Source organism: Xenopus laevis, chromosome 8L (genome assembly GCF_017654675.1).
Source record: "Xenopus laevis strain J_2021 chromosome 8L, Xenopus_laevis_v10.1, whole genome shotgun sequence".
Lineage (NCBI taxonomy): Eukaryota > Metazoa > Chordata > Amphibia > Anura > Pipidae > Xenopus > Xenopus laevis.
In genome coordinates this window covers 71,489,227-71,561,315 of record NC_054385.1, presented here as the reverse complement: position 1 = coordinate 71,561,315, position 72,089 = coordinate 71,489,227, and the positions used below count along the sequence as shown (strand labels likewise).

Genomic DNA, 72,089 nt, shown 5'->3' with positions numbered 1-72,089 from the left:
TTAAAGAGTGCACCTTCCATAAAACTTTTAATGACCTCAGTAAAATGGTTGCTATCTGCCCTGTATCAGCTTTGAAAATTTGAATTTTGAAAAATTTTAAAATTTGCTTTGAATGAGCCTACCTATAATATACTAAAAGTGAACACACAATGTATATATAATATTTATTACAAGCTGCATGTGGTTGCAATATTGTGTTGGATGTTTTATTTATAGTGTTGCTAATGATATAAAGAGGAAGCACTGGCTCAGAATACAGAGACAAGGCTATGGAATACACAGTAGCACCCCCCCAGTTCTTAATTAAAGACAGTATTAAAAAGTAGACCTCAAAAGTGGATCGAAGCGTTGGAAGCATGTTTTGGGCCAAGTGGGTGTGTAGCCGGGGCTAAAAATTAGAATTTACAAAGTGGGGAAACACAGTAGGTGATGAAATGTTCCAAGAGGCCTGAATTTAGGTAAGAGAAACATTTTTTGGAACAGCCATATACCATCTTGTAGCTATATATCCAGCTGAATGCACTTTATGGCAGGAGTTTTCCCCCACATTGCCTCCCCAAAAGATATTTTCCCATGGCTATAAGCATAAGCCACCTTAATGTACACAACAATTACACTCACTGCTAAAGGCATGGTGTGACTCTTACTTACTAAATCACTCTAATGTCTTTCTAGAGGCTGTTACCCTCCTGAAACAAATCCCATTTAACTTGCAACTCCTTTCTAGAGACTACTATACCTAAATAAAAGGTAGTTTCTCATGTTACGTGCCTGATTTTGACCCCGATCCTGAAGGCCATGGTATAGCTAAAAATGCCCCATTAAATAAATAAAGTCTTTTGTCGCATATTTTTCTCTGTCTTTTTCCATAATTAGTAGCCAGCTACTTGAGATTCTCCTTAACTGCAATATGTTCTGTTCATAATTATCTCTTTGGCCTATATTCTCTTCCTTTGGGGTTTTCTTCATATGTCAATATGGCTAAATACAAAGTATATGCATTTTTTTCTGAAGTGCTTGTCTCAGATTTCTGATGACATGCTTATGATATATGCAAAAAGAAAAACAAGGCTGTCCGTCCGTCAAGGAATCCACAGGGCCAAAAAAATAAAGTAAAAAACTACATTTATTAGTCAAAGTTAAAAATATTACATCTCCATATTGATGTTCTGGAGCACACTTGTTTCCTTTTACTGCAATGGATGATATACCCACTACTACTTTGTCTGACCCTTGGCAACTTTAAAATGGGTTCCCTGACCCTGGCATCCCATAAACGATTGCTCTGCTAAGCTACCATAGTGGTGTTGTTTTTTTTTCATGTATTTAACGTATTTTCCTAATCAGGCCTTCTACTATTCATAGTCCAGTCTTTCATTCATACTACTGCCGGATTGCCAGGAAGATTTGATCCCTAACAACAATCCCTAAAATTCCAAAACGGAGAGTTGCTGAACAAAAAGCTAACATTCAAAAACCTAAACTCACTCTCTACATTATACTAAAAGTTACTTTAAAGATAAACAACCCCTTTAAGGAAATAAAATCCATCTTTTGTTATAACACAGTATAATATAGGACGTACTTATTAATAGGGTAACTTGGTTCTTAAATGACATCCAAAAGTTTAGGGAACTAATTTCTTACTGAAACCCCTATACAGGCAAATTGAAATGGAAATGTTATATACAATGAGCAGTCACATGGAGAAACCATACACTAACTATCTAAGCAACTAGCATGAGTGCATGAGTCTATTATAAGACATGCATTCATTAGATATTCAGTCACATACAAACGTCCAATGGGGCATTCAGTTATACACAGGGCAAAGTTCAGTTAAGCAGTTTTAAATCCACGCCTAACATGTCAGTTGAATAACTAAATGTTCCCCATTTGCAGTGATTCAGAAAACTGCCATTATTAGCTGGGAAACACATCCTGAGGCCACTCACCATCAAATACATTTAAGAGCCACCGTTATCTGTAATGCATAGCATCACAAACTGCAGTTTTAACTACTGATATTTACAGTTCATAACATTATTGTTAAGGCGGTGTCATATGAAATAACCATACATGTTCTAAATATGATCTGCCATTAAATATTCAGTCAATAACAATATTACAGTCCCACTCATAATTAGAACTTAAGGGCAAAAGCAAACTGCAAAGTACACTTTGTGTTGCTTATTATCCATATACTTCTTTTCATACTTTGAGTATGGGGGCCGCTAATCTTGCTTGCATCAGCAGCTATTTATGATCATAAGGGTGGCAGTTCATTACAATCTCTGTGGTTCCAGCAAAGAAGGCAAAACAGTTGCCTACATATCATATGCACACTGCTTATAGATGTAGATTGTCTTTTAATTAGGTGACACTATATATAAATTTCATTTTGAAAAGTAACCTAAATATACAGCTCATTCTGCTTGAATTCTATCTTTGGGAACAGGATTGTGGTTAGCCAGACAGTCTCTGGAGTACCTAAGGCTGTTTCCCTGACATAAATTAATAGTAGCAAACTGTATCTCCCTTAATGATATTTCATACTGCTTTTAACCCATTCTTTGTTCATCTACTATAGTTTGGGTTAGAGTAAAGAGCAGAATGTTAATGTTATAGGCAGAATGAAAAAGCGAAAACCAGCAAAATGTCTTATGGGGGAGGCAGAGGGAGATACAACTGTGCAAAGTGAGAGCCGTGTATGTTATCTAGAGGAGGGCAGGGTGAGAGACAGCTGTTTATGCTATATAGAGGGTGCAGAGTGAGACATAGCTGTGTATCTTATAGAGAAAAGGAAGAGACATCTAGGTTATAGAAAGTGAGACACCGAGGTTATATTACAGCTGAGCAGGACAGAATAAGAAATGCAGCTTTGCATTTCATTCTGAGAATATGTTATAGATTATATATAGAAATACACATATACACACACAATATATCAAAGGTTGCAATGCTTGCAGTACAGATCCCACTGTGACTCAATGAAATACACAAGGTGACTTAAGAACAAATAACTGTGCTAAAATGACAGCTGCTATGTGCTTAATAGTCATTTTGTCTCTGTATGTCCCTTTTGATCCCTGTCATTCACACCCCCCCTTCCCGACACTTAAAACTTCTTCCTCCCCCCCCAGCTCAGGCTGACACTGTAGTTGACAAGAGTTCAACAGGTGTATAACTGGTGACACAGATCTCTCAGCCCTTACTTTTATGTAACATTCAGCACAAATACACATTCGATTTTAACCCTTGCAGTGACAATGTCTGGAAAATGCATGAAACATGTTAAACTGAGTGTGCACTCACCGTCCTGAGGAACTGGATCTCCTCCTCGCCCTCACCTCCTTCAGCCATGGTGCTCCCCCTACGGTCTACTGTTATCCCTGTTCCTGTGTGGAATCAGCCTGTGTGGAGATGGGGGAGAGAGACAAAGGTACACACAGACACATACAGAGTGCTCCTCTCCCCTCTGCCTGAACAGACCCACTCACAGAGATGCAGCCCGAGATATCCTCCTGCCCCCTCCTCTTCACAATGATTGGGGGGATCTGGGACAGGCTGCCAAATGGCAACACAGAGGAGGGCAAAGAGGGGAGGGAGAGTTAATTGTACAAGGAAAATAATCACAGAAAAGAAAACTACTTTCAGAAATATCAGAAGAACGAACAAGTTTGAAAATAATATTTTTTTTTCTGGTGTGGTTATTAAAAAGAAACACAAATGCTCACATTTGCCTGGCATTTCCTTTACGCAGCACCTTACTAATTAGTGCCGAAAGTGAAATCTTTCCATTCAGAAATCACAATCATTACACCCAGCACTTAAAACAAAATATGCAATTTTTTATTGATAAGGTACATTCATAGTTCTAAGAATCTGAAAATGTTTTTGTAAAAGAATAGTTTAAAAACACAAAAATGGGAAAACACAAAGACACAATAAGAAAAAGAGCATTGCGTGTGGACAAACAATTGTGCATTTCAGCTTAACTGCCAGTGAAATCAGCTTACACAAAATCAGATTACATACACAAAAGATCATTGGCTGCCACAAATCACAACCATACCAACTATTATGGAATAACTTCTATTGCCCCTAGAAATATTAAACCCCTGTATACTTACAAAATAGCTGTGGTTGGTGTTATACATTTATTATGTATTTAAATGAGGCCTACATTTACTAAGTAGTCAATATAAATGAGTTTTTTCGGCCAGGCTGTTACCTACAATTCATCTGGATAATTTTTGCGTAAATTGCCTATTTTGAAATGGCAACAAAAACTGGAAAACTTTTTTGCTGCCAATAAATAATGGCCAAGGTGCTTACCTCCAGGCTGTACAGCTTCTGGTGATAGGGGAGAACTTATGTTTGTACAGTGCAGTGTTTGTTTTGGCATCTACAATTTTTAGAAATCTATAAAGTCACTGATAGGTTCCATTCTAGTGGCAGATAGAGGGTATTTAGGTGAACTTCTGTAAGTTTGTTTTTATTCTTCCATCATTTGTTGTACAAGAGATAAATTCCAGTTATTAATGAAAGACTGACCTGCGGGATCTGCCACACTTGTATCTAAACAGAGTGGTTTTGTGGTTTCTAGACTTTTCTGGGCACAGAGGGTAATATTCTTGCGACTTACGAACAATCGCCGACTTCTTCCTCTCAGAGACTTTTTGGGGCTGTTGCTGGAGGGAGCTAGCACACTAATTTGTCCATTCTGTTCCTCTGTTGAGCCAAGCCCACTTTCATGGCTTATGGAGCGCCCAAAGCGTCTTGCCCCCTTTCGTTTAATAGGGTGGGTGGAAAGTGTTAATATGAGGGTCCCAAGGAAAACTCAGCACCAGCTTCCGAACACTTCGATACTGTGCCGTATGGCCTTCATTCCTCCTCAAAGACTGTGAGTTTTGATGCAACTCAGACACAGAGACTTGTCTATGGAATGAAAAGTCATCTTTTGAATGAATACTCTGATGACTACTCAGTTTGGAGGGTGATGATAAGGAATCTCTGTCACCACTCAATCGATCTACTTTTGTCTTTAATGCTGAGCTCTTCTCAATTCTTATTTCCGAGATACCATCTTGCTGCTGGATGAAAGAGAAAGCATCCTCATTGTGATTTGAGCTTTCTTGACCCTCTTCTGCAACTGTACCTTCTCCCAATTTTTCTGGCATACTGAGAGAGCGGCGAAGAGTTCTTTTCTGCTTTGCAGAATATGCTGTTTCTGACTTCTCCCTGCTTCTTCGTGTAGGCTTCCAGAATGGAGAGGAGCTTAAACACGGTGGGGATATAGGGTGTTTATGAGAAGCATCTTCAGAAATCAAAGGGTTCGCTAGAGAGAAAGACAAATGTATTATTTATCATAACAATAACTGTGGATGTATAGACAACAGGATGCCCTGCATTAAATATACATTGAACATACATACATACATTGAATGTATAGGTTGTCTATGTATAAAATACATAGTCACCAAACAGAATCCCTACAGTATCTGGAACTTTCATGATTTCATTGGATCATACAGAAGCCCAGACTGTTCACTGGGTATTCAACAGGGCTTCTTGGAATAGAAAGAAACTAGCAAGTAACTGACTGCTCATTCCTGAGATTTTGGTGTACACCACTGTAGAGAGGAATATAATGTATGTAACAAACCCATTGGGGATTGTGCAGTCCTGGTCTCTACACAATAGTGAATGACATGGACAGGACTCCGGTCACTTTGAAAGTGAGTTACTAATGGTATAAACCACTCAATTGAATGAATCTGTACCACCCCCTTTTTATTGACAGAATCACATACAGCTCAATCAAGCATTACAAAGGATATCCAAGCATGACATATGAAATATCATAAATACAACTAAACAATGAATTAACTCATTACAGTTTTCCTGGCTACCTGGGGGAAAGGAGGTGGTGGAGATTTATGGGAATTCTGTTCTGATATCCATGGTGATGATACTGTATCAACTTTCTTGGGGTATCCACTTTGTTGGCATGTTAATTGGTAAAAGGGGACAGTTCAGGTATTAACCATTTGAAAACATTTTAGGGTGGGTGAGGGGTGTTCTGCCTTCCACTTCATGGCAGTGAGCCCGTTAGCTCTTTCTGGAAGGAGCATAGGTGCCACCCATTTTTAAAGCAAAATGTGTAACAAATGTATGTGCTACATATAATGTGACCTATGATACTGGTAGTTATAACTTTACAAAGACTTTAATGGAGGACTAAAAGTTAAATAAGGCCGAAAGTACATGAAATTATATGGACCTACTTAAAAGAGTTGTTCACCTTCAAATTAAATTTTAGTATGATGTAGAGAGTGATATTCTTTGATAAACTACAATTGGATTTCATGTTTTATTATTTGTGGTTTTTACAGAGCATTTGATTTTTAGATGGTATCAGTGACCCCATTTGAAAGCAGAGAGTCCACTCTGCTTCTTTCAAAATAATAAAAGTAGGGCACAGAGAAGCAATGTTTTGTGCCTGTCAGGCTCATGATCAAGCTTAAATATTATGCATCCACAAACCACTTTACTAGAGCAAAAGTGCAATCTTCTAGTCTATTAAATGTACATAACCGTACTATTGCTAATATTCATTACACATATTATACATAAAGTGTTATAACTCATAATTGTAACAAACACTTGGCTTCGGACTACTGGTTTAAATGGATCTTTTTTTTCACTTAAAAAGATCTTAATACCTGTATTAGTAAATGTTTTCAAAAACAGTAAAACATTTTCAGGAGATAAAAATAGATTTTTGGAATGAAGCCAGGAAAAACGTAATGTTATGTAAAAACAAAAATGCATATAGAAATCAGACATCTGCAGAAGGCGTAAATCTTTCCCTGATAAAGAACAATGAAGGAGGTTACACTGGATTATATAAAAGTCACGTCCTTTGGTCTCTCTCTAGATCACTCTCACCCTAGAAAACAAATAAATGTTGAGCAAAAATAACTTACCTTGCCCAGAAACTTTTAAAGATAAAGGGGCAACACGGAAATCCTTTCCATTAAAGATTGGTCCTTCTAGAGCTTCTGCTACCATTCTTTTCATCATGTTCCAACCACTAGTCTCAAGGTTCTTTCCATCTAAAGTCTAGAAATGTAGAGAATTTTAGACATCTGAAGGAATTCAAGGGGAAGTGGCTGGATTGGGGAGCCTGTAGGTTAACTCTGGCAACAGAATACTCTTTTCCCCATGACATTGGCTGCTAGGTTCAATAAGACCCTTAGAATGCAAATATTCAGCCGGGACCATGGACTGTATAATACTCATGCCAAGGATGTTCTATTTGCTTCCACCAGCTGTTCAACTACAACAAGTACCACTATCAATGAAAGGATGATGAAGGATGGTGGGTGTAAAAATGTTAACCATCAATGGGTGCAAACTGAACACATTTTAGTCCATATATATTGCATACATAAAGGAAGAATTTGTTTGTGACCAGGATAATTTTCTAGACATGAGCTACAATATTGTAAATCTGACCCACACATATAAATACTGTGGGTATTCTGCTTCCAGAACCCACACAACAAACTTGCATGAAATGAGACAGCTGGCACCTATGCTATATGGTACGACAACTAGAAGTTGTGGCTAATGAATCGCATAATAATATACAACAGTTTTATTCGATTTCTAGTAAATAAACACCTTGGTATAGACCACCATTTGAAAGGTGGAAAGAGTCAGAAAAAAAGAGGGCAAGGAAAAAACTATTAAAAAAATATAAATACAAAGGGGAAGCAGCATGCTTTTATGACCCTGTGAGGTATAGGGCATGCAATATGCAGGAGATGCTAAACATCATAACTTCATTTAGAAAGCAAACGGATAGATGCTTTTGCCAGTGTACTGCTTTTGAAGTGAACTTCAGCAAACTAGTCTAAGATATGGCTGTAGCACCACCAGGCTCACCAATGTGAAAGGTGTTTGCAAAGGGTACAGACCAGCCAGTCTTTACCCTGAATTCAGATGGGAAGCATTTTCTAAAATCCTATATGAGGAACTAAACCAAGGATCTTTTATTGTGCTGGTTAGACTTCATTATTTAGATTAGGGCTTCTATTATCTATTTACCAGCATGTAATTATTGTCTTTTTTCCCCCATCAATGCCATTTTACCATATACATACATTTCTTCTGCATTCTTAGCAACACATTCTAACCAAATGTATAGGAATTTTACTCATCAGCATGTGTAACTTGATTGCACATCATCACACACCATCAGGTGCAGAAAATAATTCTTTTTAGAGTACACCAAATTTTACCGGTTGTTTGGGAACACGCATACGATGGAAGAGACGCATAGAGCTACGGACTTTCTCCTTTCTCTCCATCTGAGCAGGAGAAACACAGATGTGGCCAGAATGCATACTATAGGAAAAAAAAATGAGAGGGTAAAAAGCTTATAGGCTCTTGAACTATGACAGTACAGAGGGGCTAGACAGATATTACCTATTACAAAAAATCAGCCACTAGGTTTTACTAATCTCAAACAGTTAGAACACTGAACGATAACATCCGATTTGCCGATATGGGCAATTAGAATAGTACAATTTTTAGATGAAAAGGATTTTGAAAAATCTTGAAATTTATTTTTGAATAGATCAAAAAATACATCATACAGCTATGTTTTTGAAACTGATCTTTTTAGTGACTTCCTGCATGATGGTTGACTGTGGCACTGTTTTTAGTTTTTCAGTTTTCTAAATGATTTCAAACAACACAAGACTGTGCTTACAAAGCAAATTTGGTAACTGCTCCATCTGTGATTTTCTGCAGTGTTGGCAAATGTACAAATGCAGCCACAACTATGGGAAGCTAAAATGGACACAAAATATTGCGTCGGTTGGCACCATTCATAGATGCTCCTCACACATAAGAGAGTAGTTGCAGGGAGCACCAATACACCCACTCAGCCTGTTTTGATGAATTGTGCAAAAGGCAACCTTGTCAGAAATTCCAGTGTGTTGAATAGAACACTTAATATACAGCTTTAAAACATGGATATCCTAATGTAATAGCAACTGACTTGAACTGAGCAAATTGCTTACTACTGCTGTTATTACAGCACACACATTGCCACTTTAGACACTACTGCATTTCCACTCTGAAAATGTTAGCAGTGACTTGCAATGCTGGAATTCTAGGGAAATTGCTGCAGTATGGAGGTGCTGCATTTCATAATTGAGCCTTCAGCAACAGAAGTATTACACAGACTATATATCAAGATATGGTAGGGTTACAAGCAGGTTTTCAAAGTATATCTTCTCACGTGCCTTAGTAAGTTCATAATTCTGGGCAATTTCACATTGTACTTAATCAGACAGAAATTCTGTGAATTCCCAAGGTAAAACTAACATTGCACATAACATCTAACCAGAACTTCAAACAACTTTTATACAGAGCTTTCACACTCCAAAAGTTCCCAATAAACTCCTTGTGCATATGTAGAGCACAAATCCACTCTATTCAATCTAATATGCAGCAGTATATTAGATAAAAAAAAACAGCTCCCTCAAGGTCATAGTATTGCCTTTAGCTGGAAAATACTGAAGGTGCAGCACCCACCTTAACAAACAGAAGGAACTATTGCTCCTTTACTACTAAATACACATGTACGTACCCACAGGGTTCAAATTAAAGTACTTGTGGGCCACCGTTGAACTCCACACAACATTATGGTCTAATTATTACCCATGCCAGATAATTCCAAATCTAGAAAATGTATATATGTTTTACCAAACTGACTCATAAATTGTAAATGACATTCATTTGTGTTCAATTCAGTGATAAATAATGCAAATTCCTCACTAGTGCTGTCCCACATAAACAACAACTTGTCTACTTAAGACTTATAACTACTAAAGGGGTAGTTCACCTTTATGTTACTTTTAGTATGTTATAGAAGGCCCAGTTCTTAGCTTCAATTTTCAATTAATCTTCAAAAACTAAAAAATGTAAAACAAATTATTTATATCTTTTTCTGACCTTTCCAGCTTTTGCTTTGCCTGTTGCTATGGTTTTATTACTTATTTCTAAGCCTATCCTATTCATATTTTAGTCTCTCATTCAAAACCCTGCCTGGTTGCTAGGTTAATTTGGACCCTAGCAATCAGATAGCTGCTGAAATGCCAAACTGGAGAGCTGCTGAACAAAAAGCTAAATCATTTAAAAATAACAAATAAAAAAATGAAGACCAACATCCTCTACATCATACTAAAGGTCCATATTAAAGGTGAACAACCCCATTATTGGTCTCATATGCACATTTCCCTCCAAAGATGTGGTTTCCTCCCAACATTAAAGTAGGATGGCCCAGGTGGGCACAAACTTAACACCCATAGATGTCCTGCATCTCTGGATTTTAAAATATGGACACAAATTTAAAAAATAGTGGTTAGGGATGAATTGTGAGAGTTAGGGACACTGCTACATGTGTCACAGCTAGGTGTATACAGGACATGAAGTGTTTACTTTAGACACTTCTGCATAATGCTGTGTCTACATAACAAGGAACATTAACATATATGGAGAAACCTGGTAGTTTTGCAATTTGTTTACTAAATTAAACTTTAATCTTACCGCTTTGGTCGTTTGCTCTCCTTCCGCTTACTCCTTACCCTCTGTCCCCGGGAGGATGATTCAGGAGTTGCTGGTATGGCTGGTGACTCTGTGCTAATCACAAGAGGAGTGCTGGGACTTGACAGAAATTCTGGGGAAGCATCTATAAAAACTGTATAAATACAAACAAACAATGAACCAATAATTTAACTGAAAATGCACTGGCAGAAAATTCAATATACAACTTAAAAGAACAAGGAAGACATTAATCACTGAGGAGTACCAATTGATAAGATCATATTTGCTGGGAGGGTGCCTAAACTTTCTTTGTCCTTTTATGTGTAAAATATAGTCCCAATCACAGCAAAAATTGGGAAGTCTGAAGATGAAAAAAGGCAATTCCACCCACCTCTCTGGGGAGATTCAGAGCTCACTGGTTCACATAGGTCTTTGTTATATAGTTTTTCATCTGCAATATCTCGCAAAGACTTTCTAGGAAAGGTAAATCAGAAGGCTGTGGGTGGGTAATGTTGTGGATGCATATAAAAATCATACAAGCAGTTGGCTGGAAATGAAACTAAAGTTGAAGAAGACTGAGCACCTACTCTGTAATTTAAGAGAACAATCACCTTACAATTTACTTTAATATTATTAGAAAATGAAAAACATGGACTTTCAGTTTTTTTTTATGCCACTCCTAAAAGTCATTTGACATTTCAAATTCACTTTTAAGTGGAGTGAAATCACAGTAAACGGTTGGAGACAAAGTTCATATACAAATTCTAATATGCTAAAAGTCCTCTAAACCCTTTGATATCCAGTGACATACATGAGGTATTAAAAGATTACAGGGCCATCCCAGAATTCAGGGAAGTGGTGAGACTACTGTACTAATTGTTCAAAGCCAAAAATCGACTTTAGGTATTGTACCGTTTCTTGGCTGTGCAATGCTCTCCATTCCCAGAGTCCTCAGATGCTTTACGCTTGATTTTGTATCTTTCATGCTGGCCCTCTTCACCTATCAAAGGTCAAGCAGATCCAGTCAGAAACATTCCAGTGTCATAAAGTGTCATAACAGGATAAACAGGTGAATAACTGCTCTTTTCCAAAGGCTCACCTGTAGCATGGTCCAGGACATTGATAGATGCACCTCGTCCTGGCTTTAATTTACTGAGTGCTTCATTAACAATTCCTTGAAACAAGAAAACATGGAGGTGAAAATTGCCAGTCAGTCATTCTCATAGAATAAAGACACAACCTCATTTATGTTCTCCTGAAGAAGGAAGTACAGAACTTTTGGTTTCCTTTAACTGCCTCTTGTAGCACGCCGTTGTAATTGTTGTAATAAAGTCTCTACTCACAGCAATTATTGCTTATGTTCGTGACACAAGAGCCCTGTTTATTATTGACTTTCAGAACATTTGTGGCTATGGATACACTAATGGAAATATGAACTTCCTTTCATCTGTAATCTGCATTATTTGGCATAACTAGTCATTCCTATTTATATAATCCACAAAAGTCTCATTCCTAGCCAGCAGTAAACACAAGCACCATTAGGGGGCACAGAAAGCCTAAAAATCCCTAAGTGTTGTGATCACTTACCACTCATACTCCGCCTGCGCCTTCTCCTATTCACTCCTCCACTGGGGGTCATTGACTCTTCTTCAACAGTGTCATGTGCAAGAGGAATCTTGCCAAGAATAAATGAAGGCAGCTGTCCTAAAGACAAATTGAGTTGTGGTAAAAACAGAATGAGCAAAAAGAATATAATATTTGTTTCCTATGTAGAGCACTTACAAGTGAATGGGGCATTTGGATAAGAATGGCCCACCTACTGATGAAAGACATCATCAAAAGAAACAGATTTAAAGTTTTTATCTCTACTTAAATTGGCACAAAAAGCGTATGTGGTTAAGTATACCGAGTATGCTCAATGCCCTAGGAAGAACTATTACATGTCTGTCACCCTTCCGTGGGATGCTCTTTATATACAGCTGCTCCCATTTTTCTACACATGGGACATGGATACACAGACAAAAAGGAAATCATATTATAAAGTCTGTGCTAAAGTATGGCAAAAACATTCTTCTCTAGCAGAAAATAATATTTCTGTTCTTCCGGTAAAGTTAAACTTCTTGGTATGGTTTGTATTAATAATACCTATACTGCTGGCATTGTCAATCAGAGTTTGCATGACAGCTGTCTGGAGTTGGAGTTGCCGTTCAATACCATGTGTCAGCCTTTCACCCAGCCCTGTGCTTGCAAAAAGATTTGGAGCCAAAACTACAGCCAGATTAGATGAATTCATCCGGTTTTCATTGCACCTACAATATATTAAATACAAGTTTATTATAAAGCAGCCATTAAGTTATACATAGAGGAAAGCAAATGAACCTTGGAACTTTTAAGGTCAATTGCAGACGGGGAGATTTGCAGCGTTTTACTTCTGATATGATTTCCAACTCAGCAGGTGGTCAGCAAAATGCTGGGGATTGCATTGACTTCAATGGTAATCACAGCTCACTGGAGCCAATACCTATGCTAGCCATAAAACTAATGAATAATTACAGTTTAATACAAATGTTAACACTGAAAGGTTAATATTATGCCATAAAATTCCCTATACATGCCTAAAAACCATTCAGTGACAAAGAATTACATTGATATCCAATAACTCCCTAAAAGTCTGGAAGGTGTTTTGCATATAGGCAGCAGTCTATCTCATTGCCATTTGCATAGTTTTCAGGGGGGGGGGCAGTCCTTACCTGGATGCCACACTCTGAAGAAAGGTGCAGAAATATCTAAGGGTCCCTACATGTATGGCAGGGATAAGGCAAGTAACCAAGATTGTGGCTGATCCTCTACTCTCTTCATTCAGCATTTCATGAACCTGGCAGAGGGGCTCCTGCAACTCCAGAGGTATAAGAGGCTGTGGAAGTTCCCGGAAAAATTGTTTCAACAAAGCAGCAACATCACTTGGTTGCGCAGAATCCAAACTGCATTCCTTTGACTCCAGCTGAGCCTGTAGCACAAGACAGCAGGGTTAAAACCAGTTATCCAGAAAGCTCTGAATTACAGGAAGGCTATCTCACATAGACTCAATTTTATCCAAATAATCCAAGTTTTTAAAAATGGTTTGTTTAATGTTTAAATGATTTTCTAGTAGACATATGGTATGAAGATCCAGATTACAGAAAAATCCATTATCCAGAAAAGCACAGGTCCTGAGCATTCTGGATAACAGGTCCCATACCTGTATACACTATACTTTATAAGTAAAAGACTGCTCAACAAAAAGGACACTTGATAAATAGCAACATCTATACAAAAATAAAAACTCCTTTTTAGGCAAACCTCCCCTTTATTTGGATTTTTATTTTCAATTTTGCATTTATGACAAGGCAGATTCCAGCATTATTGACTGCAAAGATCTGCAGCCTCTTTTACCACGTCTGTGACTCTGAAGCAATCAATGTTACAAGGATGACTGAAAAGAAGAGTCTGTCATAATGACAAACACATAAATACAACAGCCAATTGGCATTCTTGTATTGAGCAAAAATTGGTTTGCTGGAACGGCATGGTTTGCTGGAACAGCATATGTTCTTTGAGCAACATTAATGCCCAACCACCCTCTTCTGTTGTCACCTCTTTGTGATGGAATCTCTTCCTTTCTAGTGGGGAAATCTTGCTAAACATGGCCAGAGAAATCTTGCACAAGCTTCTCATCAGTGACTCATCGATGTGGAAATAGCCTGCATATACTGTACTGTGCAATTCCTTTTTGTATGTACACGTCAAGTTTAAATTGAGATTTTATTCAAACTGTACTTAAAAAAGCTAAGTTCTGTATCTGAATAAAAAAAACACATTTGGAAAAAAAAAAAAAAAAGCTAAGTTATTAAAGTTAAGAACAAAGAATAAGGGCCAATTTGAAGTTGTCTTAGAATATCATTGTATCATACTAAAAGTTATTTTAAGCTTAAAGGTGTTCTTCCCCTACTTTCTGCCTATTATTTAAAGACAGATTATAGCAAAACTGTTTTAACCAGAAAATGCTCCTAGCACGTAATATGCTGCTTGCAACAGGAGGGAGCTCCCAGCGCAGACGGCCATGTTTGGTCACACACATTAACATAATGAGAATTGGGGGATTCCTCCTGTGATCTTGTGCCCAAAATGGATGCCCACGCCTCTGTTCAGGGAAACAATTTTACTTTGATTGTTTTAATGTTTTAAAAATGCATTTTTTATATAGTTTTTTATTTCTAAAAGTAGCAAAGGAGCAATATTTTGCTTCTCACACTTACTACCTTACCAATAATTAGTTGAGTTAGTTGAACTAGAGGTAGAGAGCTCTGTATATAAAAGCCCATCACTTTATTCTTTATTTTAAAGTATTGACTTACAGATAAGCAGCATTGGTCATTATGCAGGGGGTTATCACGGCACTGATTAATTAAATTATTAACTCACAAGAATCAAATTCAACATAAGCTCAATATCCCTGTTTAGCTTAAGAAATAAGAAAAATGATTATGTGATTAAAAGGGCTGTTCATCTTTAAATTAACTTTCAGTATGATGTAATAAGTGATATTTGTTTTTCATTTTTTCTTTTTTTTTTTTTTATTATTTGTGGCTTTTATTTAGCTTGTTTATTCAGCAGCTCTCCAGTTTGCAATTTAAGCAATCTGGTTGCTAGGGTCCAATCAATTGCACTGATTTGAATAAAAGACTAAAGTATGAATAGGAGAGGACCAGAATAGAAAGAAGAGTATTAAAAAAGTTGCAATAACAATATATATGTAGCCTTAAAAGAGAATTTGCTTTTCAGATGGGGTCAGTGACCCCTGTTTGAAAGTTGGAAGAGTAAAAAGAAGGCGGCAAATAATTCAAAAACTATAAAAAAAAAAGAAAGAAAAATGAAGGCCAATTGAAAGGTTGCTGAGGATAGCCATTCTATAACACGCTAAAAGTTAACTTAAAAGGTGAACCACCCCTTTAAGACCATAGGCAAATGGTATTTAATTATTGCATTCATATTGAACAAGGAGGTATACTACCATTTAAGACACAGATCACCAGGAACCTCAATAGTAAAAATGTTCAAAATGCTCTCCCATCAACAGTCACTTACTATTCCTGTGAATTGAAGATGCAATATTTATGACAGTTACTATGAGGATAAGCCGATTGGCTCGGATTGTGGGTTTAAGGATGTGCGAAAGAACAGAACGATATCACTTCCAAGCATTTATATTTTTAGTTCAGCATTATTTTCTTTTGCTCTTCAGTATTTTTAGAATTATGCCAATATGGTGGATTGCTATACTGCTAGATTTGGCATAACACTGACTTCATTACCTTAAATGTTTTGATACGAGTTACAGAGCCAGATTTACGAAAAAGTCCTTCTGTACCAAGATGAGAGCTGAGGAACTGGCAGGTATCAACCACAAACCTGAAAGAGGGATAAAAAAAAACACAAGAAGTTGTTAACGCCATCTCTCATGCAGAAGCCAACCATACAGACTTTTCACACTACACACAATCAGGGCCACTCCTGACATGAGGCAAGATGAGAACCTTTCCTCGGGCAGCATGGAGCGGTAATTTAAGCTGTGTGCCCACTTAAGAGTGGGGGCATCTAAAAAATGAAAAAAAGTTCTGGATACACACCTTGCAAACTTTGGAACCTTGGGGCATGAATCATGAATATGACTTTTCGTCATTCATATGAATTTTACCTAAAATATACTTACTACCTGAAATGTGATTTTAAGGCATAATATATCAATAAAACTGATGTAATTGTTTTAATGTAATTGGGGAAAAAGGAGATTTTCTAATGAATGGTTCTATTAAAACTTTTTTATGGTGTACAGCATATTTGTGTTTTTTTCTATAGCTGATTTTGAAGGATCAAATACTGGGGAACTGATTCAGGCTTTGCTCATTTTCCTTAATGTTTAAACTGGTAGAAAAAAAAGATCACCTGCTCACCTTAATAATTGTGTTATCACAATTTCAACCTAGCAGAAAGCAGGCAGCTGTAACTGTCTATTACATTCAAATCAATTGAGCACAATAAAATTAGTTTACAAAGCGTTATAATGGGTTGGAATGCCATTTTAAATAGCATTTAGCATTTACATAAAGTGAAAAAAACCACACACACAATTTCAGTTAAAAAAAGTTTCCAAGGGCACTTTTTCACTTGTAGTTTGGCTCATAGGGCTGTACATGACATGCTTAGTAATAATGTTAAAGTTATGAGCACACCTTTTTAATAACTATAGGTTACAGCAGTGATCCCCAACCAGTAGCTCGTGAGTAACATGTTGCTCTCCAACCCCTTGGATGTTGCTCTCAGTGTCCTCAAACCAGGTGCTTATTTTTGAATTCCAGGCTTGGAAGTTTTAATTGCATAAAAACTAAGTATAGTGCCAAGCAGAGCCTCCTGTAGGCTGCCAGTCTACATAGGGGCTACCAAATAGCCAATCGCAGCCCTTATTTGGCACCCCAAGGAACTTTTTAATGCTAGTGTTGCTCCCCAACTCTTTTTACATTTGAATGTGGCTCATGGGTAAAAAAGGTTGGGGACCCCTGGGTTACAGAATAAGAGCAGACACTGACTGGGGTCTTAAGAGTGTGTAGCTGCCCAGTTTTAAAAACTAGTAGAGAGAAATGTGGATTGCCCTTAGTACGAGAGTCAGGCCCAATTCTCAGCTTCAGACTACTATACCAAATTATAGGGTGCCGCAATACTCACTGTGGGATGTTTCCTTCTGTGATACAGGGTGGGAGGCAGTGCAGTGGTGTCCCGAACAGGCCATGACTGGAAGTCTTGGCCTGGAACAAAGCAAGGCCAGTGAGTACAGAGCCTGGGTCAGCTACATTACATGCACATTTGCCTGCAAATTACCTGCACATCCGGACTGGGGATTTTCTTTGGCAGGCGGATTTTGATGCCCAAGGCTTTCAGGTGCTGAATTATAGCAGAGGAGGGTCCAGTTGCCCTCATGGTCACCTCAGCTTAGTACAGAATAACTTGTGGGGCTACAGGCTGTTCTTTATGCCTAGAATCCAGACATAACTGGACTTTATTATGGCCATTATTATTACCATGCAGACACACAACTAAAATCTCTGCAGTCAACAACTTTTAGTTTGTAAAGACTCCACTTTCCCCACCAAACACACCACGTGCTCACTTACTGCAGAACATTTCCCACAAGTGGCCTAATTATCTCCCCAGCCCCATAAGCAGGCATATGCATATATAATTTGTCTCTTTGTCATCAGCTTCTCTAACTTGCTCATGTGTGTCCATTTCATATATATCTATATATATACATATACACACTCAAACAATTGCAGTGCACAAATCGCTTTTTGTTGGTTTCTGTATAACATTCAAACCACACACCAATTACCTGACCCACATTAGTCTCCCACATTGCATGCTGGGAAAGGAAACTTCTCTCACTAGATCCTGGGTCAGAAGCAAAAACTGGCCTGGATTCTATTGTGTTTTGATGAATGATGCACAAAGCTTGGGCTGGAGAAACATTACCTGGATTAAATGTTTAAATGTTTCATCATTTCTCTATCTCCGGAGCCTTGCATGATGATGCTTCTTTTCCTTTTTGTTTTTAGAAGTTTACAGATGGGAACTTGAAAAAGAAGGAGCAACAGGAGCTCCTTAGGATTCAGGAGTCTATTTACAGCAGCATTTCTGGTCTCCTCATTTCTTTATATTGTTCAAATCAGGGCAGGGTTAGTGATTTTTAGTGTAGCAAGTGCCAATGTACTTTCTATCCTAAAGGAGTTAAAATACTGTTTTAAAGATATGACAGAAACAACATTGTCCATCTATTTTTTAGTTTTTTGGCTCTAACTAAGTAAGACTGATTGACAAAAACATTGCAAAATGCAGAGTTTAGATGCAAAAACCCAATCTTTTTACCCTCCAAAAAACCCATATTTTTTCCATATTCTTTGCATAATTTCACAGCAACTTGTATAAGTTAACATGTGAATGCAAATAAGCATTATTGCCTATTAACGCTGCTGTTTTTTTTAAATTGCACCAAAATAAATGCAGCTCCCACCTCCCATGCAATGCATTATATTTGTCATGGGACAGCTGCCATTATTTATGCATACAAAACACATTTTTACTGGTTTATGTCTGGTGAGTTCAAGAGTGTTTTGGTGCCTATTTAGGTCAGCTATATATCTTGCTATAAACTGACACCATTGCAAAAGACAACACTAATGAATAGCTTATTGGACTATCAATAAATTGTAATAATAATAAGTAATACGTTAGCATTACCAATTTATCAATGTTTTGTCAGCCTTAATTATGAGCTGTCCAGGTATGGGATTCATTATCTGCAAACCAGTTATCCAGAAAGCTCTGAATTATGGCAAGGCCATCTCCTGTAGACTCCATTTTAATCAAATAATTCAAATATTTTTTTCTGTAAAAAATAAAATAGTACATTGTACTCGATCGTAACTAAGATATAATTAATCCTTATTCGAGACAAAACAATCCTACTGGGCTTAACCAACTAAATTATTTTTTAAGTTATGGAGATCCAAATTACAGAAAGACCCATTATCCAGAAAACTCCTGATCCTGAGCATTCTGGATAACAGGTCCCATATCTGTATTAATATAAATGTTTTTATACATTAATAATACATTCAAATGTGTATTTCCCTCTGTTCCTTATGTTTCCTGGTCATTTTAAAAACTGACATTACATTATATGATTATATACCCACTATATGATTTTTGGCTTTATTTCAAATACCATCACTCTCTGGGTAGCAATAGTAATTAGCATGAATTTTTTCATAATTCTGGATCTAGACCATTTATATATATATTAGCTTAGTTCTCTTCCCATCTTTCGGGTGGTGATTGCTGACCAGGAGTATGTGCAGTAGAAGCCAAGACAAAATAGGATTGAATTATGCTTGCCCCGGGCTGCCATAGAGTTTGTGCCAAATCCTGCCATACTCAGGGCCGGATTTACATAGAGGGTGTCCCTAGGCCCTCTGTCGTTCATCGCCACCATCCCCTCCATTTTATTCGCTCAAATTTTCATCATCTGGACCGGAGCAATGGGGATTGGTGGACAGTATTGTATCTCCTGCTCATCCCCAGTGTTTCTGAACCAATGTGGGTGTGGTTGGGCAGCATGCTGCCCCCTAAATTCCTGCCACCCTAGGCCTGGGCCTTAGTGGCCTCTCCACAAATCCAGGCCTGGCCATACTCCTCTTCATTTTATTGCCTGGTATAAGCAGTTTTGGTAAGTAAGTAAGCAGTAAGTAAGTTTTATTCTCCCATAAACCTTGACAGATTGCTTATATGGAGTGAATTTGATAACAAGCAAAATGGCTCTGGTGTATTTTTACCCTGGCTCTGGTGTATTTTCCAGCTTTAGTTATTAATGCCCTCTATCACACTTTAGTAAGCAGGCTTTTCAGACTGGCTTTTTGCTTTGTTCTATTGAATATGTTTGGACATTAGATTGTACACTGGGCAAAACATCTGACCATACAATTGTTCCATACACTGTAAGATCCACTTGTTTGGTGAGATCTAGCGATGGGCGAATTTATTTGGCAGGCATGGATTTGTGGTAAATTTCCATGTTTTGCATGTTTTTAACTTAATTTGGACAAAATAGTTGCACGTAAAAAAATTGTCACTCATGTAAAAATTGTCGCACCTCAAAATTATTTTGACGACCATTGACTTTAATGCAATTCACAAATTTTTTGTTGTTTCGGGAATTTTTCATGAAGCAAAACGGGACAGATTGGATTTAGTGTCGGACAGAGAGTTTTACCCTTTCTTGTGTCATTGTGGGGAATGTAGTTGAAGGCAATGTTGTTGGATACAGTTCAGATTACATACTGTATAACCTGGTACCCAGATACCCTGATATAATGAAGACTATAAAGGCACCCATACAGGCCCCCATAAAAGCTGCTAACAGACCGAGACCACAGTTTATTGGCCCGTGTGAGGGGCCATCCGACGGGCTTCCCCGATCGATATCTGGCCGAAATTCCCTAGGGTCCATTCCCTAGGGCCCACGATCGGATCAGCCCGATATCGCCCACTTCAATGTGGGCTCGCCAAACGAGCGGATCTCTACATCTATGGCCACTTTTAATTGTGATTGGTGCACTTTTACTTTGTAACAGGACAGTACTTTTCGCATGATATTTCTTGCAGTAGCATTCATTTATATTGATAGCAAATCAATTATATTGAATTTATTTGTTGTTTAAATATTTTTAGTAGCCCCATTGAGCAGGGGCCTGTTGGAGGCATGACTGGGTAGTAGTATGGGTTGGAGGCAGAGGAGGAGCAAAGGGATCCTGAGGCAGATTAATTGTGGCTTTCTTTAATTGGGCCAGGATCCCTTCGCATACATCTTTTACATTGTACAGTAAATCTTAAGCAGTGTTACTATTTATGGCTCAGCTGTCTTCCAACCTGCAGCCTTCAGGCAGTTATCCACCCTGGCAAAAAAAAATACAAAAGCTTTTTAGGGGGTTCTGGGAGTTGTAGTTCTACTACAGTTAGATTGTAGGAAGTTGGGTATCCTTTATTTATATTGTTTGCCATTTAATTCTAGTTTAGCTGCTTTCCTGAGATACTCAAATGCTCACCCTAGTGTGGGATGGGCACCTAAAAGAAATAAGAATCTTCCTTGATCCGCACAGTTTTTTTTAATATAAGAGAGACACTTTATCACAAATCTCTCAATATCATTTCAATTAGTAATCTAGCCCTGCCTCAGGCCCTCCCAAAACTTGCATGCTGGATAAGATAAAAAGGAGTTAAATATTTTGGTTTTACAGGGGCGTGACATGTATTTCGTAAGTTTTGGGTTAAGGTTAGCAATGAAAGCACAGGCAGCAGACTTGCATCCCTTCTGGTAAAGCGCGCACACTCACACACAGTTCCTCTTTATTACAATGCACTTTCCGACACACTCCCGCACAACCTTAACTTTTCTAACAATACAAGCAGTTTGAAGTTGTCAGGATCCTGAGGAGGGCAACAGACAGGACTGGTCCTCAAACACTGTCCCCCTGGAGACACAACAGGCTCCTTGGATAAGGGTTCAGTCCACCCTGACAGACCTCCCAACAACATGAATCGCAAAGACAGCAAAAGGTGAGAACATGGCACAGATCTCACATAAGAGTCATTTGGGTTTTAATATTTGCCTGTCAGGCAGTCCAACATTTACTGCTTGTTTTGGGGAATCCTAGACAGTACAGCATCACAACTTTATCACCTCCAATCATATGGGTTACACGTTTGGACTCAGGTCACTCTGTGGCTTCCTGCTTTTGGCAGCTTTCTGCTTTCTGATGTATACCAGAGACTTAATCACCCCAGCATCATATGTTAGACACAATGGAACTCATTTATTGACTATATGGCACAAGTGCCCATAGCAACCAACCAGATCTTTGGTTTCATGCTCTAAACTGGTAGCAGACTGATAGAAACAAATTGCTGATTGGCTATGGGCATCTGCACTTGTGATGTGTGTGAATATACTTATATCAGCCTGCCTAGAAAATATGACTAAGGGGTCATATTTTTAAATTATTAATTTAAAAGTTGTTCCATTTCACACATCAGGATTTATTATACAGTACAAATTGGGTCTAATTTATTTTGTCCGTCTATGGAAACACTAGACACTTCAGCTAGCCAGATGAGCAGTGATAAAAGTATGTTCCACTGCCTTGGACAAAACATCTCACAATATTATCAGACCTCTTATTGATCTGCTACATTTATTAAAGTGCAACCCCTCTGGAGCACTGCACTGGGAGGGAACTCATATGCATATACACATGTGTATACATAGCAAGTGCCCCAACTGGCTTATAATGCGCATGCGCCTTGCCATTCCATATTACATGCATACGCATGATGAGTGATCTGGGGCACTAGTTCATTATATGCATGCATGCGCCCCAACATGGCATCTGCACTGGCTGCCCTCTTGATCCCATTATCACCATTATTTAAAAAAGTAAACTGTTTCTATTCCCCTTATCTATTTTTTCTGCTGACCTATTTTTTTTGTAGGAAAGTTATTTTATGTTACATTAATTTGCCTTTTATATAGGTTCTTACATTTTCATATAGGTGTTTGGTATTTTTGCACTCACCTTATAATAACAAACAGAGTAGTAATAATGTGTGTGTTGTCTATTTATTAATGTGATGACAATCGATTTGGAGTGTGTATTGCTGTCTATTTAACAGAGCAGGAAGTAACAGAAAATACAAAGGGGCCATGTAGTGTTGCATAGAACAAATACAATAGATTGTGGAGAAACTCTAATGCAGAATCTGTGCCAATACATTAATTAATAACTGAACATCAAAATTGTGTTCTTTGTGGTTGTATAAAACTAGCAACTGGCAGTGTTTTATTTATTACTAACTGTAGGAGCTAAGGGGAGATCAGGCCAAATTTTTCAGAAAAAGGGCCCCTCTCACATGTGCCTGAGACACGACACAGTGACAGGACAGTGGGTTTTACCTTGACGTAGTATGGTGGCTTATCAATCTTATGATCATAATTTTGTAAATACATGCATCTGCATAGATTACTTATATGACAGGGGTCCAGGGAATGTGCATTGATCAATTTTCCTTCTTTTTCTCTATGTTTGTAGTTAATTTGGCCAGATCAGTAGCACTTCCATTGTATTTTAGTACATTAGCCATGGAGTGCTCCCACAACCTTTCCTTTTTGCACAGTGATAGGACAGCTTTACCCTGCCTGTGGTTCTGACACATTGAGCAAGACTTCTCTGCTTGACTCTCAGAGACTGAGGAAACTACTCTGCTCTGGAGATATGTATGTATTTGAGAAACTAGCTAGTTGAACTGTGCACAAATGGCAGATGCCATACATATTGTCACCACCACATCTAAAAAAGCTAAATTTGCACCTGCACTGATGAATGAGGCACAAATAGCAGTGTGCCATTTTTTGTTGAGAGTGCAAATACTCTGGGATTGAGGGTAAAAAGAAACATGGCAGACAGTTCTGTTATTTTTAACTAAGCACTTCACACTTGTTTTGTAAGAACCCTTGAGAGTTGCCAGGTGTAAGGCTATGGGCACACAGGCTGTTGGCAGTGGCAGATCAGCGACGGTTGTCAGCCTGAGTAATTTTACAGGCTGAGAGAAGCAGATCTGCTCAGTGCCCCTGCTCCATTGATTTGAATCTGATCAGCATGTGTGCGGTCACACACAGGCTGAGGTCAGCCCAATTACTCAGGCTGAAAACAGCCGCTGACAACAGTCTGTGTGCCCATAGCCTAAGACTATCTGTCTTTTGTCGGTATGACTAATGAATGCATTATTGATATAAACTTACAATATGTCTACAGAAAATCTCGTCTGGATATTCCATTCCAATCTGTGAGCAATAATGGAGTTAATACCCCTGCCAAGGGCCGTCACAGTCGGAGGAGAAGGATGACCTGCCCAAGCTCTGCTGATATTAACAAGGCCATGGCAACAGTAAGCCAGGCCCAGCTTGGAAAGGGCTGCAGCCTTGAAGAGCTTATTGAAATATGCATACAGTCATTTGGTAAAAAGAAAATAGAAGTCACTATATAATAATACAACAAATATGGCTTTTTATTTATCATTGGAAAGATTTAAACTGAAAAGGCATGTATGCACTTTTAGGAAAAATGGATTTCATCTATATTGATGCTGATCAAAAACAGTGGAAAAATGTAAAATAAAATGAATTGTCCTTAGCCTTCAATGGGATTCAACACCCAGCAAGGCCCATTTCAGAATGCAAGTGCAGAGCCAGCTACTAGTTTGAACACATTGGCACACAGGCAATATTCAGAAAGGTACTTTCTCCCATGGCATATTCATGCAGCAACTGGTGCGCAAAACGGAAATGCTGCGTGAGTTAACTAATATAATGCTTTGGGCGGAAAAAGCTTGGTATTTTCCATAATTTCCTTCAACGAGCTTTAATAACAAAGATAAACTTTGTCAACTTTTAGTTGTTTTCTTCATTCCAAAGGCTCTTTCGGGGCTTAGAATTCGTTTTGATTTTATTATGCAGATTATATTTTTCTTTGGTATGAGTTCTATTTTAACTGGCTTTAAGGCTTTGAGTCATAACTATATAGCACATTTTAGTTACATTGCCTTAATACACAGTAAGGAGAATCAAGACAAAGATTACTCTGACTATACTGCCTGAACATAAGAGCTTGTATGACACCCTTAGTATTAGTATCCCCATTTAACATGAAAATATAATTCCCTACTTTGATGGATGATTCAGTATGTTTTCCACAATACAGGTAGACTGAATTGTCATATTTAAAATTGCCTTAAATGTGCCCTTGTCTTGTCCATGACACAAAAGTGAAATTACTTGGAACATCTAGAACATCAGATTCTGATTGTTTGTTTGTATCATACCATGCAAGAGACTTCTACTCTGAGGTTTACTGGAATGTAATGAATGAAGCTTGACTAGTTATGTAGCTTTAATTCGCACAATACTACAATTAGAATTGGGCTATGTTTGGCAGCAGTTATCAGAAGTCAATTGTTTGGCCTAGCAAAGAATAAACACGTGCACACCACACATACGAAAATACACATGATGGTGTTATATGTTAGATACATTATATTTATGTAATGTATTTTTTAGAGACTTGATTAACCTGCAGAAGATCTAATGTACTTTTATTGACATTTTTTCTACCATTTGCACTGTCTAAAGCTTTTTGTTGTTTCTGAAAGAAGTGGATGGTAGACTGTGGAGGAACGAAGACACTGTTCACATGACCCTCATAATGCACAGCTGGGTGGTACCATCTGCTGAATTTGCACAGAAGCTTCTTCAACTATATCCTTAATGAAGCACTACAGGGGCAAGGAGGGGTTTAAAGTTCAGTTCATGATGAAGTGCTATAGATGAATGGCATTTTCTCGTACCTATTCTTGTGTATAATGCCTTAACTCTGAGCCACTTATAAAGATGCAGCTAATAGTGTCAGGAAGGCGCTGATCCGTCAGTTACTGTGGTAAGGTGTCCACTTGGTTATTGTTTTTGTTTCATAACTTTATATTTCAAATAGGTCTCCATTCAGTTAAATGGGTGACAGCAATGTCTAAACTGGTAGTGATCTCCAGGAATAGAGATTTATGTGCTTGTGAGGAAGAATTATGGAACCACTATTGTTCCATCCTACAGACCTCTCTCTCTCTCTCTCTCTCTCTCTCTCTCTCTCTGTCTATGTATCTCTCTCTCTCTCTGTCTATGTATCTATCTCTCTCTCTTTCTAAAGAGGTGCCATCTTTTCTCAGTAAATTCCTAGGCAGCACTGGTGAGAGAGGGTTAATGCACTCTTCTCTTTAAGAGACAGGAGGGGGTAAAAATAGCAGTAAAAATGGCTGTTCTCTGCTGCTCCCCTTCTGTATTAATAACTTCCCTGGATGTTTTTGCTATCCTGCTTCCTGAGGTAGGATGCTAGGAGGCTTAGCCCCCCTACATTTTATTATATTTATTATTATATGCATTTTGTTTTCAGTTTATTTTATTCCAGGTACAGAAATGGTTTCGGACATGTTTGTGTACTACCTCCATAAGACTACACAGTCACTGTTCTAAAAAGGCATGCTCTTGTGCCACCACTTCTGTTCACCCAGGGCTGATATATACAAATATAGGGGTGCAGGCAACAATATAAGAAAGAGAGTTAGAAGAGGTAAAATGTTTCAGATACTGAGGGACTGCATGTGGGTGTATGTGAGGTGCAGTGATAAGATTCTGGAACTTTGATGTTTGTGTTGAATAGTTGTATGTTTGCTTGGGATATAGTGTGTCCATAGCTAATGCTATATTCTGTGTACCATGCTTGATAGGTTTTGGAATAACAACTATCCAGAAATATTCAGGCTTGACAGTAAATTGGATGATATGATGACTAACTTTTGGGAGAAAGAAAAAGGAGGGCCGAGCCAGCATCAGCTAATTGACACATCCCAAGGGTAAGCAATCACAAAAATGTAATTGCCAGTTATTCTGCTGATCCTGGAAAGTTTTATAAATGTTTTGTTTCTTGCTTTTTGTATGCGTCTGCCACTCATGCCATGTTGCCTATAGTGAAGAAGCCAATTTGTTCATGCAATAGAACATATTACTGTAAACTGTATTGCAAATGCAAAATGTTGTCTCAATGGTGCAAGTTCAATGTTTGAATTACTTTCCTAATTGCTAATATTGTAATACTGTTTGTACTTCCAATATTCCAGATTTGAACAGGATATAATCAGAACCCTTCCAGGATCCCCTAGCTTCAATAAGAAACGGAAAGTCTCTCTTCTCTTTGATCACTTGGAGCCTTCAGAACTGGCTGATCATCTGAGTTACCTTGAGTTTAAATGTTTCTGCAGAATTTCGGTATAGCAAAGAATACTTTTAACAAATTTTTCCCTGGCAGGGTATTTTATGTAATGTAGGGGCAGAAATACAGTGGATGCAGCTAGTTTATATTATGGGAAAGCTATGTTTTACAATTGAAACAAACATAGGGATCCGGGTAATGATCCTGTGCTAGGTCCTTTCACTGTCCCATTGCTGAAATGTTTTTTATTCATCATTTAATGTTGATTGTCAGAAGTTCCTCCTTTAGTTTGATTTGACTTGGCTAAACAAATGGCAATGTTTTGACAGGGTGTTGGGTCATTAGAAACCATGTCCTTGATGTAAGCAAAATCTAATTTAGGAACTAGCTGAAAGCTGCAGCTAGTTCACTTTCTAGAGGAAGCACTTTGCTAGTCGATTTCTGCAGGAATACACCCTTGACCTACGCACGTAATCCCCTCGCCATTTGTTTTTTGTCTGTTTATTTTTCCTTATAGATTTTCCTCGGAACAGGGACCTCATCTTAATTGCATATTGAAACTCCTACCACTTGAGTGTTTATTTTCATTGTCTAGCACTAGAGTGGGTGACACACATATAGTTATGTAATGAAAGGTGCAAAGTTTGCTACTGGACTAACCATCTATGACAACCAAACAGGTAGCATTCAACGGTCACCTGTTTAAAAGCAAACATCATCCTGGTTGCTATGCACCTGGGCAGCCTTTTATTACATATGGAGAAAGAATGTAGTATGTGGTACTGGAGATCCTGCTTGATGCTTAACTTATACCTTGAATAACTGCCTGGGTAGCTATATAAAATATCTTTGCTCCAGAAAATATATCCCTGATACCCTTAATTTTCCACACTGTAAACATTAAAGACGCAAAAACGGCCTAATTGTGTCACTAGCATGACAATGTTTTTACCCCCATAATCTTGTACTTAAGTTAGCCTTTAGTACAACAGCGTAAATTTTGGCACCCTCCTCTGAAACGTGCATACCCACAATTACTCAACCCGAACATTCACATCAAGGAGCACAGGCACAGTCTAGAGGGAGGGAGTGCTTGTGTAGTTCTATAGGATTACTTACCTAGTTAAAAGCTATTTCATCTTGCACTGCAGTTTGCAATTGTGCTCCATTCTCTTCTATTGTAAGCTAAATTAAAACATATGCAAACCTTTTTTTTCCCTGACAGCACCTAGACTTTAGAAGTTACACTCTACAGAATTCTCTTCGGGAGATTCCTCGTCTGGAAAGATCAGTCACATTGTGCAACAGTATTTCCCAGTGGGTACAGCTCATGATACTAAATCGGCCGACCCCTCAGCAAAGGGCAGAGGTGTTTACTAAATTTATCCAGGTGACACAGGTAAGAGAGTGGTTGTATCTTTCTGTGAAACTGTAATCTTTCTTCATTGAAAAGGGGTCATCAGACATAACGACGATTACAAATGAACTAATCTTTAAATTATATTCATCATCAGTGTATAAGTGGGCTTTATTCAGTAATCAATCATTTAAACATTACTTAACCCTTGCCTGTTTTTATTCTTTTGAAGTTGCCACCTATCCTTGACCTTTAGACTGTGATACAGATGCTGAAGTTTTCAGCCTGGTCTAAAGTTTTACTAATTTGAAGCAAGTCCCCTGCCTTGACCTAAAGCCTGTTTCTAATCTCTGTGCTTTTCCCAAAATAGTTAGCATCCCCTTTGTACCTTTCAAAACTGGCCAACTGATGAATCACCTGATACTGAAAGGGAAACTGATGAATCACCTGATACTTAAAGGGATACCGTCATGGGAAAAAATTTTTTTTCAAAATGAACACGTTAATAGTGCTGCTCCAGCAGAATTCTGCACTGTAATCCATTTCTCAAAAGAGCAAACAGATTTTTTTATATTTAATTTTGAAATCTGACATGGGGCTAGACATTTTGTCAATTTCCCAGCTGCCCCTGGTCATGTGACTTGTGCCTGCACTTTAGGAGAGAAATGCTTTCTGGCAGGCTGCTGTTTTTCCTTCTCAATGTAACTGAATGTGTCTCAGTGGGACATGGGTTTTTACTATTGAGTGTTATTCTTAGATCTACCAGGCAGCTGTTATCTTGTGTTAGGGAGCTGCTATCTGGTTATCTTCCCATTGTTCTTTTGTTTGGCTGCTGGGTAGGGATGTAGCGAACCGCCGATAATGTGTTCGCGAACGCCGTTCGCGAACACCGGCAAAAAATGCGAACAGTTCGCGAACAGTTCGCGAACTTCGAACATCCGAAAATCGTTCGATTCGAACGATCGAAGGATTTTAATCGTTCGATCGAACGATTTTCGTTCGAATCGAACGAAAATCATTCGATTTTAGCGATCGAATGGTCGAACGATTTTGACGCGAACGCCTATTGGCGAACGTCGCGCGACGTTCGCGAACTTGCGGCGGACGCGAACAGCCGATGTTCGCGCGAACAAGTTCGCCGCCGAACAGTCCGCGACATCCCTACTGCTGGGGGGGGAAAGGGAGGGGGTGATATCACTCAGTCACATGACTTGGGGCAGCTGGGAAATTTACAATATGTCTAGCCCCATGTCAGATTTCAAAATTGAATATAAAAAAATCTGTTTGCTCTATTGAGAAATGGATTTCAGTACAGAATTCTGCTGGAGCAGCACTATTAACCGATTCATTTTGAGAAACATTTTTTTCCCATGACAGTATCCCTTTAATAGTTAATCATATGAAATAATCATATGAAATTATTTTTGCAATTATATCGGTACATGTGGCAGCCTCTTTACAATGCTCTGCATCCACACAAGTGGGGTCATTTGTAAACACAGGTTGAATTTGCTCCTGGGCAGCAACCCATTGCAACCAATCAGATATTTTCTTTCATTGTTCTTCCTGCATCTGGCTGAAAAAGCTAATTACTGATTGGTTGCTATGGGTTACTGCCCAGGAGCAAATGTACTACTAAATGATTAAACTGTTACAAAACAGCATGTGCATATCAAAGTACACCTTTACAGATAAACTCCAGAAAAGCTATTTATTGGCAAGGTTGATCAAAAGCAAGGTGGGTACAGCACTTGTGTTGGCCATATCAAGGGGGTTGAATTTTATTAAATAGGCTCCTATGTATTTATCTGACTGATATCATATCCTCCACAAGGCTGCTTTGAAATGATCTGTCATGTGTTTATATGTAACCTTGCAGTTTGGGTCCACCTTGAAGTCAATCTACAGTTCTTGAAATCAATCTATTTTCCACAGTGCAACTGAAATGCATGTGGGCACTTATACCAAGCATGGTATTTTCTAGAGTTTCAGTGTGTGGCACAGGAAGCCCTCCAATTCCTGCAGCTCTAGTGTTTTGTGCTCCTCTCTCTTAATTGTTGAACATGTAGATAGGATGCATTTTAAAATTCTTATATTCTTAATTGATTTTTGTGTTTGTATATGTATGCGTAAGAATGGATAATCCTGAACTGATGCAAGTTAAATGCATGAGCATGTTTTTGAGTGTTGCACTTTTTTTTTTTTTCAACTGTTGGGGTATACAGCAGACCCTTGTAGTTTCTCCCTATTTTTGAATACCCAATAGAATTTGTACTGCCTCTATATAGTTATATGTGCATCTGTTTCTTTTATCTGATAAAGGGTTAATAATATAGCATAAATGTGTTTATATAATGCTACTTGTGTACACAGCTTTGTAGATTTAAACACTACAATAACAAAATAGACAAAGATGGCCTCACTCCATAATATTATTGACATACATCCTCTCTTTCTCGCAGAAGCTACGTAAATTACAGAATTTTAATACTCTCATGGCTGTGATTGGGGGGCTCTGCCATAGTGCCATTTCAAGGCTGAAGGAGACTCATAGCCATTTATCACAGGATGTGCTAAAGGTAAGTAGAGCAATGAAGAGGAAGCAAGCGTTGCAGTAGTTTAGAAGGCCAGTGAAGCTAAATTATTGTATGTTACTGGCTCAGTTACCCCTTTGTCATTTCAAAAAATCAACCACAGAAAAATTCTGTTGTCAATCCATCAGAGCTATGTGGTAATTTGTTTTTTTCTGAATTGGTAAATATGTGGCATGACTTAAAATGTATAAAATGATAAAAGCAAATGCTAAAATATAAGAAAACCTGCTGAGGCCATTAGCTACAATCAATATAAATATTAATATCTCACAGCACCTCATATTATATATAATAGCGAAGTAAAGAAGAAAATTAAAACAGTCTTAATGCCTGTAAAATGGGATTACCCTACCTCAACCCTACCCCTAGCAGGATATTTTTAATGACACATAGTACACCACTAAACATTCTAACATTCTAAAGCTGCGTGTGATGAGTTAGGCAGTGGGAAAGGGGATTTGTGTCATAGGCCACTGATTCAAAAGGGGTAGGAGTTTTCTTCATCCTCTTATATTAGAATTGGTGCTAGAGAGCTATTCAAATATAACTGAAATTATTTATGAACCTCCTTTACCCCCTGCATTGTTAATAAATCAGAGTTGTAGGAAGAACAGTCCCATCTTGTCTCACACATGGCTGATCTCTGTTTAACAGACACTGAGTGAGATGACAGAGTTGGTCTCCTCCAGCAGTAACTACAGTACATATCGGAGAGTGTACAATGAATGCGTAGGGTTTAAAATTCCCATATTGGGGGTGCAATTGAAGGACCTGGTTTCCCTAAACGAAGCTTTGCCGGATTATTTGGATAATGGGAAGATTAATGTCAGCAAACTGCGCAGTCTGTATCACCACATTCTGGAATTACTTCATCTCCAGAAAACAGTTCCAAAATTTAAGGCTGACAAGGATGTCACATTGCTTCTAACGGTGAGTAATTTGTGTTAGGCTCTTCCTGCCAGCAATTCCATCAAAAATCATAGAGTCCCATTCTGCTTAGTTAGTATGGCCCAATTTATTATCACACTACCCAGAAGGGCCTCCTGTGGGTGAAACTACCAGCTAAGTCAACCAAATCTAAGCAAGCCATGTTCCAGATTTGCTATGGTTAGACCCTATATGCTCAAATTTGCCACTGATCCACATAAACTTTGCCTATGCCACGAAAAGCTTTAACCATTTCAGAGTTCACAAATCTAGACCATTTCATGGGTCTGGGCTCCTCTCTAGGACCAGACCCATGGCAGCATTCCCCAAGTTCCCCTCCAATGACAACTCTGCTTCTTTCATTGATCTTCTATGCGCACTTTCATGTGTCGAGGTGTAGGAGTTAGTCTGAAAAGGTACTAGGCATTTACACTGCCTGGGCATTAGTAATTATGTGTATCTGTCATGTGAAATAGTGTGTGTAGTGTACCTGAACTGTACATTTTGAACTAATATTGTGTGTATGACTGTATCGAAGCTTACCTATTCTTTGTATAGATATGATAGTGTCGTTTATAGTGTAATAAGAAGAATGGAAATAATTCTGCCACTTCACAAGTTATTAGACTATGTATATGCTTGTTTGTGGTTAACACTGACACTCCCTTTTCCTGCACTGTACCTGTGTTTGCTTGCTTGTATATGAGGAGGCGTATATGAGGAGGATCTGCACACTATACCTTTACTCTTTATCTTAATGCATTACATGTTGTATGTGGTTAAGGGCAGCCATCATAATAGATTTTTTAATAGATATATATATATAAATATATAGAACATTTTAAAGTTTGCATGCTATATAACTGGCTGCATTGGATCTTTCATTTTTAGACATGCAGTAGCATAATATTGTAGAAGGGGCATATCTATGACCATTTGATGATTGTTTTGGGGTAAAATGAATGACATGGTGCAATAATGCGTGAGAAGATCTTGCACTAGCTGTACTATACAGGTGCTGAGTAATAAGTACCCTGGTGTAGTAATGTGTAGTGCCATGTTGTTATGTGTACGACAGTGGTTCCTAAACCATGTGACTGTCACAATTCAAGGGACTTGGAATAGTGTCAGAGCCTAGAGGCCTGTAAGGTTAGGGTAAAAACTGGGCAGTATAGCCATTAGCTCTCCTAGCTTGAAAGTTAGTTAGGTTGACATTTGGGATGAACATGAATTTAGATATTCTTGAAACTATGCCTAAAAAACTGATACAACAATATTTTCCCATATGTATGGGTTAAGGGTGCCCCTGACCAAAGGTTGCACCTTGTAAACAGTATGCAAGATGTCAATCTCAGTAACTTTATTCTTGCAGTCATCACTTGATCTATTTCACACAGAAGATGAGATTTATTCCTTGTCCTATGCAAGGGAACCGCGGAGTCACAAATCCCTGGTAAGAACATATAAACTTTCACAATTAACTTTTTATTTGTAGTGCCTGATAGACAGACTTGACTATTTCTATAGTGAGATGAAAAGTGATATAATAAAAATGTTTATGAAAATGATATAGATTTTTCTCATGGCGATCTACATAATGCCCTGTACATCTAAAAGCCTTGGTTTTCTTTAATCCTAACAGATAATTCAGGAAGAAAAATTCTGGACCAGAACCCTTGATTTAGTCATTTATAGTGCAACTGTAGTGGTCTGGCATTTCTGCTGGCACCCGTGTGATATAATGTTCTGGACTTAGTTACTACATGGTCACTTGATGATTTGGTGCTATTATCTGTATTTTAAGTATGTACCGATCAGAGCAGGTAGCCTTCATGTAAAATTTGGTCATAATTTGCTAATATTCAGAACTTAGACACAGACATATTCAGTTTTCGGCACTAATGTAGTAGCTGCACTACCCACCTTTCTCACATAATGTTTCTCTTACTTATAGCCCTCAGCACCTCACAAACCTCCAAGTGGGATATTACAGTGGCCCCATACAGTCCCCCTACAGCCAGACCCTGAGACCCTCAGTCACAATGTGGAACAAATGGTGGAGGTAAGCTAATACTGAATTTTGTAAAAGCCAGTCACATTTCACACAGTGTAGCATATATGTTATTTGTGTCAGTACTTTACCAGTAAGCAGCCACTGGTAACTGAAAACCTGTTGCTTTAACAACTTCAAATGTGTGTGTTAAACGCCGAAGAAACTGTGAGTTTCGAATTTACAAAACCAAATGTATGTGGTTAGTTCTTTTCCTGAACACATAATCAGACTCGTCTGATGACTGAAAGTAGTACTGTAGTTAGATTCCAACAAGAAAGCAGGCAGCTAGGATATCTAGAGTCTAGAGGCAGGCAAATGTTTTTCATCCAGTTGCAGCATTTTCTTCCAAGCCGAGTTGTCAACAGGATGCTAGCATTTGTAATTCTGCAGAAGGTTGCTTATCAGATATAGATTTTTATGACCACTTTTCAATAAAAATTAAAGTTAGATTTACTTATATCTATTGCTAATACCAGTACTAGTAAAGATATATTCTTGAAATAAAAGTTCTGTATTTAATTACATGTTTATTGGCTGTGTAAACAAAAGCCCCACCTTGTTTATTGTGTCCATTGACCCCAAAAACTAGAGTTTGTTATTCATTTTTATTTTGATACAGATACCTCAGAGTCTAGGAATGCACATGAAACTGCAGCCTAGGTAAATAATATATGTGTTCAAAAGCTTTTACTATATTTTACTAGTGTCACTGGCCCTTTAAATTTGACCATTGCCATGGCTTACTGTAAACTAAAGCAAACTAAAGGACATTAGGGCTAATGTACCCTTAAAGGGGACCCGTCACCCAAACATAGTATTTAAAATCCTATTTTATCACATTAGTCAAGCAAAATGAACTTTAATTACACTATATAAACTATTTGAATCTTGTTTCCTTCAGTCTGGGAATTCATAATTATAGCAAGCAGGCAGCAGACATTTTTTGGACACTGTTATTAAGGCAAGCCTTGTATCATCTCAGAATCTTGTTTGTGCACCAGAATGGGGGACCTGATGTCTATCCCCATGCACTGGTTACACAATTAAACAGTGAAGAGAAATGGGGGAATGTGTGGAGTGCAGTGACATCTAGGAAGTGCTGAATAGAAATTGGATTTCATGTTTTATTATACAGATTTTTGTGTCTAGGTGACAGGTCCACTTTAAAAAACTGTGGCTGTTTTTTGTGTCTGCCACTGCCTGGCGCAAACTGTGTCTACTGTATGAAGCACAAAGATTTAAGGATGACAAGTTTTACCTGCCACATAGTGGAGGTCCATGGGCTTCACAACCCCATGACTTACTTGTGCACCATTACTGAGTCAGATGATGAATGCGAATCTAACTCAACAACTATTTATATAAAAAATGAAGACCAGTTCAGTGGCGGAACTACCAGGGGAGCAGGGGGTGCGAGCGGGCCAGGGCCCGCACCCCCTCAGGGCCCCCCGGCAGTCCGTGCGCCACTAACAAATGCGGCCAAATGCGGCCGTACGGAGGGGGGCGAGGCCCGGCTGCGCGTCACGCACCAGGGCCCGTCCCCCTCTAGGATCGCTACTGGACCAGTTAAAAAGTTGCTAAGAATTGGCCATTCTATAAAATACTAAAAATCAACTATTATGGCTAATATAATAGCCAGAACTTCTCCTTTTAAGCTCTCTCACTTTGAGTTAGTCAGCGACTTTAAGGGGGCCACATGGGACATAACTATTCAGTGAGTTTGCAATTGATCCTCAGCATTCAACTCAGATCCAAAAGCAACAATTATGACCCATGTGCCCCCCCCTCAAGTCACTGATTGGTTACTGTCTGGTAACCAATCAGTGGAAACCAAGAGAGCTGCAAAGCAGGAAGTAGTGTTCTGGCTATTATATTAGTGATCCAGAAACATTTTATTTTGCACAGCTATTTACCCAGTTTTTATTTTTATACTGAACAATTCCTTCAGGTTAACTTTTAGTATGTTATACAATGGCTAATTCTAAGCAACTTTTCAGTTGGCCTTAATTTTTTTTGTTTTTTTTTAATTATTTGTCTTCTTCTGACTCTTTCCAGCTTTCAAATGGGGATGACTGACTCCATCTAAAAACAAATGTTCTGTAAGGCTAGAAATTAATTATCACTACTTCTTATTACTTAATCTTCTAGTTAGGCCCTCTCCTATTCATATGCCAGTCTCTTCAGATCGGTGCATAGTTGCTAGGGTAAGTTGGACCCTAGCAATCAGATCGTTGAAATTGCAAACTGGAGAGCTGCTAAATAAAAAGCTAACGAACTCAAAAACTACAAAAAATAGAAAACAGTTGCAAATTGTCTCCAAATATCACTCCCTACATCGTATTAAAAGTTAAATTAGGTGAATAAGCCCTTTAAAGTAGTGAAGGAGCAGAAATGTCATGCTTGTGCACATTGTGATATTCTAGTTTAGAAGGTATGCACATTTGTCTCACTATCAGGCATGCAGCGCTTACACAAGCACACACACTTCCTGACTATACTTCCTGATTTGCTTGTGCTTAGGTTAACCCTTCTTGCAGAGTTCTAAGCTGATTTAATACCAAAGTACCAGATTCTCTGCCAATAAATGAGCCAGAATATGCCATTAAATACAGGAATCACAGTGCAAGAGTGGCAAACAGCCTGCCTTTATTTCTTTTGCTGCTAACCTTTCTCTTCACTTCTATAGCCTCTTCTGAAACTATTATAACTTGGGCACAATGAAACAATGTGTGAATCAATATTTACAACGCAGGCCTAGTGCTACAGAAAATACATGTTATTTATTTTGTTTAAGGTGATAAAAGTCCTATTTGATTACCTTATATCTGCCCATTGGCAGCTGAACCATACTGCATGGGTATAGGTTGATAGGGAAATCATTTTTATATAGCACTTTTCTCCCATGGCACTCAAAGCACTTTACAGCAAACAAGGCAGCCATCATAGGCACACTAAGTACTTTAGGACACTGGCATAAACTAAACTTATTGAACCATTCTAAAGGTTCAGCATCTCTATAGTAGTAATGAACCAGGACTTTAAAGTTGTCACAGGAGTTTCACAACTGCTATGTACCAATGATTTGAATTATTTAGTAAAAAATCCAGGATTCGGTTTGGGATTTGGGAAAGAATCTGAATCTGAATTAAGAAAATCATGTGACTTTTCATCACACAAGCAAGGAAGTCAAAAAACATGCTGTTTGTGCAGTTTTCTTTCCCTCTAGTTTCCCTAATTTACATATGATTTGGTGTGCTATTTGGCCAAATCTTTCACAAAGGATTCACCGAATCCTAAAATAGTGAATTTGGTGCATCCCTAAAATAAACCTTATGTTGTGATATATATAACATATACTGTATATTCAGTATATTGTGCATTAATCCCTAAGCTCAGTAACTGATAGCAGCACAGAGCATGTGCAGTGAATGAGCAGAAAAGAAGATGGGGAGCTACAGGGGCATCTTCAGAGATGCACAGATATTTCCTGCTAATGGGCTATGGTTGCCTTGGGCTGGTACAGAAGCTCAGTACATAATGTACAATATTTCTAGCCTACTCCTTTAGTTAAGCTTTTTTTCTCCTTTAAGGGACGTGTCCAGGGTCACGAAAAGCTGGGTCTCTACCCTTTGAGATCCCACATTAAATGTGAATCACTTAAACACAGCCAACTCATCCTCAGCTTGCATTTTTACATATATCATATATACAAAGAAATCCCTACAAAGCTTATGTGGTGGGCAGAACCAAGAAATGTAATTAGAGGCTCTTTGGACAATGGAAAATATCATGTGAGAGCCCTTCTTAATGTCTCTGGACCCCATCTGTTTACTAATTGATGCCTACTTATCTAGCTGGTGCTGGTATTTCATCACAGCTCATCCAGGTTCAAAAGAAAGTGGTCATATTGAGTACATGAAAAAGGGCCGGTTACAGAAGGGTGTAATTAGCTTATAAACTGATTAATTGCCATTATAAATGCCCCATTGTCCTATGTTTCTGTTTAATAGGAATAGTTGTAACAAGCGATCCTATTGTTGTATCTGAGAAGAGAAAATATTTGGAGTTGTTGTTTTGAAAGCCAAATCACGTAGAAACAATAGTGCATTTTGCCACAACTATTATTTAAAAAGGTATTGATGAAGTCATTCATGTGTTCTTCTGCATCGGTCTCTCTCTGTTTTAGTCCGTTTTCCAGTTTTATGACCCGGAGCAACGAGGATATATTTCTCTGGAAGACTTTGACAAAATTGTGGCCAGCCTACCATTCTCTTGTCACATTCTGGAAAGGGACCAGTAAGTATGGCAACCCGCACTAAAGAGCAAATGCACAGATAATACCAGTTAAGTGTATGATAATGGAGCAACCTCTCCTTTACAGTGATGGTCCAGTGAGTCGCCAGGAGATGACTTTATACTTCAGGAAAGCCAGTCACCTCTGCACCAAGTTGGGGGTCAGCTTTCTGCAGAGTTTGGTGGAGACTCGGCTAAAGAAATCACCCTTGTGCACACACTGTGTAAGTTACTGCAAAATGGCAGCCATGTACAAGTAATGCATGGGAGAATGTAATCAAGGTATTTATTGATTCACATTTAGCATTTAAAGAGCTGCTTGGAATGTTAGTATTTGGTACAAGAATAAAATGCCTTTCAGTAAGAAGTTGCCTCACACTAGAACAAATGATATAACAAAATATCTCCTAATTTGGTTTTTACACACCCTTCAGTGGGAGGGACATACTACATGTTCCATAATTCACTTCTGCATTTGTAACCCTGAAGTGGGATGGACAGGCCCTACATCCAGTAGCTCTTTGGATTCTCTATTACCCAACAATAAGGGGAGGCTGCATGTACCATAGCTCATGTTTGCCTATACCATGTGCTAGCTGTATAACAAGCACAATTGGAGAACCCCTTAACTCTCATATAAGTACATATGAAACATGCCTATACCCTAACCCATATTGTTTTCTTCAATTTGCAGATTTGGGCTGTGGCTAAACAAGGCTTTGTTTGTGGAGGTAAGTGAAGCAAAAAAGTGGAGTAGGACATCTATAGTACGGTCCACAGATATCAGTTTACAAAAAATAAGGAGGTTAACGATACCCCTTTCCTTCCTGCTGTAAATGAATACATGCTAGCAAACACATACACAGTGGCCTCATTCTGTGTGAGCCAAATAAATGCTGTGCATAAGAACTGTGTTGTCAGTGGTGCAACTATAGGTGGAATGGGGGGACTCAGTAAGTACCTGCTCAAGCTCCCCTCTTGCTTGTGTCTCACAATTCCCCGTTCCTTATTGGAAGGGGCACTGAGGCCAGCAGATGAGGGAACCAGGAATCCCAAGTTATACCCCAGTTGCATATAAATCATATGGAGCTATGGATGTCGTTTATATACTTTAGAAGACTTACACTGTGGTTAAAGGGGTGGCTTACCTTTAAATTAACTTTTAGGGGCACATTTACTATGGGTCGAATATCGAGGGTTAATTAACCCGATATTCGACCATCGAAGTTAAATCCTTCGACTTCGAAGTCGAAGGATTTACCGCATTCGAACGATTTGAAGGATTTTAATCCATCGATCGAACGATTTTCCTTCGATCAGAAATTACTTAGAAAGCCTATGGGGGGACCTTCCCCATAGGCTAACATTGGTGCTCGGTAGGTTTTAGGTGGCGAAGTAGGTGGTCAAAGTTTTTTTTTAAAGAGACAGTACTTTGACTATCGAATGGTTGAATATTCGAACGATTTTTAGTTAGAATCATTCGATTCAAGGTCGCGGTCGAAGGTCACAGTCGCCAATTCGATGGCAGCAGTAGCCAAAATTATACTTTGAAATCCGAAGTATTTTTCATTTTCATTCGAGCTAAGTAAATGTGCCCCTTAGTGTGGTATTATAGAATAGTGTGTTATAGAATTTCTAAGCAACTTTTTTTTAATTTAATTTTTTTTATATAGTTTTTAAATTCTTCTTCTGATCCTTTCCTGATTTCAAATGGGACCCGATCTAAAAAAACAATTGCCTCTGTAAGGCTACAAAATTGTTATTGCTACTTTTAATTACTCATCTTTCTATTCAGGCCTCTCCAATTTATATTCTAGTCTCTGATTAAAATCAATGCATGGTTGCTAGGGTACTTTGGACCCCTAGCAACCAGATTCCTGAAATTGCAAACTGGAGAGCTGCTGTATAAAAAACTAAAATAACTACAAAAACTACAAATAATAAAAAAAAAAATTTTGTGCAAATTGTCTCAGAATAGTGCTCTCTATGTCATATTGAAAGGTGTAAAGGAGAATAACCCATTTAAATAAGAGAACATATGAGTTACCCATATACCTGGATGTAGGCATGCTACACATACTACAATTGTCTTGGTATCTCTACAGATAAGGTATTAAAATAAAAGGTGCAAATCTTGTCATCTATAGCACCCAGTCAGCAAATGGCATTTAATGGTTATGTGTTTAAAAGCAAATACATGTATGGGACCTATTATCCAGAATGCTTGGGAGCTGGGGTTTTCTGGATAACAGATATTTCCATAATTTGGATCTTCTTACCTTAAGTCTACTAGAAAATCATGTACACATTAAATAAACCCAATAGACTGGTTTTGCTTCCAATAAAGATTAATCATATCTTAGTTTGGATCACGTACAAGGTACTGTTTTATTATTACAGAGGAAAGTGGAATCATTTTTCAAAAATTTGGATAAAAAGGAGTCTATGGGAGATGGCCTTTCCTTGATTTAGAGCTTTCTGTATAACTGGTTTCTGTATAACAGATCCCATGCCTGTATACTGTATTAGTGGTTTCTATGGGTTACTGTGTCTGGCAAACGTTGTGCCTTTTATTATACTGAGCTGAATTTAGATTTCTTCAAAAAAATAGTATTTCTCAGCAGCAGTTAGATAGACAGGGGTCATATACTTGTACTGGGAAAAGCAATACACAGGTTCAGAGCTCAGAGACCTGCGGCAGTTCTGCAATATCTACGGCAGTGCGCCAAGTGCAAAAAACGCTGCTCGATAGACATAAATGGCCCCTAAAATCTGCTTGATGTTAATGTAAATATAGTTGCAATTAAAGGCAATATATGTCTTTGTTACATTCTCTGCACTCCTAGCTCTGACTCTTGACAAAATGTTTCAAGCTAGCTGCCCAAAGCTGAGAGGAGACCGGATTCCTAAAGCTTATCTGTCCAGTTCTATTGCTCTGTTCACATTGAGCAACAATGAGGAGAAAATCATTAGGAAATGCTTCTGCATCTGTACCCTAAGATTCTATTGATCTTTATTGTCAAAACAGTTTTGGGGTAAACATCCCCTTTACATAAGGTAACGGCTAACTGCTAGTTGGTTACTTTGGGTTACTGAACCAGAGCAAAACTTCATATCCCTTTAGGGTTACCAGTTGGTATGCATCGGTGCATGTTGTCCCTGTACACCTGTCTAGATACATATAAAACACTTCTAATGAAGGAGAAGGAAATATAAATGTATTAGTTGTGCCTAAAATTGTTTGGCACCTGTCCAGTGATTTTAGTAACTAACCTGCTAACCTAGGTTGGTGCTCCTCTTCTTCTTCAAAAAATGCATTATACCATCATGTAGAGCACTGCATCGCAATGCCCTTCTTCTCCATCAGGATTCCCTTTCAGTTTGCATGGGAGCACATAGAATTTTTTTAAAAATCTTTCTGCACTGCACATGCACCCTGCAGAACTGCTGAAGGGGTGTCTGGAAAAAGAAGTTAGATGGGCATTGCTATGCAGGCGCTACCTTGGGCTGGTGCTTTTTTAAAGAAGAGGAGCACTAGCCACTAACAAAGAGGTAAGTGGCAACTTGCCCCCCCCCCTGCAGTTTCATTCTTCTTCAAAAGTGTGTTAAAAAGAGAATTCTGTGACTGTCAAGAAGATTTCCTGTTAAATAAACACTGGATGTTTCATACTTAATTTACTTGTCAATAATTTTTGCTTTGAGTTAGTAATACTGGAGGAGAGATCTAGAAGCCGTCTAGGACTGCCCTAGGACTGATATTTTTTGTTACATTTTTTCATGTTGTACCAAACATTACTCCCTTACAGAAATGACCTATTTTCTTCATTCTAGTTTTAGACAAGGAACTTATGAAGAGCTGGTCCCCTGATGTTGTTAGTTCTACAGAAGCAGATTCTGATTCCAGAGGCCAGAGTATTAAAATACAGTGCCAAAAGGCTACCCAGACAGACAGGTCTCCAAATGCAGACTCTGCTCACTGCAATGCTGTAGAACGTCCAGCTGTTGTTACATCTCCCTGTGAGAATTCCTGCAGAAGATCACAGTCATTTATTGTCCAGCTGCAAGAAGTAGAGCAGGTTGGTGGTAACAGTCTAAACACCCCAAAATGCAAATTTACAGGTGCAAAATGTGTGCAGAATTACACTTGTCAAAACTCCATGCAGTAAAATACTTGAACCTAATTGTTCTCATATTTATAAGTACAAAGTGCACAAACATGCCAGTTCTGCACTGGAGAATACAGCACAAGGCACAAATTTCAGGGTTCTGCTTGCAACCAGTTGGATCTTTTCTTTCATTTTCTATTTGGGCATGCTCAGTTAAAACCTATAATAGTATATTAGCCCTTTTGTGGTTGTTCACCTTCCAAATATTCAGTTCAGTTGTCAAATTGTTCACCAGAAATAAAGACTTTTTTTTTTTTATAGTTTTTGACCATTTTTCCAGAATTCTCTGGTGTTTGAGTCTGGCAGCTCAGTAATTCATGTGCAGACTGTAAACTGTTACAATTTGCTACATTAGTGGATATATTTCTCAGCAGCATTTGTGGAATATTAGTAACTGTTTTACCAATTATATCAGCTGCCTTTAAAGGGGTTGTTCACCTTCCAAACACTTTTTTCAGTTCTGATGAAAGAGCTCGCTCTGATGAAGTGCCGTTTGTTCTGGGCACGAAACGCGTAGGCTTAACTGCACCTTGATTGCCTCTGTGTGTCACATTGTTTGCAGGAATAAAGCCATATTTGATGAAGTTTATACGTTCCCTATTTTCTCCGGCTGAGCGCCCGCATTGACAGAGCTCATCTTGTTCCGTTCTCTGTGCTGGAATTAGCCCAAAAATCTGACTATTTAGAACTTTTTGGGCAAAAATCCGTAAAAAAACGCGATTCAGGCAAAAACATATACAATTTCGTGTTTTCGCTCGATTTTATCATGTTTGTTCCTTATCCGATGAAATTGTGCTTTTTTAATAATAAATAAGGTCCAATTGTTTGGTCAAACTTTTTTTATTTAAATATTGGATTTTGGATTTTATTTAAAAATTTGGATTTTGATAAATAAGGCCCCAAGTTGATACATTTCTCAGCAGCCTCTCTGGAATATTAGCAACTATTGTATAAATTATAACAGCTAACGTTAATGAAACAAAGGGATTCTGCTCAGCAGGGACAAAGATAAGAAATGTATCAACTAAATGTATCAATTTAGAACAGTTTAGAGAGTCAGCAACCCCCCTCCTTCCCAGATCTGCTTTGAAGCGGTGAAAAATTTGACTTTACACTTCAATATTAGAAAAACAGGCACACAGAAAATAGAAAGTAATTGGAAAGAGTCTTTATTTCTGGTGAACTATCTGAAACCAACTGAACTGAAAAAAGTATTGGAAGGAGAACAACCCCTTCAACTTGGCCAAGGCAATGCCAAAAACAGTAAACAAGACAAAGAATAGACAAAGGCCATCATTATGCTTTCCTGTATGTGATATCTTTCTGTATGTGATACATTGCAGGAAAGGGACAATCTGCTTTTAGAAAATGCCGGACTACATAGCTCCAATTCTGAGCTGTTAGTGGAAAATGCCAGGCTGCAGAGCCAGCTGAGTGACTTGCAAGAGGATTTACGGGCACTGAAGCTGGATTCAAGGATGCAGCCTTCTGTTTCTCCAATCCTGGATCCCATGGGCTCTCTCCACCTTCAGTGTGATGGAAAATTGTAACCTCTAAATAAAGATTTGAATCAACATCTAAGCAGACATCATAAACCAATGCATGTGAAAGCTTTGGACTCTGCAGTATCTCAGTACATCATGTAAAATCACCTGGAATGCAGAATTCTTTTTCAATGATATTATGAATCAAACTGAATCAAAATGCACTGTGCTATTGGAGTTCTAAAAGTGGTACATTTCTGGGCATTTAATTTATTTGGAAAGTTATGGTACTGCTTGTACAGAGATGATGTACATACTGCTGCCTCTAATACTGGCAGAATGAAGACAAGCACCTGATTCAGCATCTTGACTTTTAAATCTCGTGTGCAAAAATGTTCTTTTGTATGATTTTTGTGTGCAACACAAGCCCAGCTTGGTGGGAGTGTCTGAAGTGGACCAAGGTCTGGAAACACATATTGGATATTGTACATGGTTCTGTGCAAGCCACAGTTTGTATATAATAAAACAAATGCACATATTTGTAATAATAGTGCTCAAAATGTTATGTGTGTGTGTATATATATATATATATACATATATATATATATATATATACACACACACACACACACACACACCTACTTAGCACAACTCAGGGATTTTTTTTATATCTGCAAAAACAATGTGCAGTGTTGTGTTTTGGTACAGTTTTGCATTGTATTCCCTTGTGAATTACAAACCCATGCAATAGTTCCTAGCTGTTTATGTATTGTCACAATACAGTTGCTTTCATACATGTTGTTGCTGCTGTTTCTATTTGCACTGTGAACATTCTACATTTCTGGTGTGCTGTCAATTTATTGTACCCTGGCCACATAACACGATACAAACCAAAAAGCAATAACCATAGTCACTATGATAATTTATATAACGTTATTATTTATTCGTCCAAATAGCTCACAGCACCCATATGATTATTTACTTAAGATGTAACAATGTTTCAGAAGAAAGTCCGTTATTTTGTTAGCTTTTGTTTGTGCTGGAGTCAGTTATTTGAGTGATCGATACATTTGCTAGGAAAGGGATCCCACCAAAAAGATATATTGGATCTGTCCATCAAAATCTGACACCCAGCTCCTGCATGAAGAGGAATGGATGCTCAGAGGGGGAGAGTGAAGAGAAACTTGATTATTTCAAAAACGATACAGAATTTCTAATTAATTATTTTAGAAAGTTTCTTATTTCTGTGTGATGAAGCTCTTATTAAATTCTCATTTCGCAATAGTTCCCCTTAAGGGTAGGGACACACTGGGCGATTTGGGGAGATTTAGTCGCCTGGCGACTAATCGCCGCGACTTTCCACGACCAATATTCCCCGAATGCCTCCCCTCACTCTGCGCCTGGATAAAATGAAAAATCGCCTGCGCTAATCACACGCGGCGATTTGTTTTCCGAAGTCGCCCGAAGTTTCCTCATGAGGCAACTTCGCGCGATTTCGGAAAACGAATCGCCGTGTGTGATTAGCGCCGGCGACTTTTCATTTTATCCAGGCGCAGAGTGAGGGGAGGCATTCGGGGAGAAAAGTCGCTGCGATTAGTCGCCAGGCGACTAAATCTCCCCAAATCGCCCAGTGTGTCCCTACCCTTAAGAAGTGGCATTAAACTGGAGTAAAGTGCTCAGCTCTACCAGTCAGCTGTTAAATAACAAATTAAGGCCATCTGAATTTCATTTTTTAGAAAAAGCATAACACAATTTCACCTCTGATAACACATTTCTGGCTCGAACCTTGGTAATGCAAGCACATGTACATTATTATGGCCAGTCAGTAGACTTGTCCGTTTCTTAAAAGGCTTTTCAAGTTCATAAAAGAAAATGGAGTAAAACATTTGTGAATCTGACATTCTTTTAAGACTAAAAAAAAAAGGTTTCCCTTCTTGTGAAGGCATGTTTCACAAAGCAGTCATTTCTTACAGGAAAAAAAAACCAGCAATTATCTGTGACCCATCAGAAACCTCTAATGATGGATTCCTTTTGATACCAAATCTGCAAAAAGGTCATGAAATATGTGTAATGTTGATGAAAATATCTAAAGAAATGATTTGGAGTAAGGCTGGAGGTAATTGTGGCATTAAACCTGCAATTTGCAAGAAAATGTAAAGTCTGAATGTAATTGATCATTACGAATCTATAGATGATGTCAGTCAGTATGGCTTGTATGATTGTATCTGGTCTGCAACAGTAAGGGGCAGATTTACTAAGGGTCGAATATCGAGGGTTAATTAGCGCAAATCCTGCGCAAATCCTGCGATCGAACGATCGAAGGATTATTCGTTCGATCGAACGATTAAATCCTTCGAATCGAACGATTCGAAGGATTTTAATCCAACGATCGAAGGAATATCCTTCGATCAAAAAAACGCAGGCAAGCCTATGGGGACCTTCACTCGAGCTTTGTAAATGTGCCCCTAAATGTTTTGGGATCTCACACACAGATGGGAAATATATATAATATAATAATTATATAACAATATGTGTGCATATTCTATTATTCATTTTTAGTCATTGTACAATTAGTACAGTCAGCTCTTATCAGATCTTCATTTGTATTGTAATATTGGTCTCCAGTCGAAATATTAGGACTATAAATATTACAGCACTGCGCTATATGTTGGCCACTATAAATACATGCTAAGAATAATATATAAAGACCCTTCTTTATATTTATTCTGTATAGTCCCAATGAAGTTCCCCCCCAGAGTTATTGAGAAAGTTAAAAAAAAAATGGTCCCCCTAACACTGTCCTCATTAGTCTTGTTCTGTAAATGCTGCGACAGATTTTATGGTTTAATAGCTATAAAAACAAACACTGTGCAACTTTGTGGGTGTTTGTTTGCATGTGTGTATACATAAATAACAATAGCCATAAGTAACCTGCAAAATTCTTCTAAACAATGCTTCGTATTGTCATTAGTTGTATTGACATTATAAAATATAATGTACCCCCAGCTTTCAAAACATTGTACTTGTATTGACAGAACTGTATTTTTTTCTCGGAACAGTTCATACACCTCGTGTTCTTCCAGTAAAATGAATGTACATGTGCGTGAACTGAAGAAGACGGAGGCAACGGGAAGATATTTTTTCATACATCTATAAATAAATATTTTGAGGAAGACACTTTATAAAGTAGAAAATGTGCATTGCCAATCATTTATTATTTTCCTGTTGGTATTTTCCTTTCAAGGCTCACATGACGTTACACCTCACATCTGCGCTTTTTAAGCAATTATTTTGGTAAATTAACAGAAGCAGAAAATGCTATTCTGCATGGAATGCACACCCAATTTTTTTTCTCCATGTTAGGCTAGCTCGTATTCCTGGAAACTGATACCTGAAATTTAATATGGTAGGTACGATAAACATCATTTGGCATGTTTTCTCCAAAGAAATCCTTCTATAGGTATGGGATCTGTTACTTGGAAAACAGTTATCCAGAAAGTGCCGAATTGCAGAATCAATTTTTTCCAATTAATCCAGATTTTTAAAAATGATTTCCTTTGTTCTCTATAATTATATAACAAAGGCTTGTACTTGCGCCAAACTAAGATATACTAAATCCCTATTGAAAGCAAAACAATACTATTGGTTTTAATTCATGTATAAATCTTATTTAATTAGATTTAAGGTATAAAGATCTAAATTACAGAAAGATGAGTTATTTAGAAAACTCTTGGTCTTGGATAACAGGTCCCACACCTGTATTGCTGTAAGCAGGACTAGAAAAGCTGACCCTTCTATATGTGTTCACTGACACATGATAAGCCAGTGAAAGCATATAGTGCATTTTGGCACGAAAACGCTAACATATGTATGTTTTGTGCTGAAATCTGCTGTGTGTGTTGGCAGGCTGATCCTGTGTCTGTCAATAAGCACACATATACAGGGCACAGAAGGCAGCAGATAGACTACTGGCACACAGGTCATAGACACATTACTGTCAATTGTCACCACTATTTATCAATCATCTTATGGTTATTATGCGGGTGACAAATGAATCTTTGCTTTTCTCTGAAAAGTCATACCAGAGCCACAAATTGCCACTTCCTTTAACAAAGTCCATTCCACAGTAATCACCATAAATAATGGCCCAGAGGACCCTGTCTCTAAGCATAGGTGAAGCATAGGTGAAGCATACATAGGTGAAGGTGAAGGTAGGACTGGATGTCAAGACTGGAAGTGTTTTGCCACTCCATATTTTTTTTTTAAATCATATCTATTTACCAACACTGGAGATTTTGTGAATGTTGCCTATGTTAGATCTGCAGAAAACAACATATTTACGTATTAGGCACATTATAAAGTAGCCAATCATGCCATAAAAGTGCATAGCTAAGACAAGTAAAACAAATAATTTTTTTGTTTAATATTTATATATAAATGTAGAATAAGGAAGGTGTGTTTTTAACCAATTCCTGTCCTTGGAGGAGGGGCTCTAAAGAAAAAAGCATTCTTGTGACACTATTAATTACCTCACTCAGGAAAGGCTCCTGCCATCTGGTAAAAGATACCGCAAAGTATTAGGGCACAAACCAGAATGTGCAACAGTTTTTCTCCACAAGCCATCAGGCATCTCAGCTTCCAAGGACTGAACTGAATATATTCACAAGGAACTGCATAAAAAAACCTCACAAATGTATGTCTACCTCACCCAGTAGGGCCGTGTCTTGTTCACCTCAAGAAGAAAAAAAAAATATACACACTTGAAGAGAAATAGAAATATACACTTATAGCCTTATGTGTAGCACCATCGGTTCTGGAGAAACGTTATTTCGTTTCTACTATGTACTGTATTACTGTGTATGGCTGAAATGACAAATCCACTTGACTTAAAAATACATGCCAGTGCAAAGTTTTCTTTCTCCAAGGAACAGTTCAGCCTTGGGTGATATTCTAACACGCTCTGCCTTTAACATGTACTAGCACTAATGACATCAACCCAAGGGGGTTGTTATCTGTTCAGTGATAGCTTTGGGTCATAGCAGAGGCACAAACAAGGAGACAGCTAGGGTATAATTCCTAAAATGGAGCCAGCACCCAGTGCAGGAAAGGGGACAAAAAGGGGACAAAGGACACTACATTTTTTAACAGTCTAAAAGATATTTAAACAAGGAACAAGAAACAAAATAAACATTCTATCAAAAATTGGAAATTAGTAGTGGTTACATATAGATGGCTAGAAAATCGTTTGTTTTTAAGTATACAGCTAATCCTCCACTTGTTATAACAGACTTGAGTCTGATAGGAAAAATTCTTGTAGGTGCTACGACATTTGTGCATAGGAGAATTATTGTGCTGAAAATGTAGTAAGCATTTCACAGTGCAGAATGCCATTATTGTGTAGCATTAAGTCATGGTTTTCCTGGGACCAGGGGCCCTAACTCATGCCAAAATAAACAGCCCTGCACCATTATTCAACACTTTACTGCTGGCACTATACATATACAGTCAACATTCTGAGATAATGCTATAAGGACTTAAAAATATGCCAGAATGTATCTTATAGTAACAAATTGGTAGGGGCTACAAAAGAACTTGTGAAAGGCCACAGTATATCACAAAATTCTTGAAGCCGTAAAGCAGATCATCTCATGTATACCTCAGTGCAGTGATGTAAATAAATTTCCCCTCCCAAATTTAAATGCATGATGGTAGGAAATTGCAGGCCACACACTGTGAAAGGGAGCCCTTTTTGTTAGCTATGGGGCCCTGGGCAAGTTAAGTTACCTGCCTGCCTCAGCAAAAAGCACATACCCAATGCAGCTAGTGTCAGGCAACCCTAACTAAATATTTGGGGGAGGGGATTTGAGTACATTTATGGGACCTGGGGTTTTCTGGATAACAGATAATAATAATGTAAACATTAAACAAACCCAAAAGACTGGTTTTGCTTCCAATAAGGATTAATTATTTCTTCGTTTGGATCAAGTACAAGCTACTGTTTTATCATTACAGAGAAAAAGGAAATAATTTTTTACAATTTAGATTATTTGGATAAAATGGAGTCTATGTGAGATGGCCTTTCCCTAATTCTGAGCTTTCTGGTTATTGGGTTTACGGATAAGGGATCCCACACGTAATAAATCTAAACCCTGGCAAATGGTACTTGGTTCTATATTGTGAGCCATGCATATTTGCAAGCTGAATCTCTCTAGGTAATTGCAAAGAGTGAGGCCCAATTTACCATTCTTTAAACAACTTTGGGTTTAATATTAACCCAACACACAAGCAGACACTCTTTAATTAGCTATGTAAAGTCACTTTCATGTGCATATATTTATTTTTTTATGCTGGCAAAAATAAAATAAACACATGAAAACTACTATTTTTGCTCAGGAACACTAAATCAAAAATTAGACATTTCATAACTGTAATTCTGTAAAAGAATACAAGATTTCATATGGTGCCCTCTGCTGGACAAAAGGGGGACTCAACTCCCAAAATAATAAAGCTTAGTATTTGCACTCCACCCATTTTAAGCGCATTCAACTCATTTTCTGAAAAAAATATATCCTATATTTACAAAATTAAAGCTTTTTCTAGAATTACAAAAAAAATTTATACTCTGCACATAATTCATGCGTTCTTGCAGAATATGTTTGGTTAAATTAGAAGGATGCCAGAGGAAGCTAAGACTTCACTATTAACATTGGGTTTCTGAGCAAGTACTACCCTGTTCTGGTAATACAATTCTTTGATTTAACAACAGGGCAGACCAATTACCATTACTTCTTCCTCCTTTTATTGCGTTTTCCCCACCACTGCTGCCCTCCTCCCCCTTCTCTGCGCTTTGTCCATGTGGGCATTGGAGGCTCAATTTCATTGGGCCGTCCTCCTCGATCTGGTACATTGCCTGCCATGAGAACCTACCAAGTTAAAAAGATTGCATAACAATTAGGGAAGAAGATTGAAACAAATTGGTTCTTTTTTTTGTAGTGAGCAATTCCTTAGCTTTCGTCATCTTACAGCCCTAGTATCTAGTACAGGCAGTGTGTTTTTTTATAAAGGAACTAGCTGCTGCAGTCAAATTATTGTGTGGCTGATTTGCAAGCAGAAAAACTAAATTGCACCAATATAGTTGCCCATAGCAAAAGCAAAAATTAAGATCTTTTCTAACTAGAAGCAGAATTACCAACTAAATGACTAGTAGTTATTAGTAACTGCTCTGGTGCAATTTAACACTTATATTTCTAAAGCAGCCCAGTGTGTACCACTAGTTAAGTGCAACCACGGGTCATTGTAGCAACTCTATATGGCAAGACTGAAAGTTCTATATTAAGGGTAAGGGCACACGGGCACATTCAGGGAGATTAGTCGCCCTGGCAGCTAATCGCCTCTTCTTCGGGGCAACAATCTCCCAGAACTGCCTTCCCCTACCTTCCGCCGGCTATAATGAAAAATCTACAGCGGGATGGCACTCGCGACACTTCGTTTTCCAAAGTCGCCCGAAGTTGGCTCACGAGGAAAACTTCGGAAAGCGAAGCGCCGCGAGTGTTGCCCCGAAGAAGAGACGATTAGTCGATGGGGCGACAATGTTGCCGAACTGCCCATGTGCCCTTACAGCAAGAAAAGCTGTAATAATTAATTAACAAACGTAATGCTTTTTATAAACTGGCCTGTAACTTTATGCATTTTGGAAAATCAGACCTAAATTTACCTTATTGACAGAACTCTGAGTATTTTGGCGAAAGACAGCACTGCATGTATGAAGAATTCGAGAATCTTCCTCTCGTGCAGCCAGGAGGTGGGCCATTGTTATGCGGGTCTCTGTCTTCAGAGACTGACGCAAGGGCCAGTAAACCTCCTTCATAGCAGCTCCAAGTTCCTGTTTGTATTGGACAATAGACAGGCAACAAACACTGAAAAGTTAGCAAATAGCATAGTGCAATAAACAAAGAAATGGGAAACAATTTGAAAAGTGATTTTCCTTTGCACTCTAATGAAAAAAAATAGAATGGATAGTGGGGAGTATCCAGAAAGAATTTGTTTTAAGAATAGATTTCATCTAACCTTTGCTCTCTCAGACCAATAGAACGACTGCACTGTGACATCACATCGAGTGACCAGCATCCTCATTCTGCATTCATACTCTCTGAGCAGCTGCCAGTGTAGATCTGCTAGCTTCTCCTGTTGATAAGAGGACCAAAATAATCCAATCCAACCAATGCTCCAAAACTGACATTTTCACTACAATTATTTATTTATTATTCTTCATTGTTTTTCCACTGACTGGTCTCTTACCCATTGTGAAGGCTGCAGTTCTGTCTTCAAAAGAGGGGCAGTCCGTGAAAAATCCGGGACGGCATCTGTGATCTCAGCAATCTGGAAGAAAAGGCGTACGTAGGTGTGTAGTCTAAAGTGGAGTTTCTGGCCAACTATGAACTCTTCAGCTTGAGCTTACTTTATATGATGTACCTTGATCTGCAGCATTCGCATGTATTCAGCTGCTGGGACAGCAAGCAAGTGTTCTGGCATACCCACAGCTTCCCCAACTTGCTTCAGTTCCTCTACAGCTTCTGTGCTGCCTCCTTCTGAGCCCATAGCTGGAACCTTCCTGTTAGATATTATCCTTGCAGCCTGAAGCTCTGTACTGAGAAATACTGAGAAATAGAAAGCAACAATCACTTTTTGGAAATATATGTATATGTGTGTATATACAGTGAAAAAGTTTGGAAACCCCTCTCAGCCTGCATAATAATTTAGGGTGGGGTGTTTTCCAAACAAAGATTTTTAGGGAAGCATTATTCAGTTGTATGAAATTAAATCATGAATTGGTGCTCAATGGACTTACATGTAATTTTGTGACAAACTAATAAATAAGTTGCTTTTTCATACAGATTTCAAGCATGGATGATAAATTGTCACATTTACCAAGGAGCTGGAGGCAGTTATCAAGGTTGGTCAGTCTGCAGGTCACATCCCCTGTAGTCAATGCGGTATAAGGACAGTGAAGCTCATTCACCACACCACTCATCTCTAGCTGGAAGGTCTCTGCATCCTCAGGCCCTATGGAGGAAGGATAATGGTGTGGTTAAAAAAACACTTCTTCAAATAACAGCTTTACTAATTCATGGACAGATTATGCCAAATTGCCCAACCACTTATCATCATTCTTTACAATTTAATAAAACATAGTCCAAAAGCAAAATTTAAAATTTAAACAAATGTTTAAAGGGATAGCATACTCTCTTGTTTAACAAAAAACCCACAACCTTCGCCAATTGTTGCAACTGCTTTGGTACTAGAAGTCCATGTAGCAATATAATGATGTACCTTGCATAGACCAAACTACACGGAATAACCTTTATTTTCCAGTGTGCCATGTTAAGGTCAAGAAATAGCAAAAAAAAATTTTTGAAAACAATGGGCAAATAACTACACATTGTAACTACATAGTATCTTGCTATCTAAGATTGATTATATGCTAACTTCAATGCTCCCTCTATGGTACTTTGTGTATACTTCCTATGGCTGGGACTCTGTATTAGCCCATATATTCAACATTATTTTCAAAGCTCAAATTAATTTCTGTTCAATACTGTACAGGGAAAATACTGTAATATAAATAACTGCATCAAGCTAAAGACACATACATAGGGCATTTGTTCCACAGGTTTATTTCAACAAATGTGGAAGCATCTGCAATGGCAAATAGTTGACAGGGCCAGCACTAGCAAATTTCAGCCCCAAAACCTACACTGAAGCAAAAGCACAACTATTGGCATGTCAGATGTTTCCCATTCAAAGTAAAATGAGAGGCAGAAGTGTTGTTGGGTGCTTGTCTTTCAGCTGAATTATACCAGCACGCAATAAGAAATGTAGTCAGAGTGCAAGAATGTAGTCAGGGTGCAAGAATGGTTACTGTGCAAAATAAACTAAGGCAGCCCATGCACTATAGGATGCAAAAGTCTACCATGTGAGATCTGCATACTGAGTACATATTACCACTACATAAATACAGTATAATATTATAAATGCTACGTATAGTTTATTGTCTATTTGGCTGCCTTCATTGTGCTAAAGCCAATAGAATTGTAAACTGGTTTGTATAAATAGATTCTTTGTTATCTGTTTTGTACATGGATTGATCACATCTGGATTGAAAATGACATCTATATAAATCGGGCATCCGCAGTCGGTCACCAGAAGTCAAAAGTGTTGTAGAGCACACTATCTGCCTGCTAGGGTCATTGGACAAAGTGAACAGATCACTGCCATATGGTTATTTTGTTTCTTTTAGGATCAGGGCACCCCTGCAAACTTCCTATGATTAAACTATCAGACACTGCCAGTAAGGGCAGCTTCTTGACACATTACAGAATATATAAGCCAAGAAAAATGACAATCGGTTCACATTAAAGTAAAAGGGTTTCTGGGTTCTTCTCAGACTGAAATACGCCAGCAGAGAAAAGGTCTAGCGCGCCATAGTCCATATTATAGAGTTTCATTCTGCTAGCAGGTTACTTAATTTATATCTTTAGTTTACAGCAGTGCCTTTCTCCTTTCTCACCTTCTGTAGGGCTGATGTTCTCTACCATTGAGGACACAACCTTGAGTTCAGAAACTAGCCAGACACAGAGGGATGTGAAATGCTGGCTGGCAGCACCCAGTTCTGCTGAATGTACCAGGGCTTCTTCACAGCATAGTGGACCATTGTACCTAGAAATCATAAAAACAGAGTTGAACAGCTGATCCATACAAACATAAATTTAGCACATATAATAACATTCTGCTCTTTGCATTATTTGATCTGCTGGCCCTTACTATACTACTGTCTTTAAACCCGCACTTACATATAGTAACCCCAACATTTGTACAGCTACGGAGAAGACTTTTTATTTTTTATTGTGAGCCTTAACACATCCTACAAAGCAGAGCATACACTTGCCCTGGTCCCATAAACGAAAGGCACCAACATATATTTAATTTGCAGTGCCGAATCCTAATTTGGATATGCAAATTAGGGGTTGGAAGGGGAAAAATTTTTTACTTCCTTGTTATGTGACAAAAAGTCATGCGATTTCCCTCCCCATCCCTAATTTCCATATGCAAATTAGGAGTCGGATTCGGTTCGGCCAGCAGAATCCTGCTGAAAAAGGCAGAATCCTGGCCAAATCCCGAACCGAATCCTGGATTCGGTGTATCCCTAGTTGGGAGAGCTAAGCAGGTCTGGGAGTTAAAATAGGCCCAGGCATTCCAAGTACAAAGAGGCCCAAACAGCACCTCACCAGCCCACTAAATAGCCAATAACTTTCTATGGCATCTTACAGCAGTCCCTCTGGCATTTGTCAGAACCCACAGATTGCCAGTCCGGGCCTGGAGCTAGGACATGAGGAAGTTATGGATTTCTATTGAGAACCAGGCAAGACCAGGGATATTTACATGACTACAGCAGGATTTATACAGCTGCCTACTGGAACCCACTGGGTCTCTTTAGAGCAGATGGGATACAAATAGACGTGTTCTATTTACAAGCCTTCTTGACTCCTCATTACACACCTGCATACATATACTAGGCCTAAGATTCTGGGAAAGTGCAATTAGATGAATCAACAAAGGGGCTCTGGGCCTGTGCATTTGTGCTCAGTTTAAAAAATTAGCAGGGTCTAAATAATCAAGAACAAAAATTAGCAGAGAAACATTATTTGCTTTTTAATAGGGTTTATTTACGAACAGAGGCCATTTTGCACATAGGGAGCGGGACAATTTTAGGGCAATCTGAGCACCACTTAAATGGGCCAGGCTGTGTGTACAGGCAATCGCCTGAGAATAGCTTACAATTCATACACTTGGAAGTCAACAAGGGAAAATTTTGGAATCCTTGTACTAGGGCTACTTAAACTTGATGATTACAGGTTTTCTGAGTAAAGAGTATTTAACATTGTTCTTCCAAACGAGAACCCCTTCTGTCTTAATCCATCACCGTCCAGATGAGCTTCATATAGTTGACAACACGTACAGCACCACTTACCTTCAAATATTACCCTCAGGACCTATTCCAGATGGGTGAATTGCAGCAGAGAACCGGTACTCTAGTACTTGCAGGTCTGGACTGGCAATCTGTGAGTTCTGGCAAATGCTGTAAGATGCCATAGACAGTCACTATTTATTGGGCTGGTAAGGGACTTGAAATGCCAGGGCCTATTTTGATTCCCAGTCCAGACCTGAGTACTTGCCATTCTAATCTTAATTCTCTTTTCTGGACATCTCTGAATGAACTTCCATTCACTCTTCCAAACTGATGCCTGGTTGCTAAGGTAATGAATCTGTAGCAGCCAGGCTGCAGCAGAAATTCCCAAAATAAGAATCTTAAATCTTTAAAAACCACCACTCACTACCATACTGTCGGAGAAAAAATAAACTAGCTCTTGAATCTGTTATTCTTCTTGACTTTAACATTCTGTATTATTTTCACAGCTCAGTCCAGTAAAATCCAGTCAAACATTAAAGGAGAATGTTGCCAGTATATTGCAACTAGGTCTGGTGACGGAAATGTATCTGTGTGTGTACATATATGTGTATATACTGTGTATATTTTACTTATAACATTTTCATTGTATAGGCAGGTCCAACAAATTGGCACCTCCCAAGTTTGTCTCTGCCTAATCTTGTTAAAACTTTATTTCACCTACAGATGATGAATTGGGATTAGTCACCAAAACTGACACTGTAAACAGAGGAATCACCGCTCACTATAGGGACACTCAGATTAATAATATTTGCCCTAAACTAAGGTATCACATTAAATAGGTTGTGTGCCTTTAAATGCAATGCGTAGCGTTTCCCAAACTGCAGTGAATCGTTTCCTCTAGAAGAGCCCACTGTCTTCTAAATAGGGGGAGGACGCTGGCACTGAACAGTAGCTACTGAGCATTCTTGTACCCGAGTTGCCGCAGCACCTGGGCGACATATTCCTTTAAACCCACGCCAGCCCTTATGCTGCCCTGACGAATAGTAATGCCATTATCTGCTGCTGCCCCGCCGCCATCAGTCCTTGGTTCGTCCGCTGGATGTAAAGTCCCAGGCTCTGTCAACAACACTCCAACCTCCGTTTGCTTCTCCATTCTACTACGACATTCTAATCAGGGCCTAGACTTCCTGTGGTTGCCAAGCAACAGACTGAGCCCGCCATTGGTATCCGAAATCTGAGCGCAGGTCGCCTTCAATTACACGTAGCGCTCACTGTGAGGTGTGGGCTGTGTAACAGTCACAGAGTATTGAAACCCATTTAGAGATAATAATAGAACTGCTTCTCTTGCTACTGCAGCAAAGCGAAACAAGTTGAATCCATAAAACATTTGTAGCCTAACAGAGCATTTGTTTTTAGATGGGGTCAGTAACCCCCATTTGAAAGCTGCAAAAAGTCAGAAGGCAAATAATTCAAAAACTATAAAAAAAAGAATGAAGATTAGAAAGTTGCTTAGCATTGGCTATTTTATACTAAAAGTTAACCTAAAGGTGAACCAACCCTTTAAAGGGGACCTGTCACCCAAAAAAAATATTCAGAATCCTATTTTATCACATTAGTCAAGCAAAATGAACTTTAATTACACCATATAAATTATTTGAATCTTGTTTCCTTCAGTCTGGGATTTCAAAATTCTAGCAAGCAGGCAGGAGCCATTTTGTGGACACTGTTATTAAGACAAGCCTTCCATGATCTCAGAATCTTGTTTGTGCACCAGAATGGGGGACCTGATGTCCATCCCCATGTACTGGTTACACAATTAAATGGTGAAGTGAATGGGGGAATGTGTGGAGTGCAGTGACATCTAGGAAGTGCTAAGGCATAGAGGAGGGGCAGCAATATTTGATTGACAGCTAAGATTTTCAAATAAGCTTACAACAGCTATGAAAGCTTTACTAAAAAATAGCAATTGGATTTCATGTTTAATTTAAAAGGACTTTTATTATACAGATTTTTGCATCTGGGTGACAGGTCGGCTTTAAGGTGGGGACTGCAGAGATCTAAGCAATGCAATTAGTCTGATCCTGCATCCACATGGTTGTGAAATATCTTTCCATTTGTCATTTTCTTTAACTGGTATGAAACCCCACGTATATGCCAGTCTCGGCATGCTGCCCACAAGCACAGTTGCAGAATAGTGATGTGTGGGTTGAGCCAAAACCCACAGTGATCTGCAGGTTGACCACCAGTTCCGGTTGGGTTCCAGTTGAAATTTGGCCAACCATTGCGGGCTAGGGTTGGCTGCTCCCGAAGATTTCCTGGAGATATTTCTGGAGATGTTGCCCATGGCAACTAATCAGCAATTAGATTAAAACAGCAACCTATAAATTAGAAAACAAAAGCAAAGATCTAAATGGTTGCTATGGGCAACATCTCCAGAAATCTCTCCAAATATGTATCTCCAATGTCAGTAAACATGCCCCTAAGTCCCCTGATTTAAAATTTTCCTGCATTTTACATTTTTTATTTGTGGTCCCACCAATTTATAATGCATTTCAACGGGTGCATTTACCTGATTAAGTAATGTTTTCCTGGATTTTACATCAAAATGATGTACCCAAAAACGTCTTTTTTCCCCTCTATGAATGTTATTATTTGTGAAATAAATAGGTTTAAAATACTAACCAGATGTATATTTTGCCATGGATCTGCCTGTAAATGGTAAATTCCAATTAGTCTTCCCCTTATACAGTCCTGCACCAATCACTTATTGCTTTAGGTTGTGCATGTGACAGAGGGGCCTTGCACATGCCCCACTTAGTGTAACATTAACCCTGCAAAGCTTAACCCTCGTTATTAACACAGTAAATATTGTTTCTGAAAGTAAAATGGACTCCTGTGCTTATATCCTTTCAGTGCAGAAAAAGTTACTTTAAAGGAGAAGGAAAGGTTAAAACTAAGTAAGCCTTATCAGAAAGGTCCACCTAAATATATCAGTAAACCCTCAAAGTAGTGCTGCTCTGAGTCCTCTGTCAAAAGAAACACTGCATTTCTTTCCTTCTATTGTGTACACATGGGTTTCTGTATCAGACTTTCTGCCTTCATCTTAAACTTCCTTGCCTCAGGCGTGAGCATGCTGAGTTTGCCCCTCTCCCCCCCACTCTTCTCTGCTGTAATCTGAGCCCAGAGCTATAAGTGAGCAGGGAGAGACTCAGGCAGGAAGTGATGTCACACCAAGCTAATACTGCAGCTGCTATCCTTCGGCCTCGTGCTTTCATATGGTCATGGAACGCCTTGGTAACTTATAATATAGTGAATAAAGTACCCCCTCTTGTAAAAATAAGGATATTATAAGTTACCAAGGAGTTTCATGACCATATAAAAACACTAGGCCTAAGGCTGAGTGTTTTTATACAGGTCATGGAACTCGAAGGTAACTTCTAATATCCTCATATTTTACAACTGGGGGTACTTTATTTATTATAATACACAAATTTCAGTGAGTCATGTGACATAAACTCACTGTTTATAACTGATGACATCAGAACTCACCATTTATAAGGATATAATTTACAAGATATTCATGGCTTTTGTGTATTATTTATATATATATATATATATATATATATATATATATATATATATATATATATAACCTAGAACTTGCAAGAATGACAAATAATTAACTGATTACAAGCTTGTGAAAGTTTTTATGAATGTTACTATTTTATTCATTCATTTTTGTAGTGCTGATCCAGTTGTAAATTAGACTACAAAGAAACTCCTATGGCTGCAGTACTCGACTTATATGTCTGTACAGGCCTCTGTGTGATCCGAGTGCTGGCCCAGAGTCCATACCATCATATCCGTCTGATTTGGCCCACCACATGGCAATTCAACAAGTTTATCTGTAGCTCACCTTTGGATTATATATCGTTCATCCCACGGGATATCCTATGTCAATATCTCAAATCAAATAATCAAAGAAAGTTGTAGACGTAGGATGTATCCAGGCAGACGTTTAAAGCTGGAAAATTCCTTTATTGAGGAAATGTATTACTCAATAAAGGAATTTTGCAGCTTTAAAGTCTGCCTGGATTCATCCTACATCTGCAACTTTCTTTGGCCCACCACATGTTTGGTCAAACTTGGCAAAGATCTGCCAATTAGCAACCTTGCCAAACAAGTTATAGCATTTGTTATGGAGTTTCATATAAATATTATTGTTGATAACACAATCCAGTGAGAGCAATCCCATTTATTAGTGTATGTGGCTATATAAATATCAGCTTGCCCAAAGTAACATATAAATAAGTAGTAAACATAATATTATACAGATCGGTTTATCAGTGCTGGCTTGGGGTGAAGGGTGGTCTGATGAAAGACATGAATTCTATTTAAAGGGAATTTATAGACAGCATTTTAGTAAAAGTTTGTTCTCTCTTTGACACATTTGAGCTGAGGCTTAATAATGGCATAACTTACAATAACTTGCTAGTATGATATTCCGAGTAGTAATGTGAACAATGTACTTTACAATGCCAACAAAACGCTGAATAAAAGAAAGCCTAATGCCATTATTATAACTGTAAAAAAAGAAAGATGTTTAGCTCCAACCACACAAAAAAAGTATTTAATAGCCATTTTTTTGTTTGATACAAAATAGCAATAAAACATTCCTGTTACATCAATAAACATAACACCTTACAGCTAGTGCAAACGTTACAAGCTTCTGTTTGTGTCTGTTGTTAGTGTAAGCTGCAGTGATCACTGGACCTCTGTCCACACTGCATCTCTAGTAGGACCAAGAATGAATTGGGAGTAGAGCTCCCATAGCATTGTTCCCATTTTCAGCCTCAGTTATGAGTTTGCTGTTAAAAGATTTTCGAATGTCCCAGTGTTTAAGGAAAATGGACTTGTTTTCCATAATGTCATGGCTCCGCACACCACATATTTTTGCCCCCCCCCTTATATGCTCTATTTTTTACTTCCATAATCTAGGAGACATAATTGGGGCCAAAAAGCTCACCCCTTGTACAAGTAAGGCTTCATGAGCGAAGGGTCCAAGCCTTCAATAAGTCCCCTTTTCCCTGTTTCTGGGACAGTTCAGTGGTGGCTAGGTTTTATGTTTCTCTGTGCCAAGAAGTCTTTATCAGTTGGGGTTTTCAGAATATACTCCTTTAATATGTAAGGTGATGTGACCTAAAAGCTTCTTCAGCTTAATATGTTTACATTTAAGACATCAGGCATTTATTCCCTGTAGCTTTAAGACCCTTGACCAATTCTAGGGTTTCACTGAATAACAAATCCCACAATAAAATGTTCTCTGTTAGAATTTTATTTCAAAGCACTGAAGCTCGCAATTACAGTTTTTTATTTGTGTGCCATTGTTTTATGTTAAGAAAAAATCTTATGAAAACATGCTGTGTGCATATTTTGTAGAGCCACCAATACATCTTTAAGTCTTAAGGGTAACTAAAAAAAAAACCAATGCCCTGTTTGAGAGAAATTTTGTCCAAATCTTTGCTCCAGATTCTTCATGATATTTGGATGAGGCTTGTGCACCTCATTTACTTAGATCATGGCTTTATTAGGCCATCACAAAGCATGTAATTGTTTTGTTTGAGCTACTCCAAAGTAACGTTGGCCTTGTATTTTGGATTATTGTCCTGCTAAAGGATAAACTTTTACTTATGCTTACCCCCTCAGAATGTCACTGAAGGTATTGCAATTTTGAAGTGTGCACGATTAGATTTGCTCCACACATATTGGTTTTAACTTTTACCAGAAAGCTCAATCTTGAACAGACCACAAAACCTTTTCCCACATTGCACCTGAGTAATTCTCGTGTATTATGGTACATTCTAGACATGTTTCACATGGTTCTTTTTGAGTATTGGTTTATTTTGCATGACCATCCCATACCGGCTAGTGATATGGTTGACCCATACCTAAAGGGAAGAATGTAGTAGTAGCATCATGCTTTGGGCTTACTTTTCATCAGCAGGCACTGGGCATCTTGTTAAAACAAAGGAAAGAATAAATATAGGAAAATACTGCAACAGTACAGGACAATGATCCTAAACACAATACAAAAGTAATACTGGAGTGTACAAAATGTGACTTGCCACAATGACCTCAGCAAAGCCCTGATGTCAACGCAATTGGATCAATTCTGCCTGAAAACATGAAACAGAACCACTCCTGAACTGTCTGCAAAGCTGGTATTTACTTACCTCAAAAATGTGTTATTTCTCTAGTGTTACACAAAGCATGGGGATTGCATACTAATGCAAACTGCATATTTCAGGGTTTTTATAGTTAAGATTTCATGTTAAAACTGTTTAACATTAAAAAGTGCAAGTTTCATGGGTCTGAATACTTTTTGCATATGTGTAGACCCTACTTTAAAGCATATTATACATTAAAGTAGGATCTACACACAAAAAGCCCCACCCACCAACGAAGAGCATGTGAACTGCACCATATATCTATGTTAAACTTGTAAAGATGAGTAAGCTCAAGTAAACGTGAAGCAACAAAAAAAAAATCAATAGCCCAAAAGTGCCATGTAATATTCACAGAAGTGGACATTAGGTAAACTTGCGTACATACCCTTACATAATTGGTGCAGGTTATATTACAGAAGTGAGGATGTTAAATTAATTCAAATGCAGTTATAATCAAGATATAGAATGGCAATAAGCATGACTTCCTTGAAATGATTGAGAACAGCCTCCAATAAGATTGGACTGAGAGTATAAGCCCAATGCAGCAGTTTGCAAAGAATGACGCTGACCGAATGACATTGTACCAAACTTACTTCCAGTGAATGTGACTGCAATGAGTGAGAACGATCTCCAATAAGGCAAAACCTTCTGTGATCAGCAAGACTGTCTTCTAATGAGTGAGTTGGCCATCCTTCCAAATGCCTTCCATTAAATGAGATGACTGCAGCAAGAGACTGCATTTCTTTGGATTGTTTTTGGGTGGCCGATTCCTTATAAATGTGATTGCTTCTAGCTTTAGTTAAGTAAAATGTAACTCAATGATCGAGGTTAAAGATAAGTAGACCTAGAAGATATGTGTTGAAGTTCAGTAGCAGTGCTGAATCTGAAGTGAAGGAATAGAGGAAAAATAGTTTGAATTTCGAATGTTTTTTTTGGCTACTTCGACCATCAAATTGGCTACTTCGTCCTTCGACTACGACCTTCGACTTCGAATCGAACGATTCGAACTAAAAAACGTTTGAATATTCGATCATTCGATAATCAAAGTACTGTCTCTTTAAAAATTTCTTCGACCCCCTAGTTCGCCACCTAAAACCTACCGAGGCCAATGTTAGCCTATGGGGAAGGTCCCCATAGGCTTGCTAACAATTTTCTGATCGAAGGCTAATCCTTCGATCAATGGATTAAAATCCTTCGAATTGTTCGATTCGAAGGATTTAATTGTTTAATTCAATCGAACGAATTGCGCAAAATCCGCGATATTCGAAGTCGAAGGATTTTAATTCGGCAGTCAAATATCGAGGGTTAATTAACTCTCGATATTCGACCCTTGAAACATCTGCCCCATAGAGTCCTGTAAACAGATGTGAGACTTTATTATATTTCAGTTAAAGGCCCCCTCAATGAACAATTTAGGGGGTTATTTACTAAACTCCGAATGCAAAAATCACGAAAAAGTCGTAATTTTGTTAAAATAAACTCTGATTTTTAAAAAAAATCACAAATTTTTCGGAATTTATTAAAACCCCGAGGATGGAAAAGTCAGAATCTAAAAATGCGGCATCTCAGACCTGTCGAGGTTGCATATACAGTAAGTCAATGGGAGAAGTCCCAATGATTTTTGATGTGGGTTGGGTTTAGGGCAATACCCCGAAGTTTTTAGAGTTTTCGGGTGAAAATTATGAAAAAAACATGAAAATCGGATGAAAAAGTCAGAAAAATTCGTGAAAATCAGATTTTTTTTCTCGCAAAGCAAATTTCAGGAAAATGTAATAATAAATAAGCGTAAAAAACCCGAGCAGATTTGATCAGAGTTTGTAGCAGAAAATATTGAGATAAATTCAGACTTTGATAAATAACCCCCTTAGAGTATACTGGGTTTTTTGTTCATTATATAGTTGATGCTCTAGTATTGAGTGGGAAACAATAATGAAGACAATGTCCTGCGTGACATTAATATATTATGTTGTTGCTTACTTTTGCTGCTTGCCTTCACTGGTATACATCCCTATGCAATAAGAGATCATCTAATATCCTACTTTACATTTCATATTGCCTAGGCTGTTGTCTGTTATTCCCCAAATTATGATATCATACACATCACTAGTGTGGCACCTGGACATGTACATTGGGCACTATCCCCAAACTGTCTGCATGGATATGTAGTATATGCAGTGTAGTTATCCACAGGATAACTACAGGAGCTGGAACAGAAGAAGAAGATGCTAAGAAGTAAAGCAATGCATTTAGGGAAGAAAATCTCTTCTGCATACAGCTGCTATACATACAGTCCTATGCAAGTTTGTAAACAAGTACAAAGACTAAGTCAAGGCATCAGTGTCTTTTTAATTTTACAGGACAACCCTTTTGAAATAAAAAATAACAAAAGTAGTATAAAGGTGATACCTTTATTGGCTAGCTAATATAATCATAGCAAGCTTTCAGAATGCTAATCAGCTTGAAAAAAGAAAAAAAAGGAACTAAAATGTTCTGAAAGCTTGCTATGATTATATTAGTTAGCCAATAAAGGTTTGGCCTAGCAACCCTAGCAACAAGATAAGAAATTGAGAGCCGAACAAAAGGTTAATAATTAAAAAAGCATAACAAAATTAAAAATGAGACCAATTTCAGACTGTCTCAGATTGTCGCTGGCTGTATTATGCTCAAAGTGAACATTACAATGAATTTCCCCTTTAAACTGTTAACAATGCTGAACAAAATATACAGTAAAGGTTTGGCCTAGCAACCCTAGCAACAAGATAAGAAATTGAGAGCCGAACAAAAGGTTAATAATTAAAAAAGCACAACAAAATTAAAAATGAGATCAATTTCAGACTGTCTCAGATTGTTGCTGGCTGTATTATACTCAAAGTGAATATAGCAATGAATTTCCCCTTTAAGCTGTTAACAATGTTGGACAAAATATACAGTGGTACGGGTGATCAAAGGACAGTTCAACGCGTGTATTGGAAAGGTATCTTCACTGTAAAAGCAGATGCTGACATAAGTGAAAATGTAATATGTAATTATATGTAATATGGCATACTCCGCTTACTCAAAATCAACTTATATTTAATTTGTGTCACTTTAAGATTCAGTCTACTGAATCTGACACATATACACACCTTTGGGATTAGCAAAGGAAACCATAATACTAAATAAAATGCTGTTCCAAGCATCTGCAGAGTTGTCGTTTCCATTAAAAGGTAGTGTAAACTTGATTCCAAACATATTTGCCAGTCATCATTGGACCCATTTGATATGTGTATTTTCTGATCTATTTGACTACAGTGTTTGATCTGGGCATGCAAATCGTCAAAGCCTGCACCGCTTTGTTGATGTATTATTTTCACCAAAAATGTTCATTTTAAACACTCATTTTTGTCATTTTGGGCTTGTCAATGTAAATGAAAAAGCAGGTGACATATTTTAAAGACTTCAAGACTCAATTACAATTGTAGAAAGCAACACTAGGGCAATGAGAAGCACTGGGCACAATTATCAAAACACTATTTCATAAAATACTTGTGCCTAGGGATGTAGCGAACGTCGGAAAAAAAGTTCGCGAACATATTCGCGAACTTGCGCAAAAACGCGAGCGGTTCGCGAACGGTTCGCGAACCCCATAGACTTCAATGGGAAGGCGAACTTTAACATCTAGAAAAGACATTTCTGGCCAGAAAAATGATTTTAAAGTTGTTTAAAGGGTGCAACGACCTGGACAGTGGCATGCCAGAGGGGGATCAAGGGCAAAAATGTATCTGAAAAATCTGCCTGTGTGTGCTTGGAAGAGATAGTGTAGGGGGAGAGCTGTTAGTGATTTCAGGGACAGATGATAGTAAGTTTGCTGGCTAGTAATCTGCTTGATACTGCTCTGTATTGGAGGGACAGAAGTCTGCAGGGATTTGAGGGACATTTTAGCTTAGGTAGCTTTGCTGGCTAGTAATCTACTGTTCTCTTTAAACAACTGCCATACGTTGACCTTGTAGGCATTGTTTGCCCAGTTTTTTTGGACGCAGCCACTGAAGCACAGTTGCCAGAAAAAATATGCCATATAAATGCTGAAAATAGTCATTTTTCGCCATACGTTGACCTTGTAGACATTGTTTGCCCAGTTTTTTTGGACGCAGCCACTGAAGCACAGTTGCCAGAAAAATTATGCCATATAAATGCTGAAAATATAAATTTTTTTGGTTGCAGCCACTGAAGCACAGAGGCCAGAAAAATTATGCCATATAAATGCAGAAAATATGCATTTTTTTGGTCGCAGCCACTGAAGCACAGTTGACAGAAAAATTATGCCATATAAATGCTGAAAATATAAACTTTTTTGGTTGCAGCCACTGAAGCACAGAGGCCAGAAAAATTATGCCATATAAATGCAGAAAACATGCATTTTTTTGGTCGCAGCCACTGAAGCACAGTTGACAGAAAAATTATGCCATATAAATGCTGAAAATATAAATTTTTTTGGTTGCAGCCACTGAAGCACAGAGGCCAGAAAAATTATGCCATATAAATGCAGAAAATATGCATTTTTTTTGGTCGCAGCCACTGAAGCACAGTTGCCAGAAAAAAATGCTGAAAATAGTCATTTTTTGCCATATACGTTGAGTCAACGTATGGCAAAAAATGACTATTTTCAGCATTTATATGGCATATTTTTTCTGGCCTCTGTGCTTCAGTGGCTGCGGCCAAAAAAACTGGGCAAACAATGCCTACAAGGTCAACGTCGTTGACCTTGTAGGCATTGTTTGCCCAGTTTTTTTGGCCGCAGCCACTGAAGCACAGAGGCCAGAAAAAATATGCCATATAAATGCTGAAAATAGTCATTTTTTTGGTCGCAGCCACTGAAGCACAGTTGCCAGAAAAATTATGCCATATAAATGCTGAAAATATAAATTTTTTTGGTTGCAGCCACTGAAGCACAGAGGCCAGAAAAATTATGCCATATAAATGCAGAAAATATGCAAAAAATATAAATTTTTTTGGTTGCAGCCACTGAAGCACAGAGGCCAGAAAAATTATGCCATATAAATGCAGAAAATATGCATTTTTTTGGATGCAGCCACTGAAGCACAGTTGCCAGAAAAAATATGCCATATAAATGCTGAAAATAGTCATTTTTTGCCATACGTTGACCTTGTAGACATTGTTTGCCCAGTTTTTTTGGTTGCAGCCACTGAAGCACAGAGGCCAGAAAAAATTAAACCAGTAGGGTTTGCACCCTAGTTTGTAACGGTGGCGGAGGGAGGAGGAGGACGCTAAAGGACAGCTGTGTGTGGAGTCATGAGGCTTGAAGAGAAGGACAGCTGCATAGAAGTCAGAACAAGTCTTCCGGCGTGCAGTAACCCTCCGAGATCCACCCCTCATTCATTTTAATAAAGGTCAGGTAATCGACACTTTTGTGACCTAGGCGAGTTCTCTTCTCAGTTACAACCCCTCCTGCTGCACTGAAGGTCCTTTCTGAGAGCACACTTGAGGCTGGGCAAGACAAGAGGTTCATGGCAAATTGTGACAGCTCTGGCCACAGATCAAGCCTGCGCACCCAGTAGTCCAGGGGTTCATCGCTCCTCAGAGTGTCGATATCTGCAGTTAATGCCAGGTAGTCCGCTACCTGCCGGTCGAGGCGTTCTTTGAGGGTGGATCCAGAAGGGTTGTGGCGCTGCCTTGGACAGAAAAACATTTGCATGTCTGACGTTACAGACTGGCCAAAGGGCTTTGTCCTTGCAGGTGTGCTCGTGGCAGGATTACTGGCACCTCTGCCCCTGGAATGTTGATGAGTTCCTGAAGTGACATCACCCTTAAAAGCATTGTACAACATGTTTTGCAGGCTGGTTTGTAAATGCCGCATCTTTTCGGACTTGTGGTATGTTGGTAACATTTCTGACACTTTATGCTTGTACCGAGGGTCTAGTAGCGTTGCGACCCAGTACAGGTCCTTCTCCTTAAGCCTCTTGATACGGGGGTCCTTCAACAGGCATGACAGCATGAAAGACCCCATTCTCACAAGGTTGGATGCAGAGCTATCCATCTCCGCTTCCTCATTATCAAGGACTGCATCATCCACGGTCTCCTCCCCCCAGCCACGTACAAGACCAGGGGTCCCCAAAAGGTCACCACTAGCCCCCTGGGAAGCCTGCTCCTGTTGGTCCTCCTCCTCCTCCTCCACAAAGCCACCTTCCTCCTCTGACTCCACTTCTGGCACCTCTCCCTGCGTTGCAGCAGGTGCCTGGGTTCGTTCTGGTGATTCCGACCAGAAATCGTGCGCTTCCAGCTCCTCGTCACGCTGGTCTACAGCCTCATCTGTCACTCGTCGCACGGCACGCTCCAGGAAGAAAGCGAAGGGTATTAGGTCGCTGATGGTGCCTTCGGTGCGACTGACCATATTTGTCACCTCTTCAAAAGGTCGCATGAGCCTGCAGGCATCGCGCATAAGCACCCAGTAACGGGGGAAAAAAATCCCCAGCTGTGCAGATCCAGTCCTACCACCCAGTTCAAAAAGGTACTCGTTGACGGCCCTTTGTTGTTGCAGCAGACGTTCCAACATAAGGAGCGTTGAATTCCAGCGAGTCTGGCTGTCAGAAATCAAACGCCTGACTGGCATGTTGTAGCGCTGCTGAATGTCAGCAAGGCGTGCCATGGCTGTGTAGGAACGTCTGAAATGGGCCGACACCTTTCTGGACTGGGTGAGAACGTCCTGGAATCCTGGGTACTTGGAGACAAAACGTTGGACTATTAAATTTAACACATGTGCCATGCAGGGCACATGTGTTAAATTGCCTAGTCTCAACGCTGCCAACAGATTGCTTCCATTGTCACACACCACTTTTCCGATCTGCAGTTGGTGTGGGGTCAGCCACCGATCGGCCTGTGACTGCAGAGATGACAGGAGTACAGATCCGGTATGGTTTTTGCTTTCCAGGCACGTCATCCCCAAGACAGCGTGACAACGGCGTACCTGGCACGTCGAATAGCCTAGGGGGAGCTGGGGGTGCACAGGTGTGGAGGAGGAGAAGGAGGACCCAGCAGCAGAGTAAGAAGAAGAAGAAGACGAGGTAGAGAGCGATGGAGGAGTAGAGGTGGTGGCAGAACCGCGTGCAATCCGTGGCGGTGACACCAACTCCACTGTTGTTGTTGAGCTACCCATTCCCTGCTTCCCAGCCATTACCAAGTTCACCCAGTGGGCAGTGTAGGTGACATACCTGCCCTGACCATGCTTGGAGGACCATGCGTCAGTAGTCATATGGACCTTTGGCCCAACACTAAGTGACAGAGATGCGGTAACTTGGCTCTGCACATGTTGGTACAGGTGTGGTATTCCCTTTTTAGAAAAAAAATTGCGGCTGGGTACCTTCCACTGCGGTGTCCCAATTGCTACAAATTTGCGGAAGGCCTCAGAGTCCACCAGCTGGTATGGTAAAAGCTGGCGGGCTAAGAGTGCAGACAAGCCAGCTGTCAGACGCCGGGCAAGGGGGTGACAGTCAGACATTGGCTTCTTACGCTCAAACATGGCCTTCACAGAAACTTGGCTGGTGGCAGATGACTGGGAATGGGAACAGGTGGTCAAGGTGGAAGGCGGAGTGGAGGGTGGTTCAGACGGGTCAAGGAGAGCAGAGGTAGAGCAGTAAGATGCTGGACCAGAAGGAGTGTGGCTTTTAGTTTGCCTGTTGCCTTTGAGGTGTTGCTCCCAAAGTGCTTTGTGCTTGCCGCTCATGTGCCTTCGCATAGAAGTTGTACCTATGTGGCTGTTGGGCTTACCAAGGCTCAGTTTCTGACTGCACTCATTGCAAATTACAATGCTTTTGTCAGAGGCACACACATTAAAAAAATCCCACACTGCTGACTTTTTGGAAGTGTGCGATCTGGCGGTAACAGTAGAAGTTGGCGGAGTTGGCGGTATTGGCGGCAATGGCGGGTGCGTTGGCCGGCTGAACACAGGTGCCGATACATGTTGTTGCCCTGCTGATCCCTGCGGGCTGTCCTCCCTGCTTCTTCTAAGTCTTATTCTCCTACTGCCTCTCTGACTCTCCGTCTCTCCATCTGAACTACCCTCCTCTTGCTCTCTTCTACTAGGCACCCACAAAACATCAATCTCCTCATCATCATTCTCCTCAGATGCATCAATTTCTTCTGACACATCACAGAAGGAAGCAGCAGCGGGGACCTCCTCCTCATCACTCATTATGTCCATCTCTATCGTGTTCTCTGCCAGAATTAAATCTGGTGTAAGGTCCTCATCTCCTTCATCTTCTTCTGGCAATAATGGTTGCGCATTACTCAGTTCAAGAAACTCATTGGAAAATAACTCCTCTGACCCCAGTGAAGAAGGGGCACCGGTGGTGGAGGAAGTGTTACGTGGGGTGGCCATAGCAGTGGAGGATGAGGAGGATGTTGTGGTAAAGTTAGAAACGGTAGAGGATGGGGTGTGCTGTGTAAGCCAGTCAACTACCTCTTCAGCATTTTGGGAGTTCAGGGTCATTGGCTTTTTAAAACTGGGCAATTTGCTAGGGCCACAGGATTGCATAGCAGCACGGCCCCTAGCACGGCCTCTGCGTGGCGGCCTGCCTTTGCCTGGCATTATTTTTAAAAAAAACAACAACAACAAAAAACTCAGTTGGTTTTTCTGGAAACGATAATACACACAGCTAGATGGCGGGTTGAAGAAAACACTGTGCAAATAATGCCTACAAGGCCAACGTATACACTACTACAGCGGTGGATACGGATTACGTAAAATATATGAATGCTGCTTGAAAAAAGTGACTCCGGTGTTTTTTCTGGAGACGGTAATATTATGGATATTTAGACAGAATGGGAACAAGGTCACACAGCTCGATGGCGGGTTGAAGAAAACAGTGTGCAAATAATGCCTACAAGGCCAACGTATACACTACTACAGCGGTGGATACGGATTACGTAAAATATATGAATGCTGCTTGAAAAAAGTGACTCCGGTGTTTTTTCTGGAGACGGTAATATTATGGATATTTAGACAGAATGGGAACAAGGTCACACAGCTCGATGGCGGGTTGAAGAAAACAGTGTGCAAATAATGCCTACAAGGTCAACGTATACACTACTACAGCGGTGGATACGGATTACGTAAAATATATGAATGCTGCTTGAAAAAAAGTAACTCAAGTGGTTTTTCTAGAGACGATAATATTATCAATATTTAGACAAAATGTGAACAAGGTCACACAGCTCGATGGCGGGTTGAAGAAAACAGTGTGCAAATAATGCCTACAAGGTCAACGTATACACTACTACAGCGGTGGATACGGATTACGTAAAATATATGAATGCTGCTTGAAAAAAAGTAACTCAAGTGGTTTTTCTAGAGACGATAATATTATCAATATTTAGACAAAATGTGAACAAGCTCACACAGCTCGATGGCGGGTTGAAGAAAACACTGTGCAAATAATGCCTACAAGGCCAACGTATACACTACTACAGCGGTGGATACGGATTACGTAAAATATATGAATGCTGCTTGAAAAAAGTGACTCCGGTGTTTTTTCTGGAGACGGTAATATTATGGATATTTAGACAGAATGGGAACAAGGTCACACAGCTCGATGGCGGGTTGAAGAAAACAGTGTGCAAATAATGCCTACAAGGCCAACGTATACACTACTACAGCGGTGGATACGGATTACGTAAAATATATGAATGCTGCTTGAAAAAGTCACTCCGGTGTTTTTTCTGGAGACGGTAATATTATGGATATTTAGACAGAATGGGAACAAGGTCACACAGCTCGATGGCGGGTTGAAAAACAGTGTGCAAATAATGCCTACAAGGTCAACGTATACACTACTACAGCGGTGGATACGGATTACGTAAAATATATGAATGCTGCTTGAAAAAAAGTAACTCAAGTGGTTTTTCTAGAGACGATAATATTATCAATATTTAGACAAAATGTGAACAA

General features: G+C 38.9%; 4 protein-coding genes across 11 annotated transcripts in view; 1 reads left to right on the top strand and 3 right to left on the bottom strand.

Moving 5' to 3' along the window:
- ryr1.L (ryanodine receptor 1 (skeletal) L homeolog) overlaps positions 1 to 3,630 on the bottom strand; it is a 119,472-nt gene extending 115,842 nt beyond the window's left edge. For 3 of the 7 annotated variants that reach the window (XM_018230279.2, XM_041572954.1, XM_018230284.2), the window contains exon 1: positions 3,316 to 3,630. In XM_018230279.2, the coding sequence (XP_018085768.1) occupies positions 3,316 to 3,363 (48 nt within the window). In that variant the 5' untranslated portion in view covers positions 3,364 to 3,630. The remainder of the gene's footprint in view (positions 1 to 3,315) is intronic. The other 4 variants (XM_018230283.2, XM_018230286.2, XM_018230287.2 and 1 more) reach the window with 2 other exon arrangements.
- Positions 3,631 to 3,830: 200 nt separating this feature from the next.
- arhgap11a.2.L (Rho GTPase activating protein 11A, gene 2 L homeolog) lies at positions 3,831 to 18,076 on the bottom strand (the record flags this gene model as incomplete). The annotated part of the gene is given in 16 exon segments (NM_001095750.1): positions 3,831 to 4,284; positions 4,327 to 4,816; positions 4,818 to 5,341; positions 6,993 to 7,128; positions 8,313 to 8,418; positions 10,630 to 10,780; positions 11,018 to 11,100; positions 11,539 to 11,626; positions 11,726 to 11,800; positions 12,214 to 12,330; positions 12,772 to 12,935; positions 13,377 to 13,633; positions 15,978 to 16,074; positions 17,386 to 17,465; positions 17,539 to 17,692; positions 18,050 to 18,076. Coding segments are annotated over 14 exon segments (2,376 nt in total). The 3' UTR covers positions 3,831 to 4,284; positions 4,327 to 4,417.
- Positions 18,077 to 21,571: 3,495 nt separating this feature from the next.
- On the top strand, positions 21,572 to 44,750 carry rasgrp4.L (RAS guanyl releasing protein 4 L homeolog). 2 transcript variants are annotated; one of them, XM_018230277.2, is made up of 16 exons: positions 21,572 to 21,828; positions 24,081 to 24,283; positions 25,474 to 25,579; positions 25,704 to 25,757; positions 26,599 to 26,724; positions 26,989 to 27,136; positions 28,306 to 28,479; positions 30,900 to 31,016; positions 31,686 to 31,961; positions 33,331 to 33,411; positions 33,913 to 34,020; positions 38,198 to 38,307; positions 38,393 to 38,528; positions 38,999 to 39,035; positions 42,136 to 42,380; positions 43,814 to 44,750. In XM_018230277.2, the coding sequence occupies exons 1-16, from the start codon at positions 21,806 to 21,808 to the stop codon at positions 44,018 to 44,020; spliced, it is 2,151 nt and encodes a 716-aa protein (XP_018085766.1). In that variant the 5' UTR covers positions 21,572 to 21,805; the 3' UTR covers positions 44,021 to 44,750. The 2 variants fall into 2 exon arrangements, with proteins under 2 accessions (XP_018085766.1, XP_041428887.1); XM_041572953.1 differs by lacking the exon at positions 24,081 to 24,283.
- fam98a.L (family with sequence similarity 98 member A L homeolog) lies at positions 43,799 to 57,109 on the bottom strand (the record flags this gene model as incomplete). Its single annotated transcript, NM_001093909.1, is given in 9 exon segments — positions 43,799 to 43,996; positions 50,735 to 50,877; positions 51,669 to 51,836; positions 52,022 to 52,138; positions 52,253 to 52,333; positions 52,427 to 52,611; positions 52,883 to 53,017; positions 54,522 to 54,670; positions 56,894 to 57,109. Coding segments are annotated over 8 exon segments (1,158 nt in total). The 3' UTR covers positions 43,799 to 43,996; positions 50,735 to 50,736.
- Positions 57,110 to 72,089: the final 14,980 nt, after the last annotated feature.

Bases quoted from the DNA above. Each gene is read 5' to 3' on its own strand.
- rasgrp4.L (XM_018230277.2), top strand. From the start codon at position 21,806: ATGAATCGCAAAGACAGCAAAAG. The intron at 31,962-33,330 runs GTGAGTAATTTG...TTATTCTTGCAG, and splicing joins ATGTCACATTGCTTCTAACG to TCATCACTTGATCTATTTCA. The intron at 42,381-43,813 runs GTTGGTGGTAAC...GATACATTGCAG, and splicing joins AGCTGCAAGAAGTAGAGCAG to GAAAGGGACAATCTGCTTTT.